A 71804-nucleotide genomic window follows, 5' to 3' on the forward strand; every position below is an offset into this window, starting at 1 on the left:
TTAACAGATCAAATGCATTTCATCATCTAATCACTCTAATAGCAGCTTTAAAATCTATTTGACTAATTCTGGACTGTTTTTAAGAGGTGGTAAACCTGCAGGACTCCTTGCTTCATTTCATAGAAATCGATTCCAGTGCAGCTGCAGATGGTTTTTATACACACGCATTAAAAAGTACAATTTAAAGGTGAAAAAACAAAACAGAAATCTGCTTATTTTTTTCTAAATATAAATCCTTGGTTAGCTGAAGTAGACAAAGGAGCAAAGATAAGTGAGCAAAAATCAAAGGTTGGTCGATGCTTGTTGTGCTCCTACCTTTGGGGTCACTCTGTCTCCTGGAGCTCCTAATTATAGACGTCTGTTTCTTCCTCCTGCAGCCGTCACTTCCTGTTTGTCCGGTGCGAACTGAGTGGACACACACACACACACACACATTGTGATTAGGTTCCTGTTCCTGAGGGTCTGTGGAACCACTCAGGGACAAGAAGCAGGAGGAGTAAATCCGGGGTGGACAGAAGGACTCAGAAGGGCTGCAGGCTGAGAGAAGAAGGACCCAACTGGAGGAAGAGGAACGACAACAGTCTGGTTTAAAGGAGACAGAGAAGTCCAGAGTGAAATGTGACTGAGGGAGGTGATCCACAGAGGGGAAGGGGAGCAAGTGTTTGGTGGTGTTTGAGAAGGACAGCAGGGAGGAGAGCTGATGTGACCGTGGTACTCTAAGAAGGTGATCTGGAGGAAGAGGAGCAACGAATCGACGCGTTGAGAGGCTGAGGAGGTGCTAAGATGGGCTGCTGTCTCTTTGTTTACTATCGGGTAAGTCTGGGGTCAGATGTGTAGTTTCAGGATGGAGATCTAACCAACAACCTCTGTTGGTTCAGTTCAAAGGAAAACCATTTACTAAACTGCATTGGTCATTTTTTAATTAGTTTTTATTTTTAAAGGTTTCTGGTTATTGGAAAGTTTCTGTTTGCAAACACTGAGCCTCTGGGAAACAAAACTGTTCATTGGAAACAACTTTCTTTTAAAATGTCTAAATATTGTTTGTTTTTTTGTTTGAACTTTGGACATAATGTCCTCCTGATCCATTGTAGATGGGAGGCATTGTTCACTTAGCCGGAACGTGTGCAGGAACTGATGAAAAACTGAGAGCTTTGGGCTCCTTCCAGCTCTCCTCTTTGCAGAGGGGATTTTCTTTCTTCAGAATGATTCTTATGTATGTAAAACACACTTAATCTCATGTAATTGATCAAATCCAGCTGCTCCTCTGAGGTAGGAGCCTCCTTTCCAAAGCTCTTAAGCAATCTTACCAAGGGGTGTTGGAAAGCTCAATCAAGACACCCGTGCCGTCCTCATGCAGCACCGAAGAGGCATGTCAACCCTAACAACGCCGCAATGTGGAGAACCTTCAGCATCCTGGAGCAAATCTCCCCCTCTGGTGACCCGCTCTGCCAGATTCATCCCTCTGAGTGTTAATGGAGGAAACCATCAGTCCTTTCAGCAGCTCCCTATTCGGGAATCATTACAGCCATCGGTCCAATATGAAAACCTGGCAAATCAAAGACCTAAACCAAATGAAAAATATAAAAATATGAAATAAGTATATGAACACCCTGCAATTTTCAAGTTCTCCCACTTACAAATCATGGAGGGGTCTGAAATTTCTAAATCTTTAAGCTATCCCTAGCCAGCTGTACCTAACGGAGCTAAATGCAACAGAACATGAGGTCCATCATTCTTTGATTCAGCAAAAACAACGAATGGAATAAATACCTAAACTGCCTAAAGTACACATTTCCTAAACACGTGTCTGAACTGAAAAAACGATCATTTAAAGAGTTAATTGTAATTTTCTCAAATGAGCAACTCAATGAACAGCAGAAGCTAATATTTTAACGCATGGATTTTACAATCAATGGATTCCTATAACTTGTTTCTTGTCCTGGCAATTAGTCCCTCTGTGGTTTGGTGGTTTAAGTCTCTGACTTTAATGAAGCAGACTCAGGATTGAATTCTGCTAACATTAAAGCAGCCATGCAGCATAAAAAGTTTAATAAGCAGCAGAAATTATGTTTTTATACCTATAATTATGACCAAAGAGGACCTGACAGAAGGTCAAGATGAAATATAAGAACATTGAGCAGACCAGGGAGCAGACTTAAAAGGTTCCTGCACACATAATTGATCCTCTGACTTAATTTAGGGTTAGCAAATCTGACCTTAACTTAAACACAGCTAGGCTTGTTTTAGACGGAATCCAGGGAGGAACCGGTTCTGGAGTCCTGGACCGAAGCAGACCACTTTGCCTCCATGTTGCTGAAGATGCAGTCAGCATCACAGATCATCAGAACCAATAAGGTGTGTTCAGCAGCAGTGGATGAAGTACTCCACATTGGTATTTGAGTAAAGGTATTGATACAGATAGTCAAATTTTACTCAAGTACAAGTAAAAGTTACTCTCAATAATCTACTCAAGTTAAAGTATTGAAGTAAAAATTCTTAACTATTCAAAAGTACAAATTAAAATTTCTGCTTGGACATCAGACCCCCAAGGGTGTGATTTAGTCAGTGGTGGACGAAGTACTCAACACTAGGTGACAACCCCCCCCCCCCCGACATAATCTGAGTGGAGTGGTGTCTGCAGTTGAACTGCAGACGCATGGCCCAACACTGATGGACAAAGGACATTCTTTGGAGGACCAGAATGTTCACATTTTGGACAAAGAAGACAGATGGTTTGAGAGGGACATGAAGGAAGCCATCTATGTTAAAGGAATAGTACACCCAAAACATGATTATCCTTCATTTTCTACTCACCCCCATGCTGAACAACACTCTGGAGTACTTTTTTGATAGCTCAAATGCATCTGGAGATCTGGGAGGCTTCTTGCTGTCTGCTGGCATTCAAATAATGGAGGTCTATGGTGCCCGAGGCAGAAAGGTCCATAAAAGTCCACAAAAAACGTGTCAATATTCCTCCATACTGCTCGTCCAATGTATTCCAAGTGTCCTGAGTGGGTAGCATCCAGAATTTACTCGAAACGAAGTCATTTAGAATGTTTTTAGAGCATAAACAGTAGTGTATAGGATTTCCTAAAAGTGCGCACCTGCGCGTTCACGACGCTACGGAAGCCGGCAGACCAAACCAGATGAAAGTGCGCATTCAGCGTCTGCTCTGCCGATAATGCAAGCGCAGAAGAAGAAATGTGCTGTTTACCTGTGCAAAGAAAGAAACAACGAAAGAAAAATGTCTGAGGACTTCAGTGTTGATGAAGAGCATGAGTTCTTTGCCGAGCTGAATGCGCACTTTCCTCTGGTTTGGTCTGCCGCGGTTTCCGTAGACTCGTGAACGCGCTTTCAGGAAATCCTATACACTACTGTTTATGCTCTAAAAACATTCTAAATGACTTCGTTTCGAGTACATTCTGGATACTACCCACTCAGGACACTTGGAATACATTGGACGAGCAGTATGGAGGAATATTGACACGTTTTTTGTGGACTTTTATGGACCTTTCTGCCTCGGGCACCATAGACCTCCATTATTTGAATGTCAGCAGACAGCAAGAAGCCTCCCAGATCTCCAGATGCATTTGAGATATCAAAAAAGTACTCCAGAGTGTTGTTCAGCATGGGGTGAGTAGAAAATGAAGGCTAATCATGTTTTGGGTGTACTATTCCTTTAAGAAAGATTTCAGATTTCAGCTTTCAAAAACCTACAATGCCGCGATAGAGTTGATTCCTTCCCGCTACCATCGCAGCCCCTTTACAGAGGAACAGAAGACCTCACCTATTCAGTCAGACCAACTATTCCCTCTAACGACCCCCCTTTCAGAGACATAGACAGGTATGGGGCATTGCAGGCTAACAAAGAAGCCCAACGACCCCCATTCCAAAGGGGGGGACCCGTTCATCCGTTTCTATTTGCATGTTTTCTAAACTAAAACCAGGCTTTGTTGGGCTGCTGGATAAAACCTGGAACTCAACGCTATTTCTGACATTTTGAATTGAAAAAGCTTCCTGGATGGAAGAGAAACGTCTTCAAACCTGGAAACTAACCCTAGTGGATTGTTTTTAACTTTTTTGGAATCACTCAACAGTAGTAGCCTACTTAAGTGAAAGTATTGATACTAATAGTCAAATCTTATTGAACTATAAGTAAAAGTTAGTCTGTCAATAATCTACTTAAATTCAAAGGGAAGCGGCTGTTCAAATCGTTGCATTTCCGAATTCTCCTCAATGGTGCCCGACTTTACACGAGTGAATAAAGGGAATGTGATTGGTCGACTATCAAGGGGGCGGGATTGTTGTGGTAGAAGGTTCACAAGCCAGTTTGGTTGTGGCCGGTTTGTCGGAAGCATCTTGCTAACCAGTTAGCAACTTAGTGCTAGTAGGTTCCCAATGGGAAATTCCATTGGGACCAAGTAGCACTAAATTGGTGACTTAAAAACGACGCTGTCAAGGAACGCTATGGACAGAGGAAACATGCAAGAGGAGGAGAGTTTAGTGTCGGAGGTCGTGGATGAGTCTCCTCCGTCATCCATTTTTTATTTAGAGGAGGAAAGCGGGACGAAGATGTTGTGGAAGAGGACGCCAGGGCGGCAGAAGCTTGGTTTGGCGTAGAAGGCTTCCAGCCGTACATGTTTGAGCCCTTGCCTCGCAACGCTGCCAGTTCTGTTAGCTCTACGCCTGCTGAAGACACAGACGTCCATCCCCGTGAACACTGGGACGCAACTCAATGGGAAAGGAAAGGATTCTGATTTCAACCATTGCGTATATTAGCTGCTACATATGAATCAAGATGCTATGACCGAAAACATTTGATTGACAGATGACCGTTGGTATATGATTGGCCGAATTTAGGTGTTCAGGCTGACGTAGAACTAACTGGCCTGCATAAGATAACGGAAAAAAAACACAGATTTTAAGACAGGATTTTTTTAAATATAAATTTTCTAACTTTTGGGACAATATGGTCTGATAAAGAGAACATTTATATACATGTTTAAGCCAGAATGATTTGACATTTAAATACGATTTCCCTACGACTTTAAGTACTCAAAAGTACAAATTAAAATTAAAATCAGAACATCTAATTTTCAGAGTAATTTTAAAGAACTTGTAACTTTCCTGGATGAGATTCGTCCTGAGTACCTTAGGGCTCTGGATGTTGTGGGGATGTGTTGGTTAACACATCTGCAACATTACATGGACATCGGGGGCAGTTTCCCTGGATTGTCAGACCGGGGTGGTGGTCCCCCTATTTAAAAAAGGGGACCGGAAGGTGTTTCCCAACTTCAGAGGAATCACACTCTTAAAGCTGAAGTCTGTAAGTTTTTAAAAATCACTTTTTTGTCATATTGGCTAAAACTGTCCCTATGCCCAGACAGCAGTACATGTGATATGTAACCTGTGAAAAAAACTGCTTCAATTGGTCCCGCATACTGCCTGTATTTCAATCTGGAAAGAATAATTCGGGACGAGTCAAAACAACCAATCACAGCCAGAGGAGCGTCTGATGGAGTGTCAATCACAGCTCCCCCCCTCACCGCTTAACCTGCCGCAGTGCCCGGCTGCAGCAGTCAGGAGGACGCGCGTGGAAGTCATGGCGGAGCGACAGCCACCAGCGAAAGAGAAACTGCCCTTACTACCCCTGCTGACAACTGCTTACACGGCAAACTTCTGTATAACCAGCATCTTATATCTAGCTGCTTGGAGGTGAGTGTTATCGCTTTTACCGGTTCACACTCCATGTCGCGTACGCTGTTTGGACGCTCCTGGTCGCATGCGGTGGTGCTGTGAGAGGGGTGGGGCTTGGAGGTGGGGCATGAGTGAAGCAGAGAGGGTGGGGGAGTGGCGTGAAACCTGTTTTTCTTCAAATTTTCAGTCGAAGTCTGCTCTCTGACAGACTGCAGCTTTAAGCCTCCCTGGTAAGGTCTATTCCGGGGTTCTGGAAAGGAGGGTCCGTCGGATAATCGAATCTCGGATTCAGGAGGAGCAGTGTGGTTTTTGTCATGGCCGTGGAACAATGGATCAGCTCTACACCCTCAGAAGGATCCTGGAGGGTGCATGGGAGTTTGCCCAACCAGTCTGCATGTGTTTTGTGGATCTGGAGAAGGCATTCGACCGTGTCCCTCGGGGGGTCCTGTGGAGGGGTACTCCGGGAGTATGTAGTACCTGGCCCTTTAATAGGGGCTGTTAGGTCTCTGTATGACCGGTCTCCGAGTCTGGTCCGCATTGCCGGTAGTAAGTCGGACTCGTTTCCGATGAGGGTTGGACTCAAGGTTGCCCTTTGTCACCGATTCTATTCATAACTTTTATGGACAGAATTTCTAAGCGCAGCCAAGGTATTGAGGGGATCTGCCTTGGTGGCCTTAGGATGACATCTCTGTTATTTGCAGATGATGTGGTCCTGTCGGCTTCATCAGGGCGTGATCTACAGCTCTCACTGGATTGGTTCGCAGCTGAGTGTGAAGTGGCCGGGATGAGGATCAGGGCCTCCAAATCCGACAACATGGTCTTGATCCGGAAAAGGGTAGAGTGCCTTCATGAGGTTGGGGAGGATGTACTGCCCCTAGTGGAGGAGTTTAAGTATCTTGGGGTCTTGTTAACGAATGAGGGGAAGATGGAGCGGGAGATTGATAGGCGGATTGGTGCAGCATCTGCTGTGAAGCGTGCCCTGTACCGCTCTGTTGTGGTGAAGACAGAGCTGAGGCAAATAGCAAAGCTCTCGATTCACCGGTCGATCTACGTTCCTACCCTCATCTATGGTCATGAGCTTTGGCTCATGGCCTAAAAAAAAGGTTTTTAGTCTTGATTTAAAGGAACTCAGGCTTTCCGCACTTTTACAGTTTTCTGGAAGTTTGTTCCAGATAAGTGGAGCATAGGAACTAAATGCTGCTTCTCCATGTTTAGTTCTGGTTCTAGGTATGCAGAGCAGGCTGGAGCCAGAAGACCTGAGTGGTCTGGAGGGTTGATACACTGATAGCAAGTCTGTGATGTATTTAGGTGCTAAGCCATTCAGAGATTTATAGACTAACATAAGTATTTTAAAGTCTATTCTCTGAGATACAGGGAGCCAGTGGAAGGACTTTAGAACTGTGGTGATGGGCTCTATTTTCTTAGTCTTAGTGAGGACACGGGCAGCAGCGTTCTGGATCAGTTGCAGCTGTCTGATCCACTTTTTAGGCAGACCTGTGAAAACACTGTTGCAGTAATCAATTTGACTGAAAATAAATGCATGGATTAGTTTTTCCAGATCATGCTGAGACATTAGTCCTTTAATCCTGGAAATGTTCTTCAGGTGATAGAAAGCCCACCTTGTAATTGTCTTTAAATGCTTTTGGGGGTTCAAGTCTGAATCCAGTACTACACCTAGATTTCAGGCCTGATCAGTGGTTACTAGCTGAAGCCACTGAAGCTGTGTGCTAACTTTAGATCTCTCCTCTATTGGTCCAAAGATTATTACTTCAGTTTTGTTTTTATTCAGTTGAAGAAAATTATGGCACATCCAGGCATTGATTTCTTCTAAGCATTTCCTCAGTGCTTGAATTGGTTCATAGTCACCTGGTGACATGGTGATGTAAAGCTGTGTGTCGTCTGCATAGCTATGGTAGCTGATGTTGTTCAGTCAGGAGACTTGACCAAAGTGCTTTACACTACATTCACCCATTCACTCATTCACTCATTAACCCATTAACTCATTCACCCATTCACTCACACACTGATGAGCTACATTGTAGCCACAGCTGCCCTGGGGCTCACTGACAGAAGTCAGGCTTCCGTACGCTGGCGCTACTGGGCCCTCTGACCACCATCAGTAAGCAATGCAGGTGAAGTGTCTTGCCCAAGGACACAACGGCACAGAAAGGCAGAGCCGGGTTTCAACCATCAACCCTTCTATTTCAGGGCTCCTACTATGGTACACTGTTTCTAAAGTTAAGCTGTCAAAAATTAGGAGCAATATTTATGGTTATTTAGCGTGTTTTAAGAGAAAAATAAGGGATTTATTTTTTCTAATTCATTTTTTCACTCTCATTCATGCATTTATAAAATCTTACTTTGTTAAATAAATATTTAGTTTAAAGCAAAATATTTAGTTTGTTAGAAAACATTTTTTTATTTGGAAATTTTAAGAAAAAGAAATCCTGAAATTTAACTGAAAGAATCCTATTAGTGAAAACTATTGAAAAAGAAAGATTTAAAAGTAACTTTACTGCTTTCCTAGTTTGTTTTAACTTTTTAAATGTGATTTTTCAAATGTAGAATTTTCAGTTGTTTTTCGTGTTTGATTTATTTATTTTTTTATAGATTTTTTTTTTTTTTTTAACTTTTAACTTTCTTCAAATGTCTTTTTTTCAGATTGATTTTTATGAATTGCTTTCTATTCATATTGTATTTTACAGATCAAATTCTTTCCAGCCCAATCCAAACGCTCACTTTTGTTGTGGCAAACATCCAGTAGACCAATAGAAACCAGAGACTAGTCCATTCAAGTGCAGAGAATCTGATCTGTAAAACACAAATAAAAAAAGAATGCAGTTCATAAAACTTCAGAAAAAGACATTTAAAAAACAAAGTCTTTAAAAAGAACGTAAAAACTTAGAATAAAAAATTTAACAAGAAAAATGAATAAAAAGATAGTTTTGCAAAGTCTCCTTTCTGGATTGGCTTTTTTTTCCCCTTTAAATTTCAATGAACAAAAAGAGTTCTTTGCTTGCAAAAATAATGAACCAAAATTCACTCCATATAAATGCTTCACAAAGATGTTAAACAAAAAACAGAACTGCTTCCTGCAGGCAGCTTTAAACAGAAGCTAATAATAGTGATAATTTCAGTCAGGTAGGAAGTAGATTGACCTTATTTGGGATGGAGAACCCCTCCTCCCCTGATTTCTGCACTAATGGTTTGAAACGTTGGCTAAGATCTGGACAACACTGAACAAACATCAGACTTCCTGCTATTGTCCCACCATTCCCAACATCCTTCTTCTGCCCCCCTGTATTCTTCTTCTGCTCGGTTCTGCTGTCCCCTGCTGTTTGTCTGATTATTTTTTCCCCTTCGTGTCACCATGGCAGCAGACAGGAAGTGTTTGGGTTCCTTGCTCATGCTGTGGGGCCTGACTGTAAATCAGAGCTCAAGGTTACAACAGAGACTTTAGCATGAAGGCAAATATTACCATGAGGTTTAGATATGAGTCAGCAGAGATTATTACCTCATCCTTATAGTAAAAGCTGCTAACAAACACTAGAGGATAAAGATGAGTCATTTTAGGGAAAACTATTATTGTAAGTATTCCTTTGTAACCTGTTAGTTGGAGCATTCTGCTAAATTATTACTTCATAATGAGGGAAAATCCAACACAAAAGCCCCTTTTCCACTGGAGGCCTCAGGATGTGTTTCACCTGGATTATAGGAATCATGGGAATTTGTCACCAAGCTTTCAGCCTGTGATAAACTGCAGTACACTTTCAGTCCAGAGGGGGGAGTTAATAAGAACACACCACTGGTTCTGTCTTTATTTCATATTTCATTTCTTTATCAACCAGCATATAGCCAAATCACTGCAAACGTACCAATAAAAGGAAGTTAAAAACAATCCACTGGACTTTGTTTCCAAGTTTGAAGACGTTTCTCTTCCAACGAGGAAGCTTTTTCAATTCAAAATGTCAGAAATATTGTATAGTTCTAGGATTTATAGAGTGGACCAAAAACAAAGTTGTGTTTTTGTTTTGGCTTTTTTCAGCCAATCAGAGTTAAGTCTTAGATTCTCACCAATGTGGGTTTAGAAAAACACATCTTCCTTATTTTAAAAACACCTAACCTTCATTTGTCTATTGGCCAAAATAAAAACTATCAATAAGATTTAATAGATGTAAAGTTGGCTGGCCTATAACAGAGACTTTTACTTTGCTCTATAGGTCTTCAACAGGGGGTCCGTGACCCCTACGGGGTCCACAGAGGTACTGCATGGGGGTCATGAAAGTTTGGTTGATTAGAGTTTTTTTTATATTCTATTTTATATATTTTATATATTATATTTTTCCCACTAATTGAAATGTCTTTAAATCCACATGAACATGAATTCAACAGACTGTAGTAAACGGATAAATGGAGGCAGAAGATGTCTTTCAGTCATCAATGCACACATTCAGAGACACACAGGAGCTCTTTCAAGCTGGACACCGTTTCATTCACAACACCTGTCCCATCAACCAGGAATCAGATATACTTTAATAATCCCAGGGAGGGATTACTTTACTTACATTACTCCATCTGTAATAGAGTGACTATAGGACCAGTTTGATAGAACACAGTTTCATAAAATATATATAATCAGGGGGTCCCCACTCCATCGCCATCAGTTTAGGGTCCTTGGCCTGGAAAACACTGAAAACATCTGATCTAAGCCACATTGAAAAAGAAGGTTTAGCTGTTTGGAGACAAACATAAGAAAGAGAACCTCAGTGGGTTTAAATGTTGTTTTCTGCTGCTTAAATTCTGTTTTTTCTTTCTTTTATGTCGCAGAGGAAGAGAAAACAGGCCAGCAGAGATGCAGACGCCCTCAGCCTCTGCAGTCTGGACAACAACGTAAGTTCAGCTTCAGTTACACTAGAAAAACAATCTAGAAATAAGCAAAAACATTCTTAAATTAAATGTATGTAACTTTAAGTAATTGAGATAGTTTGCAAATGGAATGAGTATTTTTACTCTTAAAATAAGATATTAAGATAAAATCTACTTGAAATAGGACAATGCACTTGTGTTTTCTTATTTTAAGTGTAAATTGTTCCTTTGGCAAAATGTTTCTTTTAACTCCTCAATCCAAGAAAAATTGCACTTATTATAAGATAAAAATGACTGATGTAGATTTGAATTTTTTCCAGTGTTGGTTCTGGCTCTGCTTGCCTTTAGACGCCGTTTTTTCCCCAATAACCAATCAGATGCCTGAAGCTTTGCAAACTTGAGACGTTGAACTGCTTCCTGAAAGCGAGCAGAGATTAGTTCACACCTTTGAAAAGCAGAACACAAATAGACCAGCTTTCCTGCTGCAGTCGCTGTGTTTGGTTGTTTTTTTCTGCCCATCGGGAGACGAACTCCATGTTTGCTCTAAATGCAACAAGCCTTCAGCAAACATCATAATAGCCTCAGGGTTCAAGCAACCAGCCAGAAAAACAAAAGTAGTAGCAAAGAACAGCAGATTTACTTCACACTTTTCTTGGTTTAGAAACAGAAAAAAAACTAATGCAGAATCTTTGTTATGAGAAACAATCTTATCTTTACAACAAGTTAAAAAACTGAGGCAGCTGTAGAGTCAAAAGTCAGGGCGTTGTTTCTGATGCTGCGACTACTTACTTTACCCAGAAGTGTCACAAAGTACAAATTCTTTCTACTCCTCACATAATAAAAATTGACTTGTTAGTTTTGTTTCATTTCAGCTCATTTTCATTATGGCCTGTTGGTATTAAAATAAAATAAAAACCATCAAAATAATTAGTTTCATCCAGACAATTAATTTCTTTGTGGCTGGACTCGGTTCTGCCCCAACTTGTTCTCCACATACCAAAATAAATAGTTTTACAAGATGATATAAAGTTAAATTTCCCCCTTTTGTCATTAGTTATAAAAATAAGAAAATGAAGTCTAAGGAAATTATCATCTAGAATTGTATAAAAATGTTCCTTTAATAGGGTAGAGCAGTAAAGCTTCTGGCCTTAACAGTTTTTCCTGCATTACTTTTACTTTTATACTTTTACTGGAGTAAAAAGCTGAAGTTGATCCTTTAACTCCTACAAAAGTATTTTTAAATCAGTAGGATTTATACTTCTACTGCAGTAATAAACATTCATCTTTTCAACACCTCTGATTTGACCATATTGCGCCTTTATAACAGAACTTTAAGAGTTCAATAGTCTGCAGGTCTTTCAGAAGCTAAAGGAGTTGCTGTAGCTAAAGAAATGCCTAGAACATACCGCATAGATCTGCAAAGTTGGACTTCTTGTCTTTCCTTAACCCTGTAATGACAAATGTATCATATTTGATACATACGGTTTCTGAAATGTTTTGCGTCTGACACCTTTTGCATAATTTAACGGTAAAAACTTTGCTCAAAATCCTATTGTACACAATCAGATATACCTGATAACAGAGGGCAGAAGACTACACAAAAAATAATCTTGACTTATCGCATAGTAATAAATTATTAATATCAAAAATGTATTTCTGTTTTTTCTTTTTGCATATTTCGTTAAAAGGCCAAATAAGGAATTCAAACCAAAAAAAGTAATTTTCTGTTTTGTTTTATTCTTGGATCGGGCTTTAAAGGGTTAAGGCTATGGGATGTTTTCACATTGGATGTATGGAGATAGATTTGGGCCATAAACTTTGCTCATATATATTTTTTAAACTACAAAAACATTTTTTTTTTATCTAAAAACCACCATTAATGTTCAATGTTTCTGAGATTGTTTAAAACATTTGAGGTTGAAATGTCTTAAACCAGAATAAAAGATAAAAAAACTTTAAAGACACCTTCTCTGTATGAGAACCACCTCAAGGGAAAACATCCTTAGTTAACAATAAAAATTATCAATGACTTTAAAATTGATAACGCATACATCTGATAATAATTGATAATGAGGTTTTTATAAAATCGTATTTATTAATTTTGACTTTTGTTATTATTTCAGCCACATGGAAAATATAAAAATTAGAACTGTATGGAGCTAAATTGGGACCATAAAATTTTCTAAGAAGTTAAAAAACAATCCACTGTGTTAGTTTCCAGGTTTGAAGACGTTTCTCTTCCATCCAGGAAGCTTTTTCAATTCCAAATGTCAGAAATAGGGTTGAGTTCCAGGTTTTATCCAGCAGCCCAACAAAGCCTGGTTTTAGTTTAGAAAACATGCAAATAGAAACGGATGAACGCCCCCCCCCCCCCCCTTGGAATGGGGGTCGTTTAGCTTCATTGTTTTCCTGCAATGCCCCATACCTGTCTATGTCTCTGAAAGGGGGGTCGTTAAAGGGGATTGTTGGCCTGGCTGAATAGGTGAGGTCTTCTGTTCCCCTGCATAGCGATGGGGATGAGATGATAGCGGGAAGGAATCAACTCTATCGCTGCATTGGAGGTTTTTGAAAGCTGAAATCTGAGTCCCCCCCCCCCCCACCACCACTCTGTTTTTTCTTTCTTAACATAGATGGCTTCCTTCCTCTCAAACTACATGTCTTCTTTGTCCAAAATGTGAACATTCTGGTCCTCAAAAGAATGTCCTTTTTCCATCAGGTGTAGATGTAGTGCCGAGTCTTGTCCAGAGGAGGGCGCTCTTCTGTGTTGGTCCATGCGTCTGTGGAGAGGTTGTTTGGTTTCTCCAATATAACGATCAGAGCATTCCTCACTGTATCGACCTGCAGACACCCCTCTGCTCAGATTAGGTCTTTAGGATGAACTAGTCTCTGTTTCAGGGTCTGTTTGGTTCGAAATGTTCTGGGATTTAGTGTTTGGAGAAAATGTTTGAGTTTGTCAGAGACTCCAACAACATATGGAATGGTGATGTTTTTGCGTTTAATCTTTTCACTGTTATGTTCTGCTGCGCACCTTTTGGATTTCCTTGCTAACTTGATAAACGGCCAGTTTGTATTCTTTTCAATTGTTTTCTACACAAAAACCAGGCTTTGTTGGGCTGTTGTATAAAGCCTGGAACTCAACGCTATTTCTGACATTTTGAATTGAAAAAGCTTCCTGGATGGAAGAGAAACGTCTTCAGACCTGGAAACAAAGTCCAGCGGATTGATTTTTTTGGAATGACTGACCTGGATGATTGAGAATCACCAGCGAATAGACCATAACATTTATTCACTAACATTTTTTTAAGTGAAATGAAAAGTCTATTCATGGGAATGGAACTCATCTATTCCATGGAACATTTATCAGCTTTTTTGAGTCACTCAAATGTATGTATTTTATGATATAGTTTGTTCCTCCATATAGCGCAGGAATCACTGAAAACCTTCTCCTAAACCTGTTTTGGGAAACTCTATACTAAACACTAGTAAATGTTTGGACAACCAGAACATTAAAGACGATAACTGTGTGAACCTTTGTCTAAAAAATGACAAGAAATGTTTTCAAATATAGAAATGACTGATTTTTTTTTTTATCTTAATAAATAATTTTATTTGAATTCCCACAGCAAAGCAGTACTGAAAGAATAGAATAACATTTAATTCATATAGAAAATATTCCCATAGAAAATATTCATCTTCTTTTAAATCCTTCTTTATTTTAATAGCTCATCATTGACCTGAAATGATGCTTCTTTAACAAAACTTTTCCTTTAGTGAAAAAGTTGTCTCTTTCAAAGCTTGTAGGACACGAGGCTCTAAAAAGTTTTATTTAGCTGATTTATGGATAAATGTCTCCTTGGATTGGTTCCAGAACCATAGATTACAGGAAGTCTAAGACGGTTGGCCTGTTAAATAATTGACCTCATTAAAATAAAGTTCCTGATTTGTTTATTGCAAAATAAAAAGAAAAAGATTTTGTTTCTTTTAATATTTTTAATAGATGTTTAGAACAGAACATCATGACCAGGCTGGACCTTGATCACCGTACTCTGGCCCCTCCCGCTGTATTTTTAGAGCCGTCCCCGCAGCCCGTCTCTTCCCGGGCGTCTCCCCATCAGCTCAGTCCGACACAGGAAGTGGACCCGGCTCAGCACGCTCTGGAGGGACAAACGGCCCAAACACACCATCAGTCTGTCTTTGTTCAGGCTGGCGGTGGCAGATATGGGACCTGGAATAAGTTACCGTCCATTGTTTCTGCGCCGCGGCGAAGTGAATCACACACTGAACTATTGTGCTCTGACGGCAGCCTCAGGACAGCAGGACGCCTTTATCTGATAGGAAAGGTCAAAGGTCACGCCAGGGGTGTCCATCTATCACCTCTATCGCTACAGTCAAACATATACAAGTGGTCGGGGCACATCAGGAAAAAAACACTTATTGTTTGAGTTCAGATTAGTTCAAGATAAAATAATAAATCAACTAAAAACAGGTGAAGCTTTGCAAAAGTTTGAAATCAGATCTATTGTTATTATGCTGCTCTTTTAAAGCCTCAGTTCTACCTACTAGATAAATTAGGAGATTAGAACTGTTCAAAAAAACAGAAATCATTTTCAACTGAAAAAAATCTTTGAAACAAAGAAATATTTTTAAACTAAGAAAGGATTAAAACCTAAAAGAAAAGTTTAAAAAATATTATCAGATTCAAGTTTTTTCTTTTGTTTTTTGATGTTATTCTTTTTTAGTGTCCTTGATGTGGGGGTGGGGGTGGGGCCCCACCTGGAGGGCCCAATCCTGAAACTGAAATTTCTTTTTGAATTTCAAATCTGTTTAAAGTTTCAAAATTAGTTTTCAGGTCCTTTTTTTGTTGTTGTTGTTGTTGTTCTCTAACTAAGTTTATCGCATCAATTTAGCTCCATACAGTTATACTTATGTGTTTAAAAGGCAGGTCATTGTACAATAAATAAAGCACAGTATTTTTATTGTTAACTCAGGAGAACGTTCTGTTTTCCCTTCAGGTGGTTCCTATACAGAGCAGCTTTTTTAATTTTAGTTTGGTATAAAACCCTTTTTTTATTTCTCCACTTCATCCAGTTGAACTCATTCCACCAAATGTACGACGAGTATAAGGATCAGAATAGAGATTTTTTTTTCTACTTTGAGAATAAAGTCGTTACATCATGAGAATAAAGTAATAAAATTATGAGAATAGTCGTAAAATTATGAGAATAAAGCCATAAAATTACGAGAAAAAAGTCATAAAATTATGAGAATAAAGTAATAAAATTGCGAGAATAAAGTCATAAAATTACGCGAATCAAGTCGTAAAATTACGAGAATGAAGTTGTAACATTGTGAGAATAAAGTAATAAAATTTCGAGAATAAAGTTGTAAAATTGCAACAATAAAGTCGGAAAATTACGAGAATAAAGTAACATTATGGGAATAGTCGTAAAATTATGAGAGTAAAGTTGTAACATTAGAAAATAAAGTAACATGAGAATATAGTAATAAAATTGCGAGAATAAAGTCGTAAAATTATGAGAATAAAGTAATAAAGTTACGAGAATAATGTCATAACAATACGACAATAAAGTCGTAAAGTTACAAGAATAAATTTGTAACATTGTGAGAATAAAATAATAAAATTTCGAGAATAGTTGTAAAATTACAAGATTAAAGTCGTAACATTACGAGAAAAAAGTTGGAAATTTACGAGAATAAAGTTGTAACATTATGAGAATAAAGTAATAAAATTTCTAGAATAAAGTCGTAACATTAAGAGAAACAAGTTGTATTTTATATCAACTCTTTCAAGAATCTCTTTCTTCCCTAAAGTGAGGAATGTGGAGCATCATGTGAAGTTCTACTTTAGCATCAGTTTGACAAATCAGGAAATCTTTTAGCAGCAGCATCACACTGGGCAGGATGTCAAAGTGGACTCTGGCTGCTGATTGGTGGAGCTGGTCGGCCGTCATCTGCTGGGCGGAGCTCCAAGCTTTCTTTCTGAAACGGGTTGTTGAATGATGACTTTATTCTCGTATTATTGCGTCATTATTCTCAAAATAAAATGTAAAAATCTGTAGCCTGGCTCTAATACTCCGTCATACCAATATGACTCGTCACACCGAGTTGTGTTTTAATAGATTAATCCTCACCTGTTTCTGTAATTTAAAGCCTGTGGCCTCAGATTAAACTTTATCCTGTCGTCGTTTTCTGTTTACGTCCTTCGATTCTGTTCTTCCAGGTTCTCATCATTAATTCCTTTATAAACATCTTAAAACCTTAAAAACTAATAATTAATATTATCATTACTGATAAGGATTTAATTCAGTTTATCTTTGTAGAACAATTTAACAAGAAATGATTGCAATGTGAGGTTTGTGTTTAGATCAATAGTCATGATTGATTTGAAGTTTCCACTGGCAAACTAAGATCGATGGGAGCTTCAGGCTCCGTTATTGATCACAGGATCACAGACAGGAACAACAAAAGGCAGAGACACATTTGTTTTGTCTTTCATAGATGGTTTTATTGTGACAAAGTTTCTTTATTAACATCCAACGTTGATCCTTGTAACGAGGCGGATTCATTGGAATTGTTCCCTCTATTGTTTCTGTGCCTGCAGAGGAGCCGCCTGGTTTACCGACAGTAGGGCTGAGTCAGAGCAGAGCCGCTTCTGTTTGGTGACCATGAGGTGTCAGAGTCCAGCAGTGACGCTCTGACTCCAGAAACAGGAGAAACTGACGTTGGAAAGATTTGACTGAGCTTCAGCTGCATCAGAGCTTCAATATTTCATATAGTTCTAAAAATGTATCTGTTTATTTAGTTGTTCATGTATTTATAATCACCAAACCGGAGAATTTACAGTAAAGTTTCCATTTTTAGTTAAACTAAAAGCTTTTTTCTGAGATCTGCATGTTGGCAATTCCCTGAGAATTTTTTAGTAAATGATGAAGAGACTAAAATGTGAGATTTAGAAGGTACAGAAAACATTTGTATGTCTAAAAATGGAAAGCAGCTCCTGCTCATGTTATCACCAAATAACCAATAACTCCAACAAACCCAGTTATTGATCGTGGAACTGGTGGAAAAACCAGTATGCAGCTTTACTGCCTGCAGGCTGCTGCAGCTCTCTCCTATTTATAGGCATTTATGTGCAATCCCAGAACCACCAGTAGCAGCTTCAGGATCAGTTCCACTGGTTTGGGATTAAGGTCATGATAACAAACCCAGAAATGTGGCAGAGCCGCTAGAAGAAAACTGTTTTGTTTAGTTTTTGGGACAGAAGACCTTTGAGCCTTTAGGCCTATTTATAATACAATAAAAATAAATAGATAGATAGATTGAGGTTCGCTACTTTATTGTCGTATACACTTCAGTGCAACCAGGGTCTGTAACACAGACATCATTAGTTCTCAGGTGAATATCTGAGCTATTAATTAAACTTCACCATAACACTATAAGAGCTTAGATTTGGTCAGCTGGGCTTATGTCACACGTGACTATATTAGCTACAAAATCCTTTTCTGCAAACCACAAGGCAGTAATTATATCATTATACTATTTCAACGTTATTGAACAGTTCTCCATTACACAAAGATCACAGGATCAAAATAACACTATAAAATATTATGGTTATATTAAACTGCAGGCTACAGGCAGGTTGCCACGGTTACAGGTGTACAAATGTTGAGGTATTAACTCTTTACGGAAGCCCAGAACGGCCGTGTCCCTCCGATACTTTTTCACAGAGGTTATTTTTTTCATTATCTAAAGATAACGAAGCCGTTTCCTCATCATAACGAGATGATTGTTGTGTTAAAACTGATTCCATCCTTCAACACGACAACAGCAGGAGATGATTTAGAAGTCATGGCCGCCTGTCTGTAATCCTGTAAATAATCCTAAATTTAACTTTAAGGTAACGAGACAACGTTGTTGGTTTGATGATTTGCTTCCCCTTCTGATTCATTAGCAGTCAGACCTATACCTCCAGGTGTTTCTGAACAAAATTAGTCCAGATTAAAGATTTGCATGCAATCCAATCATCTAATAAACTGAAGGAAACTAATAAACAGATTATTTGCGCACAGGCGGTACCACGACTGCACAACTATGGGCCCCACAGGCATGGATGGACTGGGAATCCAGGGCTGTTGACCAGCCTCATTCATAACTCAGACAGCTTAATCAGTTTGTTATCTTAAGAGATCAATAACTATTTTCTCCTGATAATGAGATAAGTATCTTGTTATCTCGAGAAAATAATTAGTTGTTCAGCCACGACAGGCAAAGGAAAAATAAAAGTAGAGTATGACCACTCTGGGCTTCCGTACCTCCTAGCTTCTGTCATTGGACTTTGTACATTTTCTAGTCTGCTGCCGCAAGCGGGAGACCACGCCCTAGAATGCTTGACGTTGCCATGACAACATAGCTTGTGTTGATAAGGCCTCAAAATAAAGAAATAAAAATCCATATACACGTAATAGCAACATTCAAAAAAGTCAAAATCTTTTCCCAAAGTATTCATAAGAAATTTTAAAAATGTAAAAAGTATTTTTAATAAATTTTTGATAAATCTCCCTCTCACCCCTAGGGGGTGCTGCAGCACTTCGAGCTCCCCCACTGCGGCCATGAGATTTGGTGTAAAGATATTTGAACAAAAATTCATGTGGATGAATGTTTGTTTAGGTGGCATTCAAAGCAGCAGTCTGTTAACGGAGCGGCCATGTTTATGGTCTGTGGGAGGAAACCAGAGCCACCTGCAGAGCATGCAAACTTTATGCAAAAACACCACGGGATCGAAAAACTGGATCCTCTTATCCCAAGGATGCTGCATCCCCCCCATTACATTAAATTACTCAATTGATCATTTTATTTTAAATGTGTTTTGAATTGTGTAATGAGACATTAAACTATGTATTTAATTAATAGTGTATTTAATGATGGAGTGGATTAATAAATGAAGGCCATGTGACTTTTTTTATCTGCATATGGGATGGTCCACATAGAGCTAGAATATTAGATCTGAATCACACAAACCCATGGGCGGTTCTAGACAGGGGCCAACGGGGGCCGGGGCCCCTGTAGATCAAGTCCTGGCCCCTGTTATGGCCCCTGTACTGAAGACATAGTACTCAAAGAAATTCTAATGATGATATGCGCTGGAACAGAAATGGTTACTGATAGATCCTTTGGATCTATTCCATTTTTTTCTTTACAAATTCGGTTTTATTAACTGTTTAAAACATAGCATCAGTGGTATTGAGATAGGATCCCAGTTTTTATCTGCTAATTTTTTTTTTTTTCAAAAAAAAAACAAACGTAAAACAAATACTGAACTTAAACTCAAATTAAATTCTAATTCAGATTTTATATTAACTGTAATTTCAACTTAAATTAAGTAAAAAAAAATGTTAAATTCCTAAATTATTAATGTATATTAAAATCATTTTTATTTCGTTTATTTTTTTATTTATTTTATTTGATATACTCTAATAATCCCAGAGGGAAATTACTTCTCTGCATTTAACTCATCTCATTGGGGAGCAGTGGGCTGCCATTGTGAGGCGCCCGGGGAGCAGTGTGAGGTTAAGGGTCTTGCTCAGGGACCCAGAGTGGCAGTCTGTGGGAGTGAGGGATCGAACCTCCAATCTCAGGATTCAAAGCTCTATGCTTTGATATTTCAATCCCTGTTTTTTTTATTTTTAGGCTTTTCTCTGCCCCAATGAAAACATCCTGGCCCCCTCCTGGCCCCCCTGGTACATTTGGTCTAGAACCGCCACTGCACAAACCATAGGAGGACAAACTTTTTTGAATCTCTCAGACATTTCAGGCTGTTAAGCCCAGAAAATAATCCCTTAAAATACCTCAAATTATTTCAAATTAGATTTATTTATCAATAAAAGGTAAATAAATGCAAGTTTTTAATTGATTGTTTAAATGACTTTAAATTATTCGATTCATCATTTTAAATTATTTTAATTATGCAAAAAGATATTTCTGTTTTATTTTTGTTTTGTTTATAAATAGGAAGTAATGAAAATATCTCTATTTTTGTTGTGGTATTTTTATGCTGAAGTTCTTTACAGGTGGTGTAGAATCTATATCAGGCGGTTCTACGCATCGATACATCAGGTGGTTTCTGAAAGTTACAGCTTCTTTAAAATTAATCAGAAAATTTGACAGAAATGTTCTGATATTAAAACATTTATTTGAATTTCTGAACATTTAAGTATTTTTAAAAGAAAATACTTCAGTGGTTAAACTTGAGAAGATGTTTTACTGAGTAACTTTTACTTGTAGTTGAGTCAGATTTGACTATGACTATTAATACTTTTACTCTAGTACTGCTGTTAAGTCCTTTGTCCACCGCTGGTAAACGGTGGTTTCTGATGAAGTACAGAACAAGCTGGAGCCTCTGCAGCAAAACAAAATTTTACTTTATCAACACTGGAATTAAAGCCGACAAACTGGGAAATGTGATCATTAGACTTTAGAGGATTTTCTCGGGAACGTTTAACTGGGCGAAATTTTTGTCTCTTTAAAGGGATTTACGGATAGTTGAACATGTTAAATATTAACTGGAACAAAAAAAAAAATCATCCTACAAGGGAGGCATTAAATCAGAATCAGAATCAGAAATACTTTAATAATCCCAGAGGGAAATTACTTTTGTTACACGCTCTAGTTACAGTTTTACATGATATATACACACATCCAACTATAAAAAGGCACACTATGCAACATTTTTCAGTTAATTAATGTGTTCCATAACGTTTTGGATGATTAAATGAGTCATTTCAGGTTGAACAAAGGTATTCTCGGCCGCCCTGGTGGTCTGTGTGGGAAATACCGCACTTGCAATTGCAGGAGCACCGACCCGCACCCACAGGCTCAGAAGTCTCGCGAGAGTCAGTCTTGCTTTACGGCGAGAACTGCTACACCCCCCAGTTAAAAGCATTCTCTGTCATGATGGGTTCACTGAAAGCGACCCAAGAATGCAGAACACCACTGACGGACACAAGGATGAAAGTTTAACAGTTTTATTTTGCACAAACACACTGAATATTCTGGTTCAGGTTCGGGGCCTGGATTCTGGTTCACCGGAGTCTGCGTGAGAGACAGTTCAGTTAGCGTTGCCAACAGAGGTTTGATTTCCAGAAGTCTACTGATTGTACCTTGAGGGTTCTTGAGGTTAGCTTTGGGAGAGTCACTGTTGGTTCTGGAGAAGAGTTCATCAGCAGAGTCCGTAGCTGCTTCAGCGTCTCACGTCTACTTAGAACAGACCTTGGCTTAGGGTTACCAAGCTCAAGTCCAGAGCTGCTTGGAGGTTCTCTGTGAATCTTCGGGTTTGGCTCAGAGGGTCGGCTCGGCAGGTTAGCTCTTCCAGAGCTTTCACAGAGGAGGCACAGGTTTCCTGGAAAACAGACACAGGGGTTAGAATCCAAGCTGGATTCAAAAGTCATAGATTTACTCTGAGGATCTAGGCTTAAGCGCTGACCAACTGGAACAACACTGCGGCATTGAGTCAAGGTCTGAAGACAGCGTAAGTAGTGGATCCTCTGATGATCTAGATGAGCTGCAGCTGTGCAGGAGGCTCCCTCAGAGGATCCACGGCAGACTCTGCTGGAGAAAGGTGGAATTTCTCCAGCTCCCAACAGTACCCCCCCCTCAACGACCGCCCCTTGGTGGTCCGGAAGAGGTTGATGGGCAGGAGCGCTCGTACTCCTCGATAAGAGCTGGATCGAGGATGTACGAGCCTGGAACCCACTGGCGATCCTCCGGTCCGTAGCCCTCCCAGTCGACGAGGTACTGCCATCCGCGACCTCGTCGACGGGAGTCCACGATGCGGCGAACCGTGAAGGCCGGATGTCCATCGACCTCCAGGGCGGGTGGTGGGGAGTCGGATGGAGGGCACAGAGGGCTCGAGGAGACAGGCTTGATCTGGGACACGTGGAAGGTGGGGTGGATCCGGAGGGACTGAGGTAATTGGAGACGGACGGCTGAAGGGTTGATGACTCGAGTGGACAGCCATACCTCCTGGCCTTCGGCGTACTCGGGGGCGGGACGTCTCCGGGCGTCGGCGAAGCGCTTAGTCGCTTCTGAAGACTGGTTGAGAGTGGCGATGGTTTCCCTCCAGATCCTTTGGCAACGGCGGATATGATGGTTGACGGACTGCACCGAAATAAGATGGCAGGACTTCGAGAAGCGGTCAACAATAGTGAATATGGTGGACATACCTCGAGAGACAGGGAGACCGGTGACGAAATCAATGGCGATATGGGACCAGGGACGCGAGGGAACAGGAAGTGGTTGAAGCAGGCCAGAAGGAGGTTGGTGTGAGGCTTTGTTACTGGCACATGTGGGACAAGCCAACACATACTCCTTTACGTCCCTGTGGAGAGTGGGCCACCAGAAGCGTCTGGAAATGAGAGCTACTGTTCTACTGACTCCTGGATGAGCAGAGAATTTGGCGGCATGCATCCACTGGATGAGACGGGACCTGACAGAAGATGGGATTTATGTACGATTAGATGCACCGTTACCTCGATCGGGTTCAGTGGCCAGGGCTGAGTTGATGAGGTCAGTTATCTCCCAGTTGACCATTCCCACTGTACATGAAGCCGGAAGGACAGGTTCAGGTGTCTCGGGATGATCGACGGAGTAGAGACGAGAGAGAGAATCGGGCTTCACGTTCTTGGATCCGGGTCTGTAGGAGATGATTAGATTGAACCGAGAAAAGAAGATTGACCACCTGGATTGGCGAGGATTAGCTTGTTTTGTTGACTGGATGTAAGCCAGGTTCTTGTGGTCTGTCCAAACAAGAACCGGGTGCTCAGCTCCCTCCAGCCAATGCCTCCATTCCTCCAGTGCCAGTTTAATGGCCAGGAGTTCTCGGTCACCCACATCATAATTCTGCTCAGCGGAAGAAAGCCTACGGGAGAAGAAAGCACAGGGGTGTATCTTCTGATCAGAGTCTAGTCTCTGGGAAAGGACTGCTCCAACACCGGAATCTGAAGCATCCACCTCTAGGATGAATTGCTTAGTTGGATCAGGTTGCATGAGGACTGGTGCTCTGGAAAACAATGACTTTAATTTTTCAAATGCTGCTTGAGCCTCTGGAGTCCACTGAAAACTGCGTTTGACAGAGGTCAGAGAAGTTAAAGGAAGGGCGGTCTGGCTGTAGTTTCTGATAAACCGACGATAGAAGTTAGCAAAACCCAAAAACCTTTGTAGTTGTTTGCGGTTCTCTGGAACTGGCCAGTCTAAAACTGCCTTGATCTTGTCCTCAGATGGTTTAACCTGGCCGCCCTCGAGCACAAACCCCAAAAAGGTGACTGATGGTTGATGAAATTCGCACTTCTCGGCTTTCACGAACAGTTTATTCTCCAGCAGTCTCTGTAAAACAAGACGGACATGTCTTTTATGTTCATTGAGGTCCTTGGAGTAAATGAGAATGTCATCAATGTACACAAAAACAAATACGTTGAGAAAGTCTCTTAGAACATCGTTAACGAGGGCCTGGAAGCAGGCTGGAGCGTTGGTTAGACCAAAGGGCATAACCAGGTATTCGAATTGGCCCAAGGGTGTTTTGAAGGCAGTTTTCCACTCGTCGCCTTCACGGACCCTAAGGAGATGATAAGCGTTTCTTAAATCCAGTTTAGAAAATACAGTAGCCCCCTGTACGGGCTCAAAAGCAGAGGCGAGAAGAGGCAGTGGGTATTTATTTTTAATAGTGATCTGGTTCAAACCTCGATAGTCAATACAAGGTCTCAGGGAACCATCCTTTTTTCCCACGAAGAAGAACCAGGCGCCCAATGGGGAAGATGAAGGGCGAATTATTCCAGCAGCTAGTGATTCGTTGATGTACTTTTGTGTCTCTCTCGGGCTTAGAAATGTTATACAATCTACTGCTAGGTAAAGGAGCACCAGGTAGAAGTTCAATGGCACAATCGTATGGTCTGTGTGGAGGTAGGGACGTCGCACTGACCTTACTGAAGACAGGGGCAAGATCATGGTACTCAGAGGGAACTGAAGAAAGGTCAGGAGAGTCCATCTCCCCCCCACCTCTAGGAGACCCCCACCAAGGGGGCAGCAGAACGAAGGCATGTTTCGTGGCATGAGATGGACCATGATTCCAGGTGACGTTTAGCCCAGTTAATGTGAGGATTATGCTTCTCCAACCATTCGAAACCGAGCACCAGCGGGGAACATGCAGAGGGAAAAACAAAAAATGTTATCGTCTCTCGGTGGTTACCTGACAGAAGTAGCTCGAGGGGCTGAGTTTGATGGGTAACTTGATGGAGTCTTCTTCCGTCAATAGCGGATACTCTGAGAGGCTGAGTCAGAGGAATAGTTTCAATTTGGAGTTGCTGGACGAGGTTAGAATCGATTAGGTTACATTCACAGCCTGAGTCGATGAATGCAGAGAAAGAGAGGCTCTGGTTAGCACAGAAAAGTGTGGCAGGCAGCAACAGTCGAGGAGATTTCTTAGTGTTTATTTGGTCCGCCAGACTCCTCAGATCCTCTGGCGGGCCCAGGCTTTTGATTTAGCCGGGCAGGCAGCAATGAAGTGTCCACTCTCACCACAGTAGATACATAGCTTGCTTAGCAAACGCCTTTGTCTCTCCTCTGGTGTGAGCCTGGTGTGTCCCACCTGCATGGGTTCGACATCTCTTTCGCCCGAATGAGAGGCTTGAACAGGCAACGGTAGAGACTGGGACTTAGGCCTCTGTATGGGCAGCTGCTCTGTAGAGGGAGAACAAACAGTCACGTTATGTGAGGCAGAATAAAGTGTACTCTGCTTCTTTGAACTGTTTCTGGCTCGAATTCTATTATCTAATCTGATGGAGAGGCGAATTAAATCTTCGAGGGTAGCAGGTTCGTCGAGGGTTGCGAGTTCATCTTTAATGTGCTCGTTTAATGCCATGAAAAAGGCTCCTTTCAAGGCGCTTTGGTTCCATCCGGAAGCTGCCGCTTTAACCCGGAAGTTAATAGAAAATTAACCGAAGAGTTTCCCTGTTTAAGATTGAAAAGAGCTTTAGAATCAATAGTTTGGTCAGTTTCTTGGTTGAATACCTGGGTAAATTCAGAAATGAAATCAGAGTAGTAGCAATTTAAGCTGTCGTCAGCGGCAAATCTTGCCTGAGCCCATTCCAAGGCTCTTCCTGTTAACTGAGATAGAATGAAAGTTATCTTCTTGTGATCCGTGGAAAAACAGCCAGGGGAGTTCTGAAAAATCAACCGACATTGAAATAAAAATCCTTTGCAATCTTTCATGTTGCCAGAAAATCGTTCTGGGAGACTAGGACGGAACTCTGATGACGTCACTGCTGGTGACCTCGGAGGAGGAACTGGACCCGGAAATGGTTGTGGTACAGCATTAGCGCTGTTCAGATAATTAGCACAGCTTTGTAGCATTTGGTTATGAGAGTCAACTAGACGGTATAACTCACGGAGCGTTTGGGTTTGTCCCTGAATTTGGGCATCCTGCTCCTCCAGTCGACGGGTGAGGTGATCTGCTGGGCCTTGAGTTTGGCCGCAGTGTTCTGTCATGATGGGTTCACTGAAAGCGACCCAAGAATGCAGAACACCACTGACGGACACAAGGATGAAAGTTTAACAGTTTTATTTTGCACAAACACACTGAATATTCTGGTTCAGGTTCGGGGCCTGGATTCTGGTTCACCGGAGTCTGCGTGAGAGACAGTTCAGTTAGCGTTGCCAACAGAGGTTTGATTTCCAGAAGTCTACTGATTGTACCTTGAGGGTTCTTGAGGTTAGCTTTGGGAGAGTCACTGTTGGTTCTGGAGAAGAGTTCATCAGCAGAGTCCGTAGCTGCTTCAGCGTCTCACGTCTACTTAGAACAGACCTTGGCTTAGGGTTACCAAGCTCAAGTCCAGAGCTGCTTGGAGGTTCTCTGTGAATCTTCGGGTTTGGCTCAGAGGGTCGGCTCGGCAGGTTAGCTCTTCCAGAGCTTTCACAGAGGAGGCACAGGTTTCCTGGAAAACAGACACAGGGGTTAGAATCCAAGCTGGATTCAAAAGTCATAGATTTACTCTGAGGATCTAGGCTTAAGCGCTGACCAACTGGAACAACACTGCGGCATTGAGTCAAGGTCTGAAGACAGCGTAAGTAGTGGATCCTCTGATGATCTAGATGAGCTGCAGCTGTGCAGGAGGCTCCCTCAGAGGATCCACGGCAGACTCTGCTGGAGAAAGGTGGAATTTCTCCAGCTCCCAACAGTACCCCCCCCTCAACGACCGCCCCTTGGTGGTAGGGAAGAGGTTGATGGGCAGGAGCGCTCGTACTCCTCGATAAGAGCTGGATCGAGGATGTACGAGCCTGGAACCCACTGGCGATCCTCCGGTCCGTAGCCCTCCCAGTCGACGAGGTACTGCCATCCGCGACCTCGTCGACGGGAGTCCACGATGCGGCGAACCGTGAAGGCCGGATGTCCATCGACCTCCAGGGCGGGTGGTGGGGAGTCGGATGGAGGGCACAGAGGGCTCGAGGAGACAGGCTTGATCTGGGACACGTGGAAGGTGGGGTGGATCCGGAGGGACTGAGGTAATTGGAGACGGACGGCTGAAGGGTTGATGACTCGAGTGGACAGCCATACCTCCTGGCCTTCAGCGTACTCGGGGGCGGGACGTCTCCGGGCGTCGGCGAAGCGCTTAGTCGCTTCTGAAGACTGGTTGAGAGTGGCGATGGTTTCCCTCCAGATCCTTTGGCAACGGCGGATATGATGGTTGACGGACTGCACCGAAATAAGATGGCAGGACTTCGAGAAGCGGTCAACAATAGTGAATATGGTGGACATACCTCGAGAGACAGGGAGACCGGTGACGAAATCAATGGCGATATGGGACCAGGGACGCGAGGGAACAGGAAGTGGTTGAAGCAGGCCAGAAGGAGGTTGGTGTGAGGCTTTGTTACTGGCACATGTGGGACAAGCCAACACATACTCCTTTACGTCCCTGTGGAGAGTGGGCCACCAGAAGCGTCTGGAAATGAGAGCTACTGTTCTACTGACTCCTGGATGAGCAGAGAATTTGGCGGCATGCATCCACTGGATGAGACGGGACCTGACAGAAGATGGGATTTATGTACGATTAGATGCACCGTTACCTCGATCGGGTTCAGTGGCCAGGGCTGAGTTGATGAGGTCAGTTATCTCCCAGTTGACCATTCCCACTGTACATGAAGCCGGAAGGACAGGTTCAGGTGTCTCGGGATGATCGACGGAGTAGAGACGAGAGAGAGAATCGGGCTTCACGTTCTTGGATCCGGGTCTGTAGGAGATGATTAGATTGAACCGAGAAAAGAAGATTGACCACCTGGATTGGCGAGGATTAGCTTGTTTTGTTGACTGGATGTAAGCCAGGTTCTTGTGGTCTGTCCAAACAAGAACCGGGTGCTCAGCTCCCTCCAGCCAATGCCTCCATTCCTCCAGTGCCAGTTTAATGGCCAGGAGTTCTCGGTCACCCACATCATAATTCTGCTCAGCGGAAGAAAGCCTACGGGAGAAGAAAGCACAGGGGTGTATCTTCTGATCAGAGTCTAGTCTCTGGGAAAGGACTGCTCCAACACCGGAATCTGAAGCATCCACCTCTAGGATGAATTGCTTAGTTGGATCAGGTTGCATGAGGACTGGTGCTCTGGAAAACAATGACTTTAATTTTTCAAATGCTGCTTGAGCCTCTGGAGTCCACTGAAAACTGCGTTTGACAGAGGTCAGAGAAGTTAAAGGAAGGGCGGTCTGGCTGTAGTTTCTGATAAACCGACGATAGAAGTTAGCAAAACCCAAAAACCTTTGTAGTTGTTTGCGGTTCTCTGGAACTGGCCAGTCTAAAACTGCCTTGATCTTGTCCTCAGATGGTTTAACCTGGCCGCCCTCGAGCACAAACCCCAAAAAGGTGACTGATGGTTGATGAAATTCGCACTTCTCGGCTTTCACGAACAGTTTATTCTCCAGCAGTCTCTGTAAAACAAGACGGACATGTCTTTTATGTTCATTGAGGTCCTTGGAGTAAATGAGAATGTCATCAATGTACACAAAAACAAATACGTTGAGAAAGTCTCTTAGAACATCGTTAACGAGGGCCTGGAAGCAGGCTGGAGCGTTGGTTAGACCAAAGGGCATAACCAGGTATTCGAATTGGCCCAAGGGTGTTTTGAAGGCAGTTTTCCACTCGTCGCCTTCACGGACCCTAAGGAGATGATAAGCGTTTCTTAAATCCAGTTTAGAAAATACAGTAGCCCCCTGTACGGGCTCAAAAGCAGAGGCGAGAAGAGGCAGTGGGTATTTATTTTTAATAGTGATCTGGTTCAAACCTCGATAGTCAATACAAGGTCTCAGGGAACCATCCTTTTTTCCCACGAAGAAGAACCAGGCGCCCAATGGGGAAGATGAAGGGCGAATTATTCCAGCAGCTAGTGATTCGTTGATGTACTTTTGTGTCTCTCTCGGGCTTAGAAATGTTATACAATCTACTGCTAGGTAAAGGAGCACCAGGTAGAAGTTCAATGGCACAATCGTATGGTCTGTGTGGAGGTAGGGACGTCGCACTGACCTTACTGAAGACAGGGGCAAGATCATGGTACTCAGAGGGAACTGAAGAAAGGTCAGGAGAGTCCATCTCCCCCCCACCTCTAGGAGACCCCCACCAAGGGGGCAGCAGAACGAAGGCATGTTTCGTGGCATGAGATGGACCATGATTCCAGGTGACGTTTAGCCCAGTTAATGTGAGGATTATGCTTCTCCAACCATTCGAAACCGAGCACCAGCGGGGAACATGCAGAGGGAAAAACAAAAAATGTTATCGTCTCTCGGTGGTTACCTGACAGAAGTAGCTCGAGGGGCTGAGTTTGATGGGTAACTTGATGGAGTCTTCTTCCGTCAATAGCGGATACTCTGAGAGGCTGAGTCAGAGGAATAGTTTCAATTTGGAGTTGCTGGACGAGGTTAGAATCGATTAGGTTACATTCACAGCCTGAGTCGATGAATGCAGAGAAAGAGAGGCTCTGGTTAGCACAGAAAAGTGTGGCAGGCAGCAACAGTCGAGGAGATTTCTTAGTGTTTATTTGGTCCGCCAGACTCCTCAGATCCTCTGGCGGGCCCAGGCTTTTGATTTAGCCGGGCAGGCAGCAATGAAGTGTCCACTCTCACCACAGTAGATACATAGCTTGCTTAGCAAACGCCTTTGTCTCTCCTCTGGTGTGAGCCTGGTGTGTCCCACCTGCATGGGTTCGACATCTCTTTCGCCCGAATGAGAGGCTTGAACAGGCAACGGTAGAGACTGGGACTTAGGCCTCTGTATGGGCAGCTGCTCTGTAGAGGGAGAACAAACAGTCACGTTATGTGAGGCAGAATAAAGTGTACTCTGCTTCTTTGAACTGTTTCTGGCTCGAATTCTATTATCTAATCTGATGGAGAGGCGAATTAAATCTTCGAGGGTAGCAGGTTCGTCGAGGGTTGCGAGTTCATCTTTAATGTGCTCGTTTAATGCCATGAAAAAGGCTCCTTTCAAGGCGCTTTGGTTCCATCCGGAAGCTGCCGCTTTAACCCGGAAGTTAATAGAAAATTAACCGAAGAGTTTCCCTGTTTAAGATTGAAAAGAGCTTTAGAATCAATAGTTTGGTCAGTTTCTTGGTTGAATACCTGGGTAAATTCAGAAATGAAATCAGAGTAGTAGCAATTTAAGCTGTCGTCAGCGGCAAATCTTGCCTGAGCCCATTCCAAGGCTCTTCCTGTTAACTGAGATAGAATGAAAGTTATCTTCTTGTGATCCGTGGAAAAACAGCCAGGGGAGTTCTGAAAAATCAACCGACATTGAAATAAAAATCCTTTGCAATCTTTCATGTTGCCAGAAAATCGTTCTGGGAGACTAGGACGGAACTCTGATGACGTCACTGCTGGTGACCTCGGAGGAGGAACTGGACCCGGAAATGGTTGTGGTACAGCATTAGCGCTGTTCAGATAATTAGCACAGCTTTGTAGCATTTGGTTATGAGAGTCAACTAGACGGTATAACTCACGGAGCGTTTGGGTTTGTCCCTGAATTTGGGCATCCTGCTCCTCCAGTCGACGGGTGAGGTGATCTGCTGGGCCTTGAGTTTGGCCGCAGTGTTCTGTCATGATGGGTTCACTGAAAGCGACCCAAGAATGCAGAACACCACTGACGGACACAAGGATGAAAGTTTAACAGTTTTATTTTGCACAAACACACTGAATATTCTGGTTCAGGTTCGGGGCCTGGATTCTGGTTCACCGGAGTCTGCGTGAGAGACAGTTCAGTTAGCGTTGCCAACAGAGGTTTGATTTCCAGAAGTCTACTGATTGTACCTTGAGGGTTCTTGAGGTTAGCTTTGGGAGAGTCACTGTTGGTTCTGGAGAAGAGTTCATCAGCAGAGTCCGTAGCTGCTTCAGCGTCTCACGTCTACTTAGAACAGACCTTGGCTTAGGGTTACCCAGCTCAAGTCCAGAGCTGCTTGGAGGTTCTCTGTGAATCTTCGGGTTTGGCTCAGAGGGTCGGCTCGGCAGGTTAGCTCTTCCAGAGCTTTCACAGAGGAGGCACAGGTTTCCTGGAAAACAGACACAGGGGTTAGAATCCAAGCTGGATTCAAAAGTCATAGATTTACTCTGAGGATCTAGGCTTAAGCGCTGACCAACTGGAACAACACTGCGGCGTTGAGGCAAGGTCTGAAGACAGCTTAAGTAGTGGATCCTCTGATGATCTAGATGAGCTGCAGCTGTGCAGGAGGCTCCCTCAGAGGATCCACGGCGGACTCTGCTGGAGAAAGGTGGAATTTCTCCAGCTCCCAACATTCTCGTTGCTAGCACAGTGGCGATCTTTGTGCAGTTATGCTACGTTCACGCAGCAAAAGCAGCAAAATCGCTGAATGCTTGTACCAGTTAGTTCTGACGCGCGGCTGAAGCAGCTTTGCTGCTCTGGCTGCGCGGTGCAAAAGTGTGTCTGACGCGCGTTGGGCGGAGCTTCACTATCCTTTCTCTGCCTTGCAGCTATATTTGCTGTGATCAGTGGGAATGAAGTAGTTTTAATATGTGTTTAAACGAGAAAATACACCTGACAACGTAATCAGTGCAGTCAGTTCATTCAGATTATTATCCTGCCTTCAATATTTTTTCTGTCGGAGCCGCTCAGACCCCCACATACCAGCGGTGCGCCGACAGAAGGAATCCCTTCATCAGCAGCCTCTGGCCGGGTCGCCTCCTCGCGGTTCACCGCAGCAGCTGGTAGGTGTTTTTCATCTAAATAATCCAAACTGCATATTCTGCCAGCAGATTTCTGCATTTTAAGTTAATTTAGGCATCAATAAACTGTTTAAGAGGAGAGATCATAGCCTCTGATCATCAGCGCTGTGTCTCTCTCCCTGCGTCAGATGCTTAAACGCGCCCGACGCGCTGCTTCAGCTGCTCAGACGCGCTACGCCTGCTGCTCAAAACGCGCCGCGGGACCTTTTGCTGCGCCTTGACGTGCGTCAACCATTGACTTAGCATGTAAACTCGCTGCTTCTGTAGCGCCAGCTGCGGTGTGAACGCAGCATTAGTCATTCGTTGCGTTTGCCTGCCTGCTAAGCTCAAAACAACCGCGCCTGGCTTGACGGAGAAACCAGGAGAACAGCTGTGCATATTTACAACAGTGCACTTTTACTTTCGCCCTCTGGGGGGAGCCTCGCTGAAAAATCAACACCGGTTGCATAGTGTACCTTTAAAGGGCCCAAAATTTTGGAAATTTCTATTTTCAGAAAATCCTGTCTTAAAATCTGTGTTTTTTTCCGTTATCCTCTGCAGGCCAGTTAGTTCTACGTCAGCCTGAACACCTAAATTCGGCCAATCATATATCAACGGTCATCTGTCAATCTAATGTTTTCGGTCATAGCATCTTGATTCATATGTCGCAGCTAATATACGCAACGGTTGAAATCAGAATCCTTTCCTTTCCCATTGAATTGCATCCCAGTGTTCACGGGGATGGACGTCTGTGTCTTCAGCAGGCGTAGAGCTAACAGAACTGGCAGCGTTGCGAGGCAAGGGCTCAATCATGTACGGCTGGAAGCCTTCTACACCAAACCAAGCTTCTGCCGCCCTGGCGTCCTCTTCCACAACATCTTCGTTAACTGGTAGCGGCTAACTGGTTAGCAAGATGCTTCCGACAAACTGGCCACAATCAAACTTGCCTGCGAACCTTCCGCCACAAAAATCCCGCCCCCTTGTTAAACAACCAATCACATTCACTTTATTCACCCCGATAAAGTTGGGCACCACTCGGGAGAATTCGGAAATGCAACGGTTGGAACGACCGCTTCCCTACGACTTTAACATACATGGCTTCCTTCCTCTCAAACCACCTGTCTTCTTTGTCTAAAATGTGAACATTCTGGTCCTCTAAAGAATGTCCTTTGTCCATAAGGTGTAGATGTGCAGCTGAGTCTTGTCCAGAGGAGGGCGCTCTTCTGTGTTGGGCCATGTGTCTGTGAAGAGGTTGTTTGGTCACTCTTTAAATCACAATGATTGTGAAAACCGTCTCCTGGAAAACAGGCCGATCTCCAACATCTAGAAACAAAGGTGTTGATGGCAGCAGCACAGCTGATGTTTCTCTCCAGGATGGAGTCACAGCCAAACAGAAGCAGAGAGCAGAACGTTAGAGATTGAACTACACTGCAAAAACAATCCAGAAATAATTAAAAAATGGCTTAAATTAAGTATATTTAGCCTTAATTTGAGCAGGTAAATAAGATGATTTGCCAATGGAATGAGTATTTCTACTCTTAAAATAAGATAGTTAGATAATATTTACTTGAAATGAGACAATAAAATAGTTTTTTCTTATTTTAAAAGGAAATTGTCTTGTTCCATTGGCAAAGTGTCTTACTTACCTCCTCATATCAAGGAAAAACACACTTATTTTAAGAAAAAATAACTTATTGAGATTTCTATTTTTTGCAGTGTAACAGATTCTGCAGAGTGGGAGAATAGAGATAGAATGAAGCAGAATGATGAAAAAGGGGTCCCTATGTCCTCCAGCAGTCTAAACCTACAGCAGCAGAGATACAGAGATAGCTCAGGATCTGATGGATTTCTTCTTTACCTGGTGACTGTTTGAGAGTCGACGTCATCAGAAGATGTTCATTTTTTACCAGCTTGAATTTCTGACGTGCAGAGAGAAAGAAGAAGGGATTCGTTTGTAAAGTTAGAGAGAAGCGTAAGAAATTCAGGGGAAAATAGCAGCAATTAGAATATGAATGGAAGGAAGGAAATTTGTGAGGGAGAGGAAGAGAGAGGAAGAACTGAGCAGAGAGAGAGAGAGAGAGAGAAGGGGGTGCAGTTAGTGAGGGATGGAGGAGGAGTGTAAGCAGGGATCTCAGAGAGGAGTCAGACAGAGGAGCACAGGGTTCACAGCATGGCCTGAACGCTCTGATCCGATCTGGACTCTTTTACTGGAGCTTTGAGGTGCTGAGGGCTCAGAGGGGACCGCTGCTGAGGCTGGGGCTGGCTGCACCAGGCCACTCTACTTTCATAGCTCTACAGCTCCAGCTGAAGCTTGTGGCTCAGAACAAGATCTAATCTCCTATAAAAACATTTTCCAAACTCTTGATGATGAATCAAGGGCCATTCCTGTTAAAGACTTGGTCGGCATGGTGGCAGGACAGAGACCGGAGCTTCTACTGAGACATCTGTTTAGCTCTGGATGCTCTGCTGGGTGAAGCACTCAGATCCAGGAGATGGGAAAACAGGAGGAGGTAAGATCTTCCTCCTTTGCTGAGGGTTTGGGTCTTGAAGTTAAAATACATTTTCATCAGTTTCCTCTCCTTATAGTTTATTAAGGATCCTCGCCATGATAAAAAAACAATGTCGTCTAAATCAAAACGAGAAGTTTATGAACCATTAAATTACTGCAAACATTCGTCAGATTTGGTTCAAAAAGTTTGTGTGTCTGAAAACAGAGATGAGAAAAGTCTATATTGTAGACCAGGCATGTCCACACTCTGTCCTGGAGGGACCAGTCCTGCAGGTTTTAGGGGTTTCTCTGCTTCAGCACAGCTGATTTTCATTGACAGCTGATTAACAGGTTGTAGTTGAGCTGTAATCATCAGAATCAGCTGAGCTGACCCAGGTAAGCGATTAAACCCCGCAGGACAGCGACCCTGCAGGACCGACGTTTGGCATGCCTGTTCTAGGAGGTCTGTTGGCTGTGGTCTGCCAGGCAAACCAAACACAGACATGCTCTGATTAACTGTGACCTCATCCAGAACAGCGTCCTGCAGACAGAGGAACAGCTGAAGGGGCTTCTGTTAGTCATGCTTGGAGGAAAACGCTTCCTCGCTTTCTACTCAGGTGTGGGAATTTGTTTGATAGGAAACACCTTTGCTGATCAACGGACTGGAGTCAGAATGAATCCAGGTTTAACCTTTAAAGCCCGAATTCACCCATCTTTGGAACAACGGCCAGCAGGCTGTGATTTAGTTTATTGTTTATTGGGATTTAGTTTATTGGGAACTTTCTTGCCTGTTAAATTCCACAAATCCAATCTTCAATTGTTTATACTCCATTCGTCCATAAGGGTCCACAGATTAAAAATAATTCAGAGTATTGATAATAAAAATATTCCATGATGAGAAAATCACCACATAACGTCTGTTTTTTTTGTATGTCAGAAAAGTTAGCTGGTCATAGCTAATGCTTAGTATCTTGCTAATATTTACTGCCTAATACTTATTTCCTCAGTTGTTAGCTGGCGATGTTTTTCTTTACATCGTCTTCTTACCTACAAGACAAAAGTGTCCGCATCTTTGTATGACGCGATTAAGTGGCGGCTGGTGGAGTTTTCTCCGGGGGGGGGGGCTATAAAGTCAAAATAGACAAAAAAGCTATCAAAATACTCTAAGTTATCACACCAGTACATTTATATGAATGCCAAATACAACAAAAAATCATAAAAACAGGTAAATCTGTGTTTTGGTCCAATATTGGGTCACAAACCTAAAAAAAATAATGCACCAGTTTAATAATGGAGAAGCCATTTGTTAGCTTTATGGTTTTTAATATATACAGACTATTTATTTTCTGAGAATGTGTTTATTTAAGAGCAACTATGCAAATGAACAAACATCTAGAAAAAGTAGACTATATTCTACAGAGCTCGATGTTAACCATTGCCCCGATCTCCCGGGGCAAGTAGTTTTTATTGTCGCGAGAGTACAAATTTGCCCACCGGGCAAATGCAATGATCGCAAAAAGAAAAATTATTTATCACTCAAAATTACTTTAAAATCACCGACATTCGTGAAAATGACCCACAAGCGTTGCCGACGCCATTTTTGTTGTTTTGTACACATTCTCGCGTGATTTGAAAAAGCCTCGTGATTTTCCGCTAGATGGCGTGATTCAGCTCTTGGGGAGAGAATTCTGCAGAGCAGCAGCTGGATGATGAATTTAATCTATACTATAATACACCCTAGATTAAAAATGATCAGTCAGGGATTAGGAAAATAATAATATTAATAGTATGCACACAGTGTAAATATTTCTATCATATGGCAGTCTTCTGTACAGTGGTCATACATTAAAAAATGTTCATAAATTTTTTTTCTCTTAGACATTGGAGTGGTGCATTTAAATGTTATAGAGCTAAACATGTTAGATTGGTGAGTAGTAGTATTTAAAAAAACAAACATGTTTCATTGATATATATACAAAGATGAATATTAGGAACTATATTTATAAAACATTAAACTGGGCAAGTAAAAATTGTTTCTGGGCAAATGAAATGTGAAGGTCAGGTAAAAATCCTTAACGTCGACCCCTGTTCTATTATTTTCCATGTGAATCCCAGATTGTTCATTCTTCTTTTCCTTTTCTACAAAGTGCTTTAAATCAGTCCTAGCTGTCTTTATCCATGCTGACTCAGATCCTGACCTTTAAAAAAGGAGGCAGGGAAAGCAGAATAAAGCCTTAGCCTTGCTGCATGCAGTTAGCCTAGCTGCATGCAGTTAGCCTCCCTGCATGCAGTTAGCCTCGCTGCACGCAGTTAGCCTCGCTGCATGCAGTTCGCCTAGCCTTAGCGCTAAACCAGGTCTTGGAAAAAGACAGTTCTTGCGCCCTTTCTCTCTCTCTTTCTCTCAAATGCGTCTCTTACTTCCGTGACTCGACCTGTCAATAACCCGCAGAACGTCTGCGCAGCTGCAGGAGGTGGCGAACAAATACACTTCCTATCAGCTCTCCTATATCTTTGTATTGCAGAGGAGCTACTGCACATGGACAACTTTTAACGAGAATAAATGGCCAAAGATTTTTGTGCCCTAGGTAGGAAATACATCACCAATCTGACGAAAAATGGAACAACACTTCACTAGTCAATAAAGTTTAAATGTTCAATCTTTCATATCTTATATATATGTACATATATGTATTTTGAAATATTTTACATTTCAATTTGAAACTAAATTATAGAAAAAATATTTTTTTGTCTTAATCTAGGTCATTGGGTGTGGGGCAGTGCCCTAGCGCCCTCTATTGGCCAGCTGACACTGGTTTCAATAGTTGTTGTTAGACTGATTTTTTCATGCGGTACAGAAGAAACTAAAGGAGCTGGAGTGCCGCTACAACTTCTTTTGTATTTATTTAAACCTAACCTTTGTCTTTGTGAGCAGACATTGTCAGAGGTCTAGCCTTCATCAGTCAGCATTGACTCCTAATGTGACGGGGTGGGTGGGGTTTTTCCTCTGCTGTGTCCTCCAGAAGCCCAATACCAAGCGAAGAGTGGCGTCTCTGGCCAGTCTGCTGCCTCCTGTCAAGGTCACGTCGCTGAAGAGGATCAGCCAGACTCTGCAGGTAAATCTCTAAGTAGGTGTTTCCACCTGTGGCCCATTCACACGTTCTCAGCTCTGCCCTCTGAGTTTCTGTGGGACTTGGATCAGGGCTTTGTGATGACCTTTCCCAACATTGACCATGTTGGACTGAAACCCTTTGTTACTAAATCCATGGCGTGAGTAGTATCATTCTCAGATTGTTAGATCCATTTGCTTGCAAACTTGAACCCCACTTGACTCTTTCCTGATGAATCAGTTTACTTTTGCTCAGTTTGCCTGTTGCTTTAATTCTATAAATTTCCACATTGTGGGACAAATAAAGAATTAGCCCACTTAAATAACATGTATTAATGGGATAAATGTACTGGGTCTTATTTCCACTTTCTGAGTGGGCTCCAGTAACATCTGACATATAATATCAACTTTGAAAGTTAAAGGTATAGTGGAGGAGGTTTGTTTTCTGGGTGGATCATTGAAATAAATGGTAATACTACCGGCAGTGAATCTGACATAGTGGGAAATTAGCTAATCTTCTTCTGGAAAGTGAGCTTGTATGAGCGATGCAAACAGCAACTTTTAAACAGAGCGTGTGCACGAGGATAAATGGACTTGTGTACGCTCTCGCACACGTTTAATAGGTGTTCCCTCTCGGGAGCAGGTCAGTTGTAATGCATTTGCTTTTTCTTTTTAAATGCACTCTTTCAAAAAAGACCCTCCACTACACCTTTAATAGGAAGTGCTTCTGAAGGTGATCACTCTTATCTACCTGGATATTCTCTGGAGGTCTGAAACGCCTCTGTCAGTGACGTCTATCTGAGGGTCTGTCTGTCAGAGTTCTGGTTCTGTTATGTTTTCTTTTGAGTCTTTAGTTTTGCTTTGCTCCATGTTTTAGTGGTTTGGTTCTTATTTTGTTGTGTTTTCAGTCTTCATGTTTTTGTTTGTTACCCTCTGCTGCCCTCTTGTGTTCTCCTTTTTCCCTAGCTTCTTACCTGATTCTGCCCTGTTCACACCTGCTCCCAATCTGCTCATTAGTCCTCTCTTTGTTTCAGTCTCCCTTAAATACTCTCTCTGTTCAGTTCTTCATTGCTAGTTCCTCGTCAAACATCCTCCAACTCCGTCCCTCTGAGTCTTCCTCCTCGTGATAGTTTCCCCCTGATGTCTCCATGGTTTCTGGTTTGTTTGGACTTTTTTCATGTTTGATTTTTGGATTCCCGGTTTCTGGTTTGTTTGGACTTTGTTTTCGTGTTTGGATTTTTGGATTTCCTGCCTCTGTGTTCAGTTAACCTTTAATTAAACCCACAAGAAAATCACCTCTGCTTCTGCATTTGGGTCAACAAACCTCAACCAAATCCTGACACTGAACAGTTTAATCTCCTCTCTCTGTTTCTTTAGCTCTACATTTTCTTGCTCATGGTTTTCCATGTGCATATTTAAACTGCATTTAACTGGAAACCCTACAGCTTGCCATTGGTTGCAATTACGGTATTATCTGCTCCAATGATCTCTCTCTCTCCGGCGTCTGAGCAGCGCGGTTGTTTGTGTATCGAGTGGAGAGACAGCTGAGTGGGCGGGGCCAGGCTGAGCCTGTGTGTGGTGTCCAGAGGGGAGGGGGGAGCAGCAAAGTGCTGTAACACAGACGGAGAGACTGGTGAATCTGCTGCAGTTAGTGAGTGGTTGCCATGACCTGCAGGACTGAGAAATTATGCAGGCTTTGTACTGAGTTGTGCTATAGTAATAAACTTGCCTTTCCTTGCCTTTGGATATGTGTCCAAAACCTCAGGTCTCTGTCTCTACATGGTAATCTGACCTGGTATGTTACTTTTGGAGTCATGACTTCTTCCTCACTGAGTGGCCAAAAGGTATAATAAAGGCATATTGAACTTGTAATTGTCTAAAATTTAGGAACGCTATAATAATCCTCTCTCTCCACCTAAAGGACCTACAAAAGGGGAAAAGTTGTGTGATCCAAAGTCTAACGAGTCAAATAAATCAGGTAAAAATATGTCTCCTGTTTAAAAGTCTTTGTCTCTGCAGCGCTCCATCAGCTGCCGCCATGAGGGTCGGGTAGAAAGAGCAGCTCCACCCCCTCGCCCTCCTCCTCCATGTCATCCTCCTTCCTTGTCCATGGTGAAGACCCGCGTTATTTCAGCGACCATCTCCAACCCATCGTCGCGCGTTTCCACATTAACGGCCGTGGCCTCAAAGCGCCGTGACAGCAAACTGTGGAGTGAGACCTTCGACATCCGAGCTGGAGCAACTCAGACTCTGAGTCCCAAAGAGATCAAAAGACAGGAGGTAAAAAAAAATTTTTTTTTTCGACTTAATTCCTCAAATTGGATGTTTTTCAAGAGAGTACAGTTTAATCCGCCTAGTATGGAAGCCCATTTCCGCCAAATGAGAGTAAAAATGCCAAATAGAAAGTCAGAAATATGAGATATTCGGCTTTCAAAATTTGTTTCTCAGAATTATGACTTTGAAAGTTGCGATTATAACTTTATATCTCAGATTTATGACTTTTTAACTAATAATTATGACTTTATATCTTAGATTTCCGATATAAAGTCATAATTATTTGTTATAAGATATTATAACAAATAAAAGTCATTATTCTGAGGTATACTTATGATTATTTGTTATATCTTATAACAAATAATCATTAATATATGTCAGAATAATGACTTTGAAAATCAAAATTATAAATTAATATCTCAGAATTATGACTTTCTATTTGCCTTTTTTTTTTCATGAGACAGAAATGGGCTTCCGTAGCTGTGAGAAGTTTAGTAAAACCGTTTGTGTTACTGGTTTTTCTGTACCTACCTGTCTACAGGCTATTTTTGAGCTGGCTCAAGGAGAACAAGACCTGGTGGAGGATCTGAAGTTGGCCAGAAAGGTAAACAGCAAATGTGTTTTTTGTCGGGTTGAGATTAGTGCAGATATTTACATGTGTCTTGTGCACACCTGCAGGCGTACCGCGACCCAATGCTGAAGCTCTCCATCATGACTGAACAGGAGCTAAACCAGATCTTTGGCACCCTGGATTCACTCATACCTCTGCATGAAGGTAAACAGAAGAGGTGGAAACTAACAAAGTACACTTACTTGATTACTGTACTTAAGTACTTAAGTATTTTTTGAGTATCTTTACTGTTAGTTTCTTGTTCCTTTTAGCTCTGCTTTGCTTTTTAATGGTCTGTTGCTGTTTTTCATCCATCATGGCGGATAGCAGCCATTAGGACTGAACCTGGATGCCACTGATTTACAGATTTAATAAGGTTCCACTAACGTGAGAAACTCAGAGCAGATATTATTAGTAGTTTATCATTTTCTTAAGACAATAGTTGTTGCCATGTGGCCAAGTTGTTCAGTAGAATGAGTCTCAGATCAGAGTTATAGTTTCTAATAGATTCAACCTTAAACCTTTATTCTATAGAGATAGAAAGAGGAGAATCTAGACTCTCTTGCTTTATTTTTGGTTTGTTTTTAAATTAGAAATAATCAAATAGCTGTCCTCATTTTACTGTGGCCTTTTATTTGTACGCTGAATTGCATTGTATCAATACATCAGGTGGTTTAACTCAGAAATGTTCTGATATTAGAAAATAGAATGTGGATTTTTGAATACTTAAGTGAGTACTTCAATACTTAAACTTGAGTACGGGTTTTACTGAGTAACTTTTACTTGTAGTTGAGTCAGATTTGACTATGAGTATTAATACTTTTAGTCTAGTACTGCTATTAAGTACTTTGTCCACCGCTGGTAAACGGTGGTTTCTGATGAAGTACAGAACAAGCTGGAGACTCTGCAGCAAAACAAGATTTTACTTTAACAACAGCTGAATTAAAGCCGACAAACTGCGAAATCTGATCATGAGACTTTAGAGGATTTTCTCGGGAATGTTTAACTGGGAGAAATTTTATTCTCTTTAAAGGGATCCATGGATAGTTGAACATGTTTAATATGAACTGGAACCAAAAAAAAAGTGAAAACAAAAAAATAAATAATCTCAAAAGTTTTCCAAAGTTTTATTTCTGAACTGTGTTTTTTTTTTTGCTTTTTTTTCACGTTTTTATTTACAAAAAAAGATTTTTTTGCTTGCAAGAATAATGGAATAAGATTAACTCCATATTTCTCAGACCTGCTAAGTCGGCTACGAGATGCCAGAAAACCTGACGGATCCACGGAGAACGTTGGACCCATCCTGACCGGCTGGGTGAGTCCTGGACGAGTCTGCAGGGTTTTCATAGACCTTTATAGTCGACCCATGGTGATCGGTGATGTCTTCGTGTCTCTGCAGCTGCCGTGTCTCTCCTCCTACACTCCGTACTGCAGTAACCAGGTCCAGGCCAAGGCTCTGCTGGATCAGAAGAAGCAGGATCCCAGGGTCCAGGACTTCTTGCAGCGCTGCCTGCAGTCACCTTTCAGCAGGAAGCTGGACCTGTGGAACTTCCTGGACATCCCTCGCAGCCGGCTGGTCAAATACCCGCTGCTGCTCAGAGAGATCCTGAAACACACAGACAACGACCACCCAGACCGGCAGCACCTGGAGGAAGCAGTGAGAAGAACTAGCCTTGATCTTTCTGCTAAAACAGAAACGTTCCTGTGGTTAAAATAAGACAGCAACAGTAATGTGATGCAAAATAATAATCAGCAAAGATTTGGTTTCTCTGTTAAATACATTCTAAGAACATAGAAAGAATGAGTCCTCAAGATTACATGAATTACACAATTACCCCCCCGCCGCCCCCCCCAAAAAAATAAAATAAAAATTGAAACATAGTCACATGACCAAATCAATTCAGTTTATTTCTATAGCTCCAATTCACATCATGTCATCTCAGGTCACTTTCCAGTTCACCAGATCATCCAGTCAGATTGATTCAAAGTTTTCTATCTAAGGAAAACCGGCTGATTGCATCGACTCATTGACTCTTCAGCAATCCCTCACACTAAAGGCTGATTTATACTTTGAAACCAGGTCGTCTGCGTGTTTGTCACAGTGAACGCAGAGATGCCAGATGCCAGCGCCTTAGACAGGACGCCTCTGATTGGTCAGATCTACGTCTGCTCTACTCTATGCGTATTTCCTGTTTGATACTGTCAAGTTCTCTGTTTAGGTTTGATTTTTATATGTGTTCACCAAAACAGGTACCTTAGCGGCTTGTTTTGTTTGTCTGACCGCCATTGTGGAAATGGAGCAGCTAGCAAAGCGAGGTGCGCCAGAACGCTGGGACCCTTTTTCCACCTGGATCCCCGCTCTTTTTGGCCCTCATGTCCCTCCTTTGTCAGACAAACTTGCCCCCACTTCCTCACCGCCTCGGCCGTATCTAGACCCACAGCTAGTTCGTGATTGGCCCTCTGGCGTTGTGGCGTGGAATAAAGTAGCGCAGACCACGCTTCAATAATGGGCAGAAATCAAAAATATCTGCAACAAGCTCACTGCGACACACTGCTGCGGGAGGATAACTAGGCCTTAATCATGCTTTTTAGTGACAGTGGAAAGGAAAAACTCCCTTTGAACAGGAAGAAACCTCCAGCAGAACCAGGCTCAGTGTTAGCGGCCATCTGCTGAGGCCGACTGGGGTTCAAGGAGACAGAAGCAAAGATACAGAAATATCTACTAAAATAAAGTAGATAGGTTTGACTTAGACAGACTTTATTTTCGTTTTGTACAAACTGAGTGCATACAAAAAGAAATTTCGTTCAGTAAAGCTCTCAAGACATTTCCATTTTTAAAGTGCAGCAGTGATAAAATAATAATGTACCTTTATGTATTTTCCATTCAGAACAGAGGTTGCCTCCGGGTCCAACTCCCACAACAGTTTCAGAAAGTCAAAACCTGACAAAAGTCGTGGAAATCAGTCCTTTAGGAGACCTGTAACCCTGACAGTTTCCTTTCCGTCCTCAGGAGAGACTCTACAAAGTGACGAATCCTGAGATATTTATAGAAACGTCTGTGGAGGATTGGAGGATGTTCTATTAGTCTCATATGCTGAAAAGATGGAACTAGGTTTATATCCCCTTAATGACCACTCCTGGGAGACCAGAGAGGGAAACCTTTGTTCCATTTGTCCTTCTTTGAATCAAACATTGCTTTATTGCTCTCCATACCCAACATTTTCCAAGCTTCACCTCTGACCTCAGGATGGACTCCCAGACTACAAGGTTCCCTGTAGCTGCACAACAACCATCATTCTGCCACCACTTTGCATTATAGAGCAAACCTAAACTGAGCTGCTGCTGCTATATTCTGTATGAAACAGAGGAAAAAGAGGCTTTGCTGTCTTTTGGTTCTCAGGTGAAAAAAACCCAAATTGTCACTCCTCTCCTCAAAAGAAAAGTTATCTTTTATCATGTATGTATGTCTATCTATGCTATGTAGGTAGTTTCTTTAGTATTACACTAATATTTTAGTGCATTAAAAATTATTCAACTGTTAATCTTTAATTTAGTTTTTTTGTTGTTTTTTTGTTGCTATATAGAGTATATGTATTTATTTTATGGCGAAGAAGAGGAGTTTATTTGAGCTAGTTTTCCAGAATTTGATTTCTAATCATCTTTATAGTCTTAGCGAAATTATATTTAAACGTCAAATCATTCTGGCTTAAACATGTATATAAATGTATACTTCTAAAAGAGGTATTGAGGCTGGAAGACTGCTTCCTCCAGGTGGTACCTGATCCTTCTGACAATCGCTGTCCTCAGAAAAAAATCAGTCAAGGAGAATCCTGCTTTAACAACAGCAAATTGTAGAGGGAAAAAGTATTCAACTATTTGCTCCAGTTAAATAAACAGAGATAGATGGATTTCACTCAGTCTGTACTTTATTTTTATCTTTGCAAAGAGAGAACAGTTCATCATATTAACCTTATTGCACGGTAATCAGCCCATTTCTGAACAATGGCAAGTAGTCAGATTCAAAACTAATTACAGACACTTTGGTTAAACAGCAACATGTTATGAATAAACCTGAGAAAGAATCTGGTTTGTTATGGGAAGAAGCTCTGGCTTCTCTAAAAACATCCTCACACTGGGGAATTTTGTGGCCTTGCAGGTGAAACAGGCTGAGTAAAAACTTTTATAGTGAATCAATAGGATAAATTTATATATGAAATAAGAGAAATCTAAATGTTCAGACCCTTTACTGTAGTGTCCTGACATTGTGATTTTAACTTTTACCCGCTTTTTGGCGCTTTTGGGTTTTCTATTTTTCTGAGCACTTCAGGCTCTGACTTTGGAGCTAATTTGCCTGATTCTTTACTCCCAGAGTCGCTGCAGCTGCTCTAACCGTTTTAAACCTTTGAATGATGACGTGAAGGCTCACATCTTTCTGCCCTTCCTTGTTGCGTCATTGTGATGTCAGCCCCAAAAAATATGCTGAAGAATGTGAACGTCCCATGGAATGAATACACCGTCGTGCTTCAACTTTACACATAATAATAATAATAATGAATTTTATTTGTAATGCACTTTACATTTGAATTCAAATCTCAAAGTGCTACATTTAAAAAAAAAGAAAATTAAAACAAGGTTAAAAGACCATAACATTAAAAACACTACAATAAATTCACATGTAATGCAAATAACACAGAACTCGAAAAGTAATCATGAATTTAAAAACCCCCCACTAAATGTTAATTTAGTAAAGTAAAATATTGATTTTTAAATTTTATTTTTAAAAATCATTCTAAAAAACAAAACAAAAGAGAATCTAGGTTCACTGTTGACATGAACGTACCTGTCAGCAAGTGACTGAACTTTACAGAAAGAACTTTACAGAGTGTCTGTTTTTCTCGTATTTAAATATAGATTTTTTCAAAATGAATTCAATGATTTCCATTGTATAAAATAATTAAAATTTATTTTTAAATTAGTTATTTTCTATTTATTTTACTGGCAGCTGATTGTTTTCTGTCTCTAATGGAGGGGTATGTGGAGCTGGAATAAGAACATATATTAATTTATCTAAAACATGATTTCAACATTAAATATACTATAAAATTATAAAATCCACAATTTAATAATTACATGCCTCATTAAGTAATTTAAAAAAGAAATTAAATAGATAAATAAATTAAAATTCAATCATTTTTATGCATTCTTTCATTTATCTAGAACTTGATTCAGATATTTAATACATATTTAAATAATGAATTCAAAGTTGCATTAAGTTATTAAAAACGAATTTTTGATTATAGATTAAATACACATTCAATATTTGATGTGTATTTAAATATCAAATATTAAACATCGATAGAATTATGAAAAACAAAATAATCAAATATCCCATTTAATAGTTAAATATACACTTAAAGTTATAAATTAAATAATGAAATGTTATCTAAGAAGTGCATTTATTCATTTATCCCATACATAATTCAAATATTAGTTTTACCTTAGAGTTGAAAATGCACAATTAGACAATACTTATCAAGGTGCATTGTGGGAAATTTGGAGTCCACTACTTTTTTCATCCACTAGATGTTCGGACAATCATTTAAAAAAGCGTGATAACTATATAGTGCCCTATGTAGTGATTAGCACGGATGTTCAGACACAGCTTAGATGAGCAGAATGCTTCGTGAGAGCTTTCCTCGCAAAGCATCATGGGATTTGTTGTGGTGGTGATAGAGGACAGGGCCGTGCAGAGACCACTAAAGGGGCAGGTGCTCAAAAAAAAAAAAGGGCACATCTTATCGCATTTTAGGACAGAATATTAACAAAGTCACATAGCTTTCAGAGTTTAATGAACAATGATAAATTACAAAATTGTGAGACATACAATCAAAGCTAAGGGAAATAGTGGAGATGGAGACGGTCCATTCAGAAAAGCAGAGCTGCTGCATCAAACTTTAACGTGGAACTGCAGAAAAAAAAGAACAAAACAAACATTTTATTAATGGATGTCACCATGAGTAAAGCCTACTCTGTTTGTGTCTTAGTGTATTTTGTAAGTACCTATATACATTTTCTTCAATCTTTCCTCTTTGTTTTTTCTTGCCAGTTTCTCTTTTCTTTTTTTCTTCATTGACTCATCTTTTCTGTGTTGAGTGAAGGTCATTGTCTTATTTATTTCAGTCTCTTGCCTTTCTTTTCTCCCCAAACTAAATCCAAGATTATGATCCAAAAACTTATTTTCCGTCATGGTGATTTTACTGTTTAAAAACAAATTTCCAACTTTTAAGCATTTTTGCTATTTTTGTTCTCTTTTGTTCACAGCAGCAGTTTTCTGTTAGCCATGTCTTTAAAAATGTTAATAACCTCACTGTGAATGATTGGCACATCCTTCTCGATGCCAACAAAAGAAGGTCTGACAACCGATCCTCCTTGCATAAGCTGCGCAGTTTTGTTTTCACCAGCTTCATACATTATATCTATCATATATCTATCATGGTAGTTCTGGATGAGTTCTCCTTCAAGATACATTTACCTAACGCTAGAATAAATGAAATGTACATCATGCAGCAAAGGAAATTAGAAAATCAGACATATATCCATTATGGAGATGATAGGTTTTTGACGGGCGATGTGCCCCTATTGCATAAGTAATACTGAAGAATGTCCTACCATCATTAAGGACACAGGGAAACTTTTTAGTTATCTTGCTTTGCTAGCAAAGTCATTAGCTAGCAGCTAGCTCATAGCACAAGAACAACAGCCAGTCTGTATGATAAAAATACTGAATCGATAGATAAGAACAGCTTTTCCTCACCTGGCTCTCTCCTCCCGCTCAGTAGTTCTTCAGAGAAAGGCGCGCCGCGTCCTATACTTTCCTCCGTTTAAACCGCTACTCTTTGCTAAAGTAGAGAAATTATACAACATTCAAAGTTTTCCGTTGTCTGACAAGTAACAAGCCTACTCCAGTATTTTCACCAAAAATTATGTTTTTTAATTCACAAAAGAACTGTTCTGTAATCATTACAGAACAGTTTTTTGTGAATTAAAAAACATAATTTTCAATGTAAAAGACTAAAAGCACAGAGTAAACAGTGTTTTAGATCAAACAATACTGCATCATCCATGGGGCTCATTTGGTTTCACTTACATGTCTGTTATGTTTGTAGTTTTATATTTTTTTCTTTTATGCTACTTTGATTGGGTTACATTTTTAGTAAGACTAATGTAACTACTTGTTATTCTGACTCTTGTTGTAAAAATCGATTTTGAGAGGCCTTTATTTTGACATCCAGCTAGACAGGAAGTTGTTAGAGGATGTGTTACAGGAGTCAGTTTGAGCCTGTCTGCAGCAGAGACAGCTGCCTTCATCTTCCACTCTTAATGGGTTACAGTTTGTTTCCATGCTTGTTCAAGCAACGTCTGTAAGTATTTTGTTTTAGAATCTGACACATTTTGGTGTTAAAAATGCCATAACAAATGTATAGTGGAGTTCAGCTAAATTGTAATTCATGTATATTCATGTACAATTCTTGACGTATATTTTGTATATGTTTGTATTTCAGTTTCACAAAGTAAAGATTCAGTAAATTCACAACAAAGAATCTGCTTTTGTGGAGTTGCTGAGTATCTGTTTAGCTGCTTGGATAGCTAACTCTTAGCGAGGCCAAGACAGTGAAAAGACGGCATCACAGCAAGCACGGAGCAGCGCTGTTTCAAAGCTAAGTGGCAAACAAACTCACAAGTGGCTTACATCTACTGAACTGTCTTTCAAGCACTTTTTAAATGATGGAGCGCAGACCTTCAGCAAAATTTGAGACACAATCATTAGCATCTCATAGCGTCCAAGCTTCAGTTAGCTCCAGATCTAACATTGTGCTTTTGCAAGCTAAAGCGAAAGCTGAAGCAGCTCAAACTAGAGCAACATTCATGAAAAGGGAGGCAGAAATTAAACTGGAGCAAGCACGTCTGCAAGCCGCACTTGATTCGCTCAGAGCAGACGAAGAGCTAGAAACAGCAAGAGCTGAAATGCAAACATTAGAAGCTGGATTAATGGAAATGGGCTATGAGATAAGGAGTAATGCCTCTAGTTCAGATCTAGAAGAAGCTACAAAGCAACTTGTTTCCAAATATGTACTGGAACAAAGGAGTGTCACTACAGGTGCCACACCATATCAGATGAGGAGTGCAGATGCAGATAGCATGTCAAATTGCTATGCTGCTACAGATCAACAAGCGCCAATAAATCACACAGCTACTGATTATGGCCCGCCTCCTCTTCTAAGCACCCCGAGAGTTAATAGTACACTACCTCATTCAAGTAATGGTCCTCCACCTGTACCAGCTCCGCGGCGTTCTAGCCTCAGAGTGCCTGACCGTACAGATTACCAGTCTTTCAATCTCACCAGTGATCTTGCTAAATTTTTAGCTCGCAGCCACATGGTAACCTCAGGGCTCAGTCCCTTTGATGATAAGCCCATAAATTACTGGGCATGGAAGGCATCATTTAAGAGCGCAATAGCTGGCTTAGATCTGTCAGCAACTGAAGAGCTAGATCTTCTTGTGAAGTATCTAGGCAAGGACTCAGCTGAGCAAATCAAACGAATTAAAGCCGTTAACATCCGACACCCACCAGCCGGATTGTCATTAGCCTGGGAACGGCTCGAGGAGACATATGGCTCACCTGAAGCTATGGAGCATGCACTTTTTTCAAAGGTGGAAAAGTTTCCCAAGGTTTCATCCAACGATCCATGGAAGCTGCGTGACCTAGCAGATCTACTGTCAGAGCTGGAATATGCAAAGTTAGATGGCAGTCTACCAGGCCTGTCATACTTAGACACTGCCAGAGGCATACACCCCATAGTGGAGAAATTGCCTCACAACATACAAGAGAAGTGGATATCACATGGCTCAAAATACAAACGCACCCATCTAGTCAGCTTTCCACCGTTCTCTGTGTTTGTGAAGTTTGTTCTCACAGAGGCTAAAGCACGCACAGACCCCAGTTTTAGTCTCTTTGCTTCTTCGTCTACACCTGCAAATGTGAAAAAGAGCTATTCAGACTGGTCAGCCAAAACACCTGTAGCGGTCCACAAGACGCAAGTCTCTTCTACTGGAGAGTCAACCAGTGAGAACGAGAGCAGTGCAGTGAACCCAAGCAAACAGTGCCCGATCCATCAAAAGCCTCATCCGCTCAAAAAGTGTCGCGGGTTCAGACTGAAGACAATGGACGAGCGTAAGCAGCTCCTTAAGAAGTTCTCCATCTGTTTCCGTTGTTGTTCCTCCACGCAACACCTGGCTAGAGATTGTACAGCTGAAATTAAATGTACAGAATGTGAGAGTGATGCTCATGTATCAGCACTCCACCCTGGTCCTGCCCCTTGGTCATCCAAAGCGTCTCTTCCCCCAGCAAACCATGGCGGGGAGGGTGACAAAGCGGACAGCCAAGAGGTAACTTCAAAGTGTACACAGGTGTGTGGAGAAGGAGTAAGCCCACGGGCATGTTCCAAAATCAGCCTAGTCAATGTGTACCCCGCTGGATGCCAAGAACAGTCCAAGACAATGTACGTCATTTTGGACGATCAGAGCAATCGCTCTCTTGCTCGCTCCAAGTTCTTTGACATCTTTCAGATCAAGGGATCTTCGCATGCATACACATTAAAGACATGTGCAGGGCTAACGGAGATGTCAGGAAGAATGGCTTCTGGGTTCATCATAGAGTCAGCAGACAAGAAGCTGAGTCTTTCCCTACCTACTCTCCTTGAGTGTGACCAGCTCCCCAGCAACCGCTCTGAAATACCTACACCAGAAGCTGCACGCCACCACACTCACCTGAAGTCTATTGCAGATGAAATCCCACCTCTGGATTCCAATGCCGACATCCTCCTGTTGTTAGGCCGAGACATCCTTAGGGTGCACAAAGTCAGGGACCAGATCAATGGTGTGGGCAACTCTCCATTTGCACAGAAGCTGGATTTGGGGTGGGTAATTGTTGGAAACGTTTGCCTTGGATCCACCCACAGACCTCTTGAGGTAAAGAGCTTCAAGACCACAGTGTTGGAAAATGGTCGTACAAGCTGTCTTCAGCCTTGCAGTGGTCAGATGAAGGTGAAAGAAACCTTTACAGAGAAGCCCAATAGTCGTCATCAGCCAATGCTTAGCCGAGTGCACAGTGCGATGACACCTCTCAATAGTGAGAGTCTGGGTCAAGGAATCTTCAATTGCACCTCAGACGACCACAAACTCGGACCCTCAGTTGAAGACATCAAGTTCCTGCGAATCATGGGTGAGGAGTTCCATCAAGATGAAGCCAACAACTGGGTTGGTCCTCTACCTTTCCAGTCACCAAGAAGGCGGCTACCCAACAACAGACAACTCGCCTATGACCGGCTCATGTCCCTACGACGGTCATTGGACAAGAAGCCTGCTATGAAGACGCACTTCTTGGATTTCATGGAGAATATGCTCAAGCGACAACATGCAGAGATTGCACCACCACTCCAAAGAAACAAAGAGTGCTGGTACCTACCTCTATTCGGAGTCTACCATCCGAAAAAGCCGGACAAGATCCGCATCGTCTTCGATTCCAGTGCAGCCTATGACGGAGTGTCACTCAACGACGTCCTCATTACAGGCCCCGACCTCAATAACAGCTTGGTGGGCGTCCTCATGAGGTTCAGGAAAGAAGCAGTGGCTGTCACAGCTGACATTGAGCATATGTTTTATTGTTTTGTGGTGAAGGAAGACCACAGAGACTTCCTTCGCTTTCTGTGGTACCAGAACAATGACATGGCAAATGAAGTCATTGAATATCGGATGAGAGTCCACACCTTCGGAAACAGTCCCTCACCCGCCGTCGCCATATACGGCTTACGAAGGGCTGCTGAAGAAGGGGAAGCAGAGTTTGGTCCTGCAGTGCGAAAATTTGTTGAACGTGAGTTTTACGTGGATGATGGGCTGAAATCATTCAGCACTGAAGAAGAAGCCATCTGTGTTGTAAAGCAAACTCAACAAATGCTTGCAGCTTCTAACATCAGGTTACACAAGCTCACTTCCAATCGGCCTGCAGTCCTCAAAGCCTTTCCGCCTAATGATCTTGCTCAAAATATGGAAGATTTGGATCTCTTTGCAGATGACCTGCCTATTCAACGCAGTCTGGGATTATCCTGGAACATCATGATGGACACGTTCACTTTCCGAATCACTTCTGAACAGAAACCCTTTACACGAAGGGGGGTGCTGTCGACTGTGAACAGTGTCTATGACCCACTAGGGTTCCTGGCCCCAGTCACCATTCAGGGTAGACTGCTCTTGAGGGAGCTCACCATACTGGCATTTGACTGGGACTCACCTCTTCCACAGAGCATGGAAGCCGAGTGGAGGAAATGGAGAGACTCTTTGCAAGACCTAGAGGAACTTCAGATCAAACGTGTCTACACGCCCATTTCTACATCAGGGGCTCAGCGAAAGGAGCTTTGTGTGTTTGCTGATGCATCAGTGAAAGCTGTGGCTGCAGTGGCATACATCAGAGTCTCATCTCAAGAGGGGCATGTAGAGACTGGCTTTGTGTATGGGAAAGCGAAGTTGGCGCCTCGACCTGATTTGACGATTCCGAGGCTGGAACTCTGCGCAGCAGTGCTTGCCGTGGAGTTGGCAGAAATGATAACTTCAGAGATGGATGAAGCGTTCGACAACATAGTATACTACACTGACAGCAAGGTAGTGTTAGGGTACCTCCACAACCAAACACGGAGGTTCTATGTCTATGTGCACAACAGAGTCCAACGCATACAGCACTCACCATGCTCTGGACAGTGGAGATACATACCTTCGGACTTGAATCCAGCTGACTGCGGCTCTCGCTCTGTGCCAGCGGCTCTTCTCAGCAGCACGACATGGCTTAAAGGACCAGCCTTTCTCACCAAGCCATCTCTGTACTTCTCTGAGTCTAAAGAGACATACGGCCTTGTCGATCCTGCGGCAGACTCTGAAATACGTCCCCAGGTGACAGCAAACATTGTGTACATCCCTGAAGATATTGTTCAGCCCAAACGTTTTGAGCGCTTCTCCAAGTTAAGCACTCTAATCAGAACCATAGCGCACTTGATCCACATTGCTCGCACCTTTTCTCACTCTACTTCAACTAGCAGCTGCAGAGGTTGGCACATCTGCGAACCCTCAGTGGAAGAGATGGCACGAGCCAAAGTGTGCATATTGAAGAGTGTTCAGAAAGAGTGCTATGAAGAAGAGATCAAATGCATTCAAGAGGGCTTAAACATTGCCTCTTCAAGCAGCCTGTATAAACTTAATCCTATTCTTGACTCCGATGTCCTGTTGAGAGTTGGAGGTCGTATAAAGCACTCAGGCCTAGAGTTGGATGACATCAATCCCATCATTGTCCCCGGCCGTCATCACCTGTCAGTGCTTCTCATACGCCACTACCATGAAGCGGTGAAACACCAGGGCAGACACTTTACAGAAGGTGCCATCAGGTCAGCAGGCTTCTGGATAGTTGGTGCTAAACGAAGCATTACCAGTCTTCTGTTCAAGTGTGTGACATGCAAGAAGCTGCGGGGAAAAACAGAACACCAACAGATGGGAGACTTACCAGCGGAGCGGCTACAGGTAGCGCCCCCCTTCACATACGTCGGTGTTGACGTATTCGGGCCTTGGGAGGTTACTTCACGCCGAACTAGAGGAGGACATGCCAATTCCAAGAGATGGGCAGTGATGTTTTCATGCATGTGTACGCGAGCAGTGCACATCGAGTTGATAGAGACGATGACTGCCAGTAGTTTCATCAACGCTTTGAGACGTCTCTTCGCCATCCGAGGTCCTGCTCGGCAAATTCGTTCTGACTGCGGGACGAACTTTGTAGGTGCTTCACGAGAACTGCAAATGTCCAGCACTACTTCATGCTCAGATAGCATAGAGAGATACCTCAGTGACCAGAACTGCACCTGGGTGTTCAATCCACCCCATTCATCCCATATGGGCGGAGCCTGGGAGCGGATGATTGGGATTGCCAGGCGCATCCTTGACTGTGTGCTAAAAGAGCAAAGAACACGGTTGACACATGAGGTCTTGACTACCCTTATGGCCGAGGTAGCCGCAGTGATGAATGCTCGGCCACTCATCCCAGTATCATCAGACCCAGAGTCAACTTTGATCCTCACTCCATCCATGCTCCTGACCTTGAAGACGGGGTCGGCGCCTCCTCCTCCTGGCAACTTTGAGGGTGGGGCCAGGTACAAGGAAGAATGGAAGAGGGTCCAAAATCTGGCTGATATCTTCTGGGGCAAGTGGAGGCGCGAGTACCTTCACACGTTGCAGCTCAGACAAAAGTGGCAGGATAAGAAGGCCAGCTTAAAATGTGGAGACGTAGTTCTACTCAAAGATTCTCAATCCAAGAGAAATGAGTGGCCCATCGCTATCATCACAAAGACTTTCCCAGGGCAAGATGGACTAGTCCGGAAGATCGAGATGACTACTACAAAGGATGGAGAAAAAAAGACTTTCTCTCGTCCTGTCACAGAAGTAGTCCTGCTTCTGTCTGATGAAAGCACCAGCAATGTAGATAATTAAGTGTGGGTTCTTATAGACCCCAGGCGGGGAGTGTTATGTTTGTAGTTTTATATTTTTTTCTTTTATGCTACTTTGATTGGGTTACATTTTTAGTAAGACTAATGTAACTACTTGTTATTCTGACTCTTGTTGTAAAAATCGATTTTGAGAGGCCTTTATTTTGACATCCAGCTAGACAGGAAGTTGTTAGAGGATGTGTTACAGGAGTCAGTTTGAGCCTGTCTGCAGCAGAGACAGCTGCCTTCATCTTCCACTCTTAATGGGTTACAGTTTGTTTCCATGCTTGTTCAAGCAACGTCTGTAAGTATTTTGTTTTAGAATCTGACACATTTTGGTGTTAAAAATGCCATAACAAATGTATAGTGGAGTTCAGCTAAATTGTAATTCATGTATATTCATGTACAATTCTTGACGTATATTTTGTATATGTTTGTATTTCAGTTTCACAAAGTAAAGATTCAGTAAATTCACAACAAAGAATCTGCTTTTGTGGAGTTGCTGAGTATCTGTTTAGCTGCTTGGATAGCTAACTCTTAGCGAGGCCAAGACAATGTCTATTCAGGTTGACATTGGAGAGGCGGTGCAGACTGAAGACAGCCATCCGTCCGATCATGGTTGATCTTGCTTAGGGCCAAATGAGCAGCGGCCACAGTGTAATGTGGAATATTCGCTACCTTTAGCTCCGCAGTTAGCCGCCTTATCTGACTGTGCGAGAGGCAAGTGCGTCGTCACCGGCAAAAGGTCAAAGGTAACAACGTGACCGGAGGGCTTACTGTATTGTTTTTCTTGCCAAAAAAAGATAATAATAATAATTTCAGTACATGTGTCAAATAAAAAAAAATATATATATAAAAAAAAAAAAAAAAAAAGGGACCAAAAGGGCACATTGGGATCATGGAGCAAAAGGGGCAGGTGCTCAAGCCCCCTTAGCCCCCCCCTCTGCACGTGCCTGGTAGAGGAGGAGTTACATGACTACTGGGGAACAAAAAGTAGTGACCATCTGTCCAAAAGGTCAGTTAACTGAGCTCACTACATAGTCCCCGCTCTATATAGTGATGGAGGGATAGGGGTTAGGGCGGACGTTCAGACACAGCCCAAGTTTTAGTCTGCAGCAGATTTAGAGGAATGAGCCGACTAGCTGTGGCCTAATCGGGGGGTTATGTGTTTGGCTGTGCAGATGCTGATGGTCCAGACCGTGGTGGCAGATATCAACCGGCAGACTGGAGAGTCTGAGTGTCAGTACTACAAGGACTGCCTGCTGTATTCAGAGGACGGACAGAGGGACGAACTCATCGATCGCTCCAAGTGCCTCAGCTGCCATGGAGAGCTGAAGAACAACAGAGGACTCGTTAGTGCTGCTCTCGTTTCCTTCATCCTTCCTCAACTCGTTTCTACCCCTTCATTCACTCAACCTCTTCCCTCAAACTGTGGATCTGTACACTTTTATAATTTCAGTAGTGGAGAATAAAGCTGTTATTCCAAAAAAAACAAAATAAAAAAAAAACAAACAACTTGAGACCAGTGGATTGTTTTTAATTTCCTTTTTTGGAATGACTATGACCTGGATGACTGAGACTCTTCACCAGAATAAAGCTGTTATTTTAAGGAACAAACAAGCATAAAATGAACAGAAACCGTGGATTCTATCAGATCTGTTTAATTCTCCCTTCCTTTGTCCTTTTTTGCAGAAACTCCACGTATTTCTGTTCCAGGATATTTTGGTCATCACCAGGTCGATGTCACTGAACAACCAGCCAGTGAGCTACCAGCTCTGCCGCCAACCCATCCCCATTCAGCAGCTCGACCTGGAGGACATATCGGACGGCGAGATGAGAGTGGGCGGGTCCATCAGAGGGGCCTTCAGCAACAATGAGCGAAGTCAGTGATGCACAGATGTTAGTGGAACCCGACCAATAGCCTGACCCTTAGGCTGACAAGGCCAGACAGACAGAATCAGAATGGTCAATCCAAGTTTGCCTTTTCCAGAAGTAGTTTAAGTCTTTTTTCCAATTCACCAATCACCATTCCCCTTAGATGCCTAGACAGGGTGGATTTACCATTAGGCAGAACCCTGCAAAGCAGTGCGGTGCTGGACAGATATTGAAAGCTCATTGCGGGTGCGGGCGGGAGGGTGGGAGCGGTGATAAGCGGCAGTCCCGCGAACTAAAAACGTGTTTTAGTCATAAATTATCAGTCTATGTCTATCATATATATACGTCACAATGTGCTGGATATTGCAGCTCGTGCCACCTAACGGGCGTCATGCACTATGCGGTGAAGAATCAGCCAGTAATGTGTTCCAGTGGGTGGTGTGAGTCAGAAAGTAGATACTGGTCTGTGTGAGCAGGTTTCCTATAGACTCCAATGTTGAGGTTTCCATCTCCTTCCATGCTCACTAAACAGTCCAGGAAAGGTAGTTTGTTGTCGTTGGCATCTTCTCTGGTGAACTTGATGTTGTGGTCCACAGCGTTGATGTGTCTGGTAAAAGCTTCCACTTCTTTCAGCTGGATTTTGACGAATGTGTCATCCACGTATCTAAACCAGTTGCTTGGTTTAGATACATTGAAAACGTCACCTTTTCAGGGGGAATCGTTAGGATAATTATCATTGATGATGTGTGAGTTTGGTATTAACTGCCTGTTGCGCGTCAGAACTGATGTTTTCCACAATAGTTTGTCTAGTTGGGACAGTTCCTCTGTTTGGATATACAGTTATAATCTTCATTCTGTACGTGGCAGAGATTTATATATGAAATGAGAGCAGTTTCCTTCAGTGAGGAACAAAGTGTAATATTTTGATAAGGCTGCAGCCATGGATGCCTTCTCATCTGCTAACATGCATGATGTAAAATAAGATGATGTAGCAGACAGGAGATGGATAAAAGGCCTTTTTAACTGTTAATCGAGGCCACTTCCTGTTTGGTAAGCAGCTGCCTTCTGTAACTCTAAGCAACTTCTCTGATCTGAGTAAGATTATAATTTATATCAGAATCTGTTGTCATGTCTCCTGGTTATTTAATACATATAAGCAATTAAGTGTTATTCAACGAGTTTGTCTGCAGTGATCTCTTTTCAGGGAAAACAACCGGAGAGATAGAGCATCAGGGTGCAGACTCAGAGCCTATCTTTAACACAAAAGCGATCAGAAGATGCTGCTAAATATTCCACAGAGTTGCATGGTGGAGGTTACAGGACCACCCAGAAAGGGTTGGGTTATTAGCTGTTTAAATGCCTGTTAGAGGTCACCTTTTCTTTTTTTATACTGCTTAAAATCTTTCTTATTTCAAATGTTTTTATTGATTCATTTTTGTCATTTCTTCTCCACACAGCCAAAAACTTCTTCCGGGTTTCGTACCGCTCAGGAAGCCAGCTGCAGACGTACTGCTTCCAAGCCAGCGACGCCTTCAACAAGCAGCAGTGGATCAACTGCATCCGCCAAGCCAAAGAGGCGGCGGCAGCAGCACCCACAGCAGAGCAGAACCCTCATGGAGGTCAGCGGCTCCATCCGGAACCGGGACGACTGATGGAGCTCAGTCATCACACAGGTCCAAGTCCTGAGAGCGGACATCCAGAAACCAAAGCCCCAGCAAAGATGGAGGAGCTTCTGGAGCTGCAACAGGAGGATGTTTTAAATGGAGGAGAAGATCTCGGTCTGTCGAAGGAGACCACGACGATGATGGAGGAGCAAGTACCAAGCAAGGAGAGGGAGGTTGATTCGAGTGAGAGGAAGGGTTTACCATCAGGAGGGTCATTAACAGGCAGCGAGACGGAGACAAGGCGGGGACCAGAGTCCCCCGCAGACTGGAAGATGGAGGAAGAAGCAGAGACTCCTAGCTCAGCTGACAAAGAGGTTCCTGCTTCTGTTTTGGTTCATCCGGTGAATCCAGAGCAGGAGGAGTCGATGAAAGAGGAGGAACACGGAGGATCTAAGGAGGAGGAAGGGGTGGACACAGGAGGCGGCGAGGAAACGAGCCACAGATGCTGACAGAGAATGAACAGAATCTGCTGGACTCTGTGAGGACACCACTCAGGCTATCTGAGGAGTATTTTTCTATCAGTATTTATGATTAATCCTATAAGTATTTCCACATTATGTCCCATTCTAACCCCCATCTGTTTCTGTTAAGATCAACACATTGACTGAATAACTGTAAAAGGCTAAAAATAAAACTCTCCTTGCTCTTATATCCACCTCTGAATGCAGGCTTTGCAGAACCAGCTATGTATGGAGCTAAAAAAGGGACAATAAGCCTTTTAATTTTTTTACTGAAAAATTATTTTGAAACTTACGGAAGCGTAAATGAGACAGTTTATCTCATATTTACAAGATAGGATCTCATAATTATGAGATAAGCTGTCTGATTATCTCATAATAAACTCATGAGATTTTTGCTCAAATAGAGCAAAAAAGTTTTAAAACAAAAAAGAAAACTGAAACAAAAACAGATTTTAAACTGAAAATAAATGTTCTTTTAGTTTCAGATTACTGTATTATTCTTTTGTCAGTTTCAAACTGCTGCGTGTCTGAGGAGGAGGACAGATACTTATTGTTATACTCACAGCATTATAGCAATAAATATTTCAAGGTTGTTGTTTTTTTATTTCTTTTGGGTCCTAAATCAGTTTTTTTTACATGTTTCAAAATTTGTTTTCAGTTTTATTGTTTTAAATTTTCTTTGTTTCAGAAATATTCTTTAGTTTTTTTTTTTTCCCGTTCTCTTTCAAATCTTCTTACAGTTTACAAATGTTTTTGGTTAATTTTAAATTTCACAGCAGTTCCTCTATTCTGTCATTCAGAAAATAAATGTAACTTAATTGAAATTATTGGAACAAAATATTCCTGAAAAGGGTTCAGGTTAGTTGTTTTCACACCTGATCAGGTTGTGATACTATCCTAAGTTAGAGCTGCATTTATATTTAAGCAATTTTTTTTTGTCAGATTACCATATTTAAAGAGCAGACAGACTGTTTGGTTTAATTTCTGCTTGGTAAACATTTTCTGGAGTTGTTGGCTTCCAGTTTCTGATCAAAGCTTCAGGTTTTTTCCATCCCAGTAAAGATTGTTGCAGACTGACTCTGCTTCCTGGTGCCAAGGCCAGAAATCTCACCAGAGTGCTGCAAAAAAATAAATCTATGTCAAATTTTCTTAGAACAAGAGCATCTTTTCTTGAAATAAGCTGGTAAGTGATACACTCTGCCAATGGAACAGGACAATTTACATTTAAAATAAGAAAAAACAACTTTAGTCTCTTCTTTCAAGTGCATAATATCTAATTATGTTATTTTATTGTTATTTTAAGAGTAAAAATGCTCATTCCATTGGCAGGTGATGTTATTTACCTGCTCATTAGGGTAAATAAAATCAATTTAACATTTTTACTCATTTTTAGATCATTTTTGCTGTGAGGGAAAGGAAAGAAGAGTGAACCGGTTACCGGGCGGTCATCGGCACCCAAACCGATAATCCTGGAGGTCTGAGAGCAAAAATGTCTGATAAATGTGATGATAATTTCAGATGGATCATTATTTATACCTAAAACTAATATGTTTGCAGTGATTTAATGAATTTAGCTTTAATAAGTAAAAAGATAAAAACAATAATTTTTGTCTGGGAGCGGCCATTTCTGCCCAAATATAGTAGCCCCTCCCTCCTGCCATCTTCCAGCAGTGACGTCACGGTGCGGTAAGCCTAGCGCCATTCTCCCCGCTTTACAAGCTAAATCAGTGGGAACTACTAGACACATCTGCAATCAACAACAATTATTGAAGATTTCCAGAGGACTTCACCATTGAAATTCACCAGAGCTATAGTGAAACTGACAATGCCCACGTGCATGGCAGCTGGATGCTGGAATACATCGAGTTAAAGTGAAAAAAAGAGTTATTCCACCTTTCTGATTCCTGATCCTCCACGGACGGGTTGGTCGTTGGATCGCCAACTTGAAGAGGGAGGATTTGCCATCGAACTTCTGGCCAGAGAAAAAACCCGTAATATGTAGCCAACATCTGGAAGAAGAATGTTTTCAAGATGACTTGGATAATAGCGCGTTGTGACAAACACCAGATACAGCACTGGGACTTGATCAACAGCCGATACCGCACCGTGACGTCACAAACCAGTAGGTGGCAGTAGTGTTCTTTGACAAACATGGATGCCTCCAGTAAAGCACATTCACATGAAAATTACTCTGAATTAAAAACACTGATCATTTATTGAACAGGATGGAATAATTTCAGATTTAAAGAACTTTCAGAAGTTTGAATTCTGATTATGAGCGGACTTTTCCTTTAATGAGTTTCTGTATTCTCCAAAGCTGAGATGGATGCCAGTTATTGTGTGTATAAAAGAATAAAGAAAGGCCTGCTGTATAAATGCTGTTTCTATAGATCCGTTGTCTTCAACATTTTCCAGGCCAAGGACCCCGAACCAATGGCTAGATGGAATGGGACCCACTAATTATATATATTGTATTAAATAGTGTTCTATCAAACTGGTCCTATAGTCACTCTATTACAGATGGAATGTAACTAAAGTAATCCCTCCCTGGGATTATTAAAGTATTTCTGATTCCTGGTTGATGGGACAGGTGTTGTGAATGAAACGGTGCCCAGCTTGAAAGAGCTCCTGTGTGTCTCTGAATGTGTGCATTGATGACTGAAAGACATCTTCTGCCTCCGTTTACTACAGTCTGTTGGATTCATGTTCATGTGGATTTAAAGACATTTTTATTAGTGGAAAAAATACCAGGGGGGAATATAAAAAACTGTCTAATGAACCAAAACTTTCACTATCCCCATGCAGTACCTCTGTGGACCCCTAGGGGTAGCAGACTCCCTGTTGAAGACCTCCGATACAGACTGTACATGAAGAATGCTTCTATAAATGCTCCAAACATTATGTGTGTACATAATAAGTAACAATTCAGGAATACGATTATAGTGCAAAAGCTAGAATTATAGACATTATAAGGTAGAGTTGCATATCTTAGAAGCACTGAAAGGAAATCATCCTGTTTCTTCTGCTTTGTTCACATGAAAAAGGATTCAGCCATTTGTTCGTCTTCATTAAACCAAAGAATCAATAAATTCAACTGAAACCTTTTTCTATGAATCTCTCTACCTGTAAAAGAGAAAAATGATAAAGTTTTGCAGAGCTAAAATGGGTCTGTAATATTTGTGTAAAAAACGTTTTTTTGAACTGAAAAATAAAATGAACTGGAAAAGATTTGATTGTATTTATATTACATTAACTAATATCTTTGATAATGTCTGTGTCCTTGAACCCCAGTGGGCCTCAGCAGATGGCCGCTCACACTGAGCCTGATTCTGCTGGAGGTTTCTTCCTGTTCAAAGGGAGTTTTTGCTCTCCACTGTCGCTACAAGCATGCTTAGTGTGAGGGATTGCTGAAGAGTCAATGAGTCAATGCAATCAGCTGGTTTTCCTTAGATAGAAAACTTTGAATCAATCTGACTGGATGATCTGGTGAACTGGAAAGTGACCTGAGATGACATGATGTGAATTGGAGCTATAGAAATAAACTGAATAGAACTGAATTATATATAAAAAAAGATAAAGCTGAAAATGAATTCTGGGGAAAAATATACCTTAACTTTTCAGTTCAGGTTTGCTTTTTTGCTTCTGTTGTAGCTCAGTATGGGGGGGGGGGGCTAAGATCAAATTTTTTTTGGACAAAGCCATTCACGCTAGGTTGGGTTGCGGATGCCCGGGGCGGGCCTGTAGGTGCGACCGCCATCAGAGGCGGACGGACAGTCTCCTCACTCCGTCTGCTCTCCGTTGTCATGGTTGCGGTGCTAGTATTCCTCTACACTGGTGGTGGTTTTCCAAAAACATTTGAAACGTGTTTCTGTGCTAGCCTAGTAAACTATCCCCACCCGCCAGCGGCCAAAATCATTTTTTCCTGCAGTGGTCTAGCCTCGATCAATGCCCCAGGCCCTAGAACTGGTGGACCAATCAGAATGCAGAGATGGGTTTTGAGTTTCTGTATGCAAAGTGGGCGGGGTTTGAGGGGCGTGACGACAAAGCTGTGCGACGCTGGATAAAGCACAACAAGGAAGATGGCAGCAACTATTGAACAGCTCTGGTTTGACTCCGCTTTGGAATCAGTTTGGAAGGATTAGACTTTGGGTTTTCATTGAAACGTGAGCAGCAAGAGGCTCTACGCTCATTTATTTTTAAGAAGGACGTATTCGCCGTTTTACCGACAGGCTTTCTGTCGCGGTTACTACGTCACAGACAGTGGCGCTCATTGGTCAGAGCGTTGGCCAATAGACACAGACATGGCTTGAAAAACAGGGTTGTTCTCATCAACAATCTTCTGATGTTTTATGTATCGGGGTCAGACTAGATTACACATTTAATCTCACATTTAGTCTGGTTTATCAGGCTATTTCTGTGCCATATTTCCTCTTTTTTGTCATTAGACTGTGGCCATTTCTCAATTCACAAGAACACGATACGGACTCTTACGCATGCTGGAGGTTTCTTCCTGTTCAAAGGGAGTTTTACCTCTGAGGAAAAAAGTCAAAAATTTGAGAGAAAAAAAGTCAGAATTCTGACTTCTATCTCATATTATACTGAAATAAATGTTTTGAATCAGTTAACTTTTTTATTTTGCCATTGGGCCTAATCCTCTACTACGAAAGAGGATTAGGGCCACTGAAAAAAAAAAAAAAGTTAACTGATTTTTTAATTTTATTTCAGTTCAACATGGGAAAAAAGTCAGAATTTAAATTTTTTTCTCAGAATTCTGACTTTAATCTTAGAATTCTGACTTTAATCTCAGAATTCTGACTTTTTTCTCAGAATTCTGACTTTTTTCTCAGAATTCTGACAGCCATAGCCATGTCTGTTTTAGATACTAGCTCTGTTCATTTAATGACCTTCTGCTTCTCCATTAATTCTGAGAATTCTGAGATTAAAGTCAGGATTCTGAGAATAAAAGTCAGAATTCTGAGGAAAAATGTCAGAATTCTGAGATTAAACTCAGAATTCTGAGAAAAAAATTTGAATTCTGACTTTTTTCCCATATTAAACTGAAAGAAAATTTAATTGTTTTTTTTGTTTTTTTTTCAGTGGGCCTAATCCTCCGTTCAAACCATCTTCTAAATTCAAATCATTTTGTTTTTCTTTATTTTGAGAAGGCCGTTATCAGGCTGCAGTAGCCTTGTTTGTCCAGCAGGCGGCAGTAGGGAAGCTTTTAATGAACCAGCAGTCTCTGAAGAAGATCAGTTCTGTGTACCGGAAGAATGGCGCGAGCTGTGTGCGGGGCTGCCATCCTGCGCTGCGGGTTCGGGAGGTAACAGAGGTGATTGAGCGAACAAGCGGTCCTTCTTCATCCGGTGAAGGATCGGATCTGACAGGCGGCCAGCCGTGAGCGCAGAGCGGGATGTCCGGAGGGAAAGGAGCCGCGGACTGTAGAGCTAACCTCCGCCTGAAAGGCAGCGAGCTGCTCCCCGCAGCCCCTGCCCGACGACCCTACCTTCCAGCGGGCAGAATGAGCTCCGCCGCGGCGGGGAGGCTGCTGGAGCGGAGGAAATCTGCTCCTCAGGCGGTCCACCAGCGGCACATGCCGATGGAACCCCAGAAGTTCCACATCCCGAGGAAGACCAAGGAGAAGCGGGGTAAGATGCTCCTCAGAGCTCAGCCTCTGATCGGTTTTATTTTAGTGAGTTTTCTGCCTGTTTCTCTGCTCCATCAGGACTGATGGAAGCTAGCATGCTAACGGCTAATAACATCCTGTTAACCTCCAAACATTTTCCCTTTCAGCTGTTTTCCTTCTCGTTTGATTGATCGGTTATTATTTCATTTGAACATTAAGCTGAGCTTTGGTTTGATGGAAATGTTAGATTTAAATAATAACCGCCTCTTTGTTTACATCTGTCCGATTATTAATGCAGGGTTTCAAACCAACAGAAACTTATTGTTCCTTTCTCTACAGTCATGAAAACGTTTGGGCGCCCCTATTTAATCTTAATTTTTTTAATTTCTAAATATTTGGGTGTTAGCAGCAGCTATTTCAGTCTGATGTATCTGATAACTGATGGACTAATACTGAATATTTCTGTGTTTAGGTTTATTGGACTAACAGAAAATGTGCAGGATGCATTAAAACAAAAGTTGACAGGTGCAAAAATGTGGCCACCTCAGCAAAAAAGAGACATTAATGTTTAGTAGATCCTCCTTTTGCCTCTAGTGGCTTCCTGTAGCTTTGAATGAGTTCCTGGATCCTGGATGAAGGGATTTTCTTCTTTGCAGAACTATTCCAGTTCAGGTTAGTTTGATGGTGGCCGAGCGCAGACAGCCTGCTTCACATCATCCCACAGATGTTCAATGATCCTCAGGTCTGTGGGTTGAAGGGGGTCTGTGGGTTGTCCTTGACCATTCTCACCATTCTTCTTCTCTGCCTCTCTGATATTTTTCTGGGATTAACAGGAACTGTCCCTGTGCTCTTCCATTTCCTTCCTACGTTCCTCATAGTTTAAATCTCAGAGCCAACTTTTTGGATCCTTCCCCTGAATGACCATGTTGAACAAGTTTTTTTTAGGAACCCATGATGAATCTTCAGAGGAGATTCAAACAGTAGAGCATCTACCAACCGGCCTCCTTAAATACCTTTTCTCATGACTGGATACACCTGGCTATGAAGTTCAAATCTTAATGACGTTATCAAACTATTTTTGTATTTCAGTAAGTCAGTGAGAATAGTTCAGGGTATTCAAATCAATAAAATGATTAGGGTTTTTTTTTGTTAGTCCAATAAACCTCAATTCAATACTGAAATATTCCTGTGTCCATCAGGTATAAGATATATCAGACTGAAATAGCTGCTGCAAACACCCAAATATTTAGAAATGAAAATAATTGAGATTTATTTTTATTTAACCTTTATTTTACAGGAAGTCCCTTGAGATAAAATCTCTTTTTCGAGGGAGACCTAGAGATTATTTCCTATGACTGTAGAGCAGCTGCAAGGCTTAATGAGAGATAATAGGCAAATAAGAACCTTGTCCGTTTTAAAAGGAGGAATGGGAGGTGGAGAGAAAATGGATTTTAGGAAAGATATTTCACTCTAAACGATGTTTCAGTACAGTTTATTTCTATAGCTCCAATTCACATCATCTCATCTCAGGTCACTTTACAGTCATTGACTCTTCAGCAATCCCTTCAGCAATCCCTCACACTAAGCATGTTTCAGGTCCCAAGTAGGGGACCGTAGTAACAAGTTTAAAATATCCTGAAAGACAGATGAAATAAAAGGAGACTCACAGCTGCTTTCTATGTTTTCTACCAAATTGCATCTGAGAGCGAGCAGAACTCCGTTCCCATAGCAACTGGAACAAACCTGCGTGTGCCACACAATTATAGCGACAGTGTAAATATATATGTAGATATCATATTTATTTAATAATAACCATATGACCAATGGGGTCTAATGTTTTGGGTGCGCCACACATGTTGTAGCGACAGTGGAGAGGAAAAACTCCCTTTGAACAGGAAGAAACCTCCAGCAGAACCAGGCTCAGTGTGAGCGGCCATCTGCTGAGGCCCACTGGGGTTCAAGGAGACAGAAGCAGACATAGAAAAAGAAGCATAGATACAAAAGGCAGCTGTCAACCAGCTCCACAGGCGGCCCCGTCCAGGAAACACACAGCCAGGCAGACGAGCTCCGAGCCAGCTCCCATGTCAGAGGATGAAGAGAGCACATCCAGTTAGTCACAGTCAGAGAAACAGGAATAAAAACTGAAATCAGGTCTAACTCTATCATCTATAAACATCTTTCTATAAACCGGCTTGTTTTGTTTGTTTGTCTGACTGCCATTGTGGAAAACGACTGGTGAAGATGGAGCAGCTAGTAGAGCGAGGTGTGAGAGAACGCTAGGACCCTTTTTCCACCTGGATCCCCGCTCTTTTTGGCCCTCATGTCCCTCCGTTGTCGCGCAAACTTGCCCCCACTTCCTCGCCCCCTCAGGCGTATCTAGACCCACAGCTAGTTCCTGATTGGCCCTCTGCCGTTGTAGCGTGGAATAACATAGCGCAGAGCACGCTTCAATATTGGGCAGAAATCAAAAATATCTGCGACACACTGCTGCCTCCCAATCTGAGACCCTGGTCTTGAGCCGGAAAAGGGTAGAGTGCCTTCTCCGGGTTGGGGAGGATGTACTGCCCCTAGTGGAGGAGTTTAAGTATATTGGGTTCTTGTTAACAAATGAGGGGAAGATGGAGCGGGAGATCGACAGGCCGGATTGGTGCGGCGTCTGCTGTGAAGCGTGGGCTGTACCGGTCTGCTGAGGTTCAGAGAGAGCTGAGGCAAAAAGCAAAGCTCTCCATTTACCAGTAGATCTATGTTCCTAGCCTCATCTATGGTCGTGAAAGAACAAGATATCAGATCCAAGCGGCTGAAATGAGTTTTCTCCGTAGTGTGTCTGGGCTCTCCCTTAGAGATAGGGGGAGGAGCTCAGTCATCCGGGGAGGACTTAGAGTAGAGCCACTGCTCCTCCTCATCGAGAGGAGCCAGCTGGACAGGACACGCTGGAGGGACATTTATCTGCTGGCCTGGGAGCGCCTTGGGAGTCCCCCGGAGGAGCTGGACCAAGAGGCTGGGGAGAGGGACGTCTGGGCCTCCCTACTGAAGCTGCTACCCCCACGACCCGACCCCGGATAAGAGGAAGAAGATGGATGGATGGATGGATGGATGGATGGAACAATTGGCTAAAATCCACTCAGAGGAAAGGGGGCTTCCTAAACACCCCCCCTCTGATGCTGAAAACTCTCCCTTTAAATGTTTGCTTCTCTGAGCTTCAGCTTGTTATCAGTCAGCCGGTCACTGATGGAAGGAGGCTCCAATCTTTGAGGTTTTTCTTTGTTCAGGATGAAACTCAGCAACCTGCTAACCTGACTTATTCCACCAGAAAGAAAAGTCCTGGTCCAGCCAGAAATCCGTCTAACATCTGAGCACCTCCTTCCTTTTCAGCCCTGTTCCAGTTCGTCTCCACCGAGTCCAGGGAGTACGACGACATGAAGTCCATCTTGACGGCCGGCTACATCGACACCAGCTCCACAGGCTGCTTCGCTTACAGCAATCCCCGGCTAGTTCACAGCGAGCTGCTGGAGAAGGAGGTGAGAGATTTGTGCTTTTTGTTTTACTACTTTAGGTTTTGCTTGGATAATTATAAAACGTTCATGATGAAATCCTCCTTTAGCATCACTGGGTTTACTGAACAGTTCAGTTTTAAACTGTCTGATGTTTCTAATGGACAGTGATGTCCTGCTGATGCTGAAGTAGGGAAGGACCATCAACCCATTTTAGATACTCATTTATAAAGCTGCAAATTGATTAATCTGTTTATTTTTTTATTTTTTTTAAATTAAAGGATTAATAATTGGATAGCCAAAGGTTCCTAAAAGAAGTTTCCAAAAAAGTAATAAAAAAAAACTAAACAAGACAGGTGATTTGATAGGAGCATGAAGGAAGCTGTCTATGTTCAGAAAGAAAAAACCAACCTTAGTGTCATATGGAAATCATATTTAAATGTCAAATCATTCTGGCTTAAACATGTATATAAATGTTCTCTTTATCAGACTATTTTGTCCCAAAAGTTAGAAAATTTCTATTTAAAAAAAAAATCCTGTCATAAAATCGTTTTTTTCCGTTATCTTCTGCAGGCCAGTTAGTTCTACGTCAGCCTGAACACCTAAATTCAGCCAATCATATATCAACGGTCATCTGTCAATCACATGTTTTCAGTCATAGCATCTTGATTCATATGTCGCAGCTAATATACGCAGCGGTTGAAACCAGAATCATTTCCTTTCCCATTGAGTTGCATCCCAGTGTTCACGGGGATGGACGTCTGTGTCTTCAGCAGGCGTAGAGCTAACAGAACTGGCAGCGTTGCGAGGCGAGGGCTCAAACATGTACGGCTGGAAGCCTTCTACACCAAACCAAGCTTCTGCCGCCCTGGCGTCCTCTTCCACAACATCTTCGTCCCCGCTTTCCTCCTCTAAATAAAAATGGATGACGGAGGAGACTCATCCACGACCTCCGACACTAAACTCTCCTCCTCTTGCATGTTTCCTCTGTCCATAGCGTTCCTTGACAGCGTCGTTTCTAAGTCACCAATTTAGTGCTACTTGGTCCCAATGGAATTTCCCATTGGGAACCTGCTAGCAATAAGTTGCTAACTGGTTAGCAAGATGCTTCCCACAAACCAGCAACAACCAAACATGCTTGCAAACCTTCTGCCACAATAATCCCGCCCCCTTGATAATCGACCAATCACATTCACTTTATTCACTGGTGTAAAGTCGGGCACCACTGGGGAGAATTCAGAAATGCAACGATTGGAACAGCCGCTTCCCTACGACTTTAAACTACCTTAAAAGGTGTGTATCCCTTTAGTCATGGACAAAACAACTATTTGACTACTTACTTTTTGGTGGTTTTTGAAGTGTATGTCCATCTGAATTATTTTTGTACGTGACTAAAGGGACCCTTTGTAAACGACCAATCACATTGGGGGGGGGTCAGGTTTCAGCTTTCAAAAACCTACAGTTCAGCGATAGAGTTGATTCCTTCCCGCTATCATCGCATCCCCATCGCTATACAGGAGAACAGAAGACCTCACCTATTCAGCCAGGCCAACTATCCCCTCTAACGACCCCCCTTTCAGAGACATAGACAGGTATGGGGCTTTGCAGGCTAACAAAGAAGCCAAACGACCCCCGTTCCAAAGGGGGGGCCCATTCATCCGTTTCTATTTGCATGTTTTCTAAACTAAAACCAGGCTTTGTTGGGCTGCTGGATAAAACCTGGAACTAAACGCTATTTCTGACATTTGGAATTGAAAAAGCTTCCAGGATGGAAGAGAAACGTCTTTATACTTGGAAACAAAGTCCACTAGGCATTCATATAAATGGTGTAACCGCTTGATGCAACAAGACTGACTGCCGGGCGTGAATTTCATGCTTTACCTGCTAAGAGAAACGATTCCTTGTGTTGCAGTTTGTGGAAAAAAGGAGAGAGATGAAAGCAGATGGAAGGACGGAGAAGGAGCTGGAGGAGAGTCACTGTTTCCTGCTGACCACAGCGACCGAGGTGAGAATGATAGCACGCTGTGTGCAGAGAGAGAAAATGTTTTAAAAGGGTGTCCAGGCGTTAACCAATGTACACTGAGGGGGGGCGAAAGTGGATCGGCACCCGAACCTCAGGGTTAATCTACACTGATCCAACAGGAAAATGAACGAGCAAAACATCCATATTTTCTAAATAAAGACTATCTATACTTTCCTACAGCCTTTGCTAACAAATAGATGCATATATTTAAACATCCATGCTTTTTAGATAAAAGGTATAGAGGATAAAATTCTTTCAGGTTTGAGTTTTGGGGCGAACATCTTTTCCATTTTCATTACTTACCTACTTTGATCAATAATCATTCTGCATAAAATTGATATTTACAAGCACTAATATCTACATTTAATTGATTATTTAATAATCTTTTTATTAAAATAGTTATTTATCTATGATTTCACTGAAGACTCATTGATGACTTGCAGAGATGCATAATTTCCTCTTTACCCCATAAAACACAAAATCTAGATCTGAAAAGAACAGGAACTCTGTATTTATCATCTTTAATGTTAGTATATTGATGTGCATCATTAACTGCAGTGGTTTTGTTAAGTAATTGGTAATATATGAAAAATGAAAAAGTTTTGAATATTCCACTTGAGAGTATTACTGCTGCCATCGTCTGTATTAGAGGGAACAATATGGCAGAGGTGGCCAATGATTGGCTAAGGCTGGCCATGGCCACCCCTGGTCCCCCATCTAGCTCCGCCCCTGCGTGTGTGATGAAGAAAAGAAGGAAATGGTTTTTAAAAAGAAAGAACAGATATTAAAGGAAGGTTTTCCTGATTGGAGCGTTTGACTCTTTCAGCTTCCTGTTGTCTGTGAGAAGGGACTGACCGTCGGTCAGAGCAAAACCACCATGCTGGGAAACCCGAGTAAAGGTAGAAGCTGTGCTCAGAACCTTCTCCTGCAGCCGGCCGGTCAAAGCGCTCCTCACTCACACTGAGCTTGTTGTTGCAGGCGTTTATCTGTCCAGGTACTCGGACCTTCTCCAGACCGGCCCCCTCACACCCGGGGCCACCGGGGAGCTAATCATCTTCAAAGTGATCAAGGTAAACCGGCGTCCAGGAGGTGAACAACCACAGACTTTAATCCCAGAATTCTATTCAGTTTATTTCTATAGCTCCAATTCCCATCATGTCATCTCAGGTCACTTTACAGATTGATTCAAAGTTTTCTATCTAAGGAAAACCAGTTGATTGCATCGACTCATTGACTCTTCAGCAATCCCTCACACTAAGCATGCTTGTAGCGACAGTGGAGAGAAAAAACTCCCTTTGAACAGGAAGAAACCTCCAGCAGAACCAGGCTCAGTGTGAGCGGCCATCTGCTGAGGCCCACTGGGGTTCAAGGAGACAGAAGCAGACATAGAAAAAGAAGCATAGATACAAACATTCTGAGATTAAAGTCAGATTCCTGAGTTCTTTCCTGTTTTAAACTCAAATAAAATAACAAAGCAGTTAACTTTTTAAAATTATTTTCCATTGGCCCTAATCCTCTTCTGTACAGTTAACTTTAGTTAATTTAAACTATGATTTAGTTTAAATTACAATTTTTTTTAATTAAGGCGTTAATTGGCATGAAAAATTAATTAAATCTGATTATTGTAGGATTTAAAATGCTTTATTTAAAAAAGGAAAGAAAAAAAACGGTTGTAAAAACAATTTCGTCACATATATGAGATATAACTGGTTCCGCTGTTTAGGTGAACCTGCTGCCAGTTGATGGTAAAGATGTTCGGAACAGAAGCTAGAGAACGGGGAAATGCTAATTTCAACAAAAGTGGCTTTCAAACGAGGAATGGAGGACGTGGCTGCAGGCTGTCCACGGAAAAGATGACCAAGGATTTTGTCCTGTTTTGTTTTTTAATATGTTTTTTATATATTTTATACAGGGGAAGGTGAAGAGCATCTATGAAAACATGAAGATCCTTCAGGACCCCACGCCTCGCTTTGACAGCCACATCGCCAAGAACGCCAGCAAGGTCACCTCGCTAAGCTGCTACCGCGCCTTCGACCTCACACAGGTGACTTCCACGCATCGACGCAGCAGCGTCCTGCGGCTCTTCCGCAGCAGCCGATGTATAAATGATTGCTTAAGCTGAGGCGTTTTCTGCTCCGCCCACAGCAATACTTCTACGAGTATTTGTTTGACGAGCTGCGGGAGCGGCCGCGGCAGGTGTGTCCCTACGCCGTGGTCTCCTTCCACGTCAAAGGAAAGGACGCGCCGCTCTCCATCAAACCCGCTCCTCCCATCAGGTACCGTCTGATCCCAGTTAGGTGTGTCAGCCGTGATGTGTTTACTGACTGCAGGAAAGGGGAGATTTTTACTGGTGCTCCTAAATGGCTGGGTAGGTGGAGCAGAGAAGGAACCGCGACTTAAATTCTTTCTTCATTGAATTTTCGTTTTAAGTAAAGTTTTTTTTAGTTTGGCTTTGTTTTGTTTTTTCAGACGTCCAAACTATTAAAAACAAAGAATAAGCTGGATTTACGATGTTAATCAGGCTTAGAAAGAGAATGTTTCTGTTTTTTATCGCCTTCTGTTTCATTTTTCTGATTTTTATTTTTTTGTTCCCCCACTGGGTCAGATTGAAAGTGTGAAAGCTTAACCTCTCTGTCCCAGTCTGTGATGTAACTTCCTGTCGGTCTGTTCCGCAGGTCCACCAGTCAGGTGTCAGAGAGGAGCAAAGGTGAGCTCAGGTCACCTGTTTCCACCTGATTTCATTAGAACCTTTCCGTAACAACCCCTGTTGCCCCTCAGAGTCGGCCCAGTTCA

General features: G+C 42.2%; 2 protein-coding genes across 4 annotated transcripts in view; both read left to right on the forward strand.

The window, feature by feature from the left end:
- The first annotated feature begins 431 nt into the window (after positions 1–431).
- Positions 432–59026, forward strand: arhgef3 (Rho guanine nucleotide exchange factor (GEF) 3). Of its 2 annotated transcripts, XM_038279699.1 has the most exons (11): positions 432–813; positions 10525–10587; positions 37328–37420; positions 39433–39693; positions 40229–40291; positions 40366–40462; positions 41536–41612; positions 41697–41954; positions 55056–55226; positions 55567–55756; positions 57207–59026. In XM_038279699.1, the coding sequence occupies exons 1-11, from the start codon at positions 784–786 to the stop codon at positions 57860–57862; spliced, it is 1959 nt and encodes a 652-aa protein (XP_038135627.1). In that variant the 5' UTR covers positions 432–783; the 3' UTR covers positions 57863–59026. The 2 variants fall into 2 exon arrangements, with proteins under 2 accessions (XP_038135627.1, XP_038135629.1); XM_038279701.1 differs by lacking the exons at positions 432–813; positions 10525–10587 and adding an exon at positions 33939–34329.
- Positions 59027–63111: 4085 nt separating this feature from the next.
- The window catches only part of tasora (transcription activation suppressor a), a 41725-nt gene continuing 33032 nt past the window's right edge, over positions 63112–71804 (forward strand). For both annotated transcript variants that reach the window (XM_038279697.1, XM_038279698.1), the window contains exons 1-9: positions 63112–63519; positions 66870–67015; positions 68901–68993; positions 69838–69910; positions 69990–70081; positions 70924–71055; positions 71157–71287; positions 71687–71718; positions 71790–71804. The exon at positions 71790–71804 is cut by the window's right edge and continues 91 nt beyond it. In XM_038279697.1, the coding sequence (XP_038135625.1) occupies positions 63285–63519; positions 66870–67015; positions 68901–68993; positions 69838–69910; positions 69990–70081; positions 70924–71055; positions 71157–71287; positions 71687–71718; positions 71790–71804 (949 nt within the window). In that variant the 5' untranslated portion in view covers positions 63112–63284. The remainder of the gene's footprint in view (positions 63520–66869; positions 67016–68900; positions 68994–69837; positions 69911–69989; positions 70082–70923; positions 71056–71156; positions 71288–71686; positions 71719–71789) is intronic.

This window comes from Cyprinodon tularosa, unplaced genomic scaffold (genome assembly GCF_016077235.1).
Source record: "Cyprinodon tularosa strain WSP-4 unplaced genomic scaffold, ASM1607723v1 ctg152, whole genome shotgun sequence".
NCBI classification, from domain to species: domain Eukaryota; kingdom Metazoa; phylum Chordata; class Actinopteri; order Cyprinodontiformes; family Cyprinodontidae; genus Cyprinodon; species Cyprinodon tularosa.

Excerpts from the sequence above, each read along its gene's own strand:
- arhgef3 (XM_038279699.1), top strand. The coding sequence starts at position 784 with ATGGGCTGCTGTCTCTTTGTTTACTATCGG. Across the intron at positions 39,694-40,228 it reads AAGAGATCAAAAGACAGGAG|GCTATTTTTGAGCTGGCTCA; the intron begins GTAAAAAAAAAT and ends ACCTGTCTACAG. Across the intron at positions 40,463-41,535 it reads ACTCATACCTCTGCATGAAG|ACCTGCTAAGTCGGCTACGA; the intron begins GTAAACAGAAGA and ends CATATTTCTCAG.